The sequence below is a fragment of the Sylvia atricapilla genome, chromosome 8, assembly GCF_009819655.1.
Source record: "Sylvia atricapilla isolate bSylAtr1 chromosome 8, bSylAtr1.pri, whole genome shotgun sequence".
NCBI lineage: Eukaryota > Metazoa > Chordata > Aves > Passeriformes > Sylviidae > Sylvia > Sylvia atricapilla.
Window position 1 is genome coordinate 5246611 of NC_089147.1, and position 72089 is coordinate 5318699.

General features: G+C 39.5%; 1 protein-coding gene across 1 annotated transcript; it reads right to left on the reverse strand.

The window, feature by feature from the left end:
• Positions 1–9553: 9553 nt before the first annotated feature.
• Positions 9554–44738, reverse strand: WDR11 (WD repeat domain 11). The gene is made up of 29 exons (XM_066323477.1): positions 44636–44738; positions 43706–43817; positions 40264–40417; positions 39235–39408; positions 37953–38139; positions 37320–37485; positions 36955–37069; positions 35849–36044; positions 34714–34817; positions 34069–34242; positions 32645–32729; positions 27692–27798; positions 25484–25559; positions 23929–24037; positions 23493–23617; positions 22942–23089; positions 22499–22605; positions 21886–22000; positions 20495–20666; positions 18823–18931; positions 18030–18092; positions 16882–16947; positions 16009–16177; positions 15676–15771; positions 15135–15300; positions 14183–14280; positions 13103–13248; positions 12186–12265; positions 9554–11663 (listed from the first exon to the last, which is right to left on the reverse strand). Exons 1-29 carry the CDS (start codon positions 44719–44721, stop codon positions 11506–11508), a joined length of 3663 nt encoding a protein of 1220 aa, XP_066179574.1. The 5' UTR covers positions 44722–44738; the 3' UTR covers positions 9554–11505.
• Positions 44739–72089: the final 27351 nt, after the last annotated feature.

A 72089-nucleotide genomic window follows, 5' to 3' on the forward strand; every position in this document is an offset into this window, starting at 1 on the left:
GTTCCTGATGCCTTAAGTTTGAGCTTTCATGTATTTTCATGTTCTGTGGTGCCCAGGGCTCAGCTCTGAGCTCACAGTCAGTGTCACTCAGCTCTGCACACAGCAGGGACACAAAGCAAATCCTTCTCCTGCTGCACACCAAGGACAACTTTCAGCCCCAAAGCACAAACAAGGGTGGGCTGGAGGGAGGAACAAGAAGGGTGGGACCTCACAGCCTGGAGCTGGAATTGGACAATTCAACCTCAATATGCAAATGGATCAAAACTTATAAAAGTGTGAGACCTTGTGATGGGTCATTCATTTTGTGCCCATTTTGGGTCCACCCTGGGTGTAGCTCTGGTCCAGGTCCTGTCCTGCCCAAGGTGGATCCTGGAGGCCTTTCAATAAATATCTGCTTTATTCTCTGGCTCTGCCCAGTCTCTGTTCCAGCTCAGCCTTCCCCAGGCATCCCTCCCTCCTGGCTTTGGCCAACAGAAGACTCCTCAGCTCCACTCAGGATGGATGGCTACAAGCTGAAGCCAGGCCAATCCTGTCTGCAGAGGCAGCACGCAAGTTTTTAGCAGGAGCTGTGATTTTAAATGAGATTCTGAATCTGGGGAGGGTGTCTGAGATCCGACCTCCCGCCTGACCAGAGACGGGGGCAGACGTGGGATCGTGTGGCACCTTGGGAGACAGGCTGGCTTTTCCACCTCAGGAATTCATGTATATCAAATATGAACTTCATTTTTCTCCTCTCCCACTGTCCAGAGATGTCAGAAATCAGTATAATTGCACAGACTGTCAAGACTCCCTGGGAATTATGTGTATTTTCTCTCTTTCTCTCTCATACAGAACCCATCTTTCCTCTGAATAATTACTGCCAGAGCTGAATCAGAGCCTGCCAACATTGCAGAAAAGAATCCAACCCCTTTCTACAAACTTTCAAAACAAATATGACTTCACTTTGCTGAACTCATTTTTTTTTCTTAATTTTTTTACATCCACTGTCATTTGATTCTCTTTGAATAACTTGAATGAGGCGTGGTACTCAGGGAATCTTTGGGCAGACCCTCAGAAAAGGGTCAGAAAAGCACTGCTCAGTTCCATCCTGAAGATGCCTCACAGTGAATTTGAAAAGCTCTCTTGGAGATTATTCACCTCGTGTGAATGCCACTGTTCCCCTCAGCGATGTCATTTTAAGGATTTTAGCTGGTAATTCAGAGGACAGACAATAGGATGGGACAGAGCCCAAGCAATTAACTCTTCACTTGGTTTTATTACTGAATCCTGAACTGGACTCCCACAGGGAACCTGTAACATGTTCGTCAAAGGAAAAAAAAGGGCAAAACTTTAAATAATTAAAAGTTTGGAAGATGAAATGAAACAGCAGCCTATGATTTGCACTCAGAAACTTAAAGAAAAACCCAACAAAACAAAATAAACCCCCAAAAGACATTAATTGAAACCTTTAATCCTAGCAAAGTATTCATCCTGAGATAATTATTGCCATAAAACCCTCTGACACTGACAAGAGAACTGTCTTCAAAAGTTCCATACGTAAGCAGCTTGGAACTTGAGAGAGGAGCTGGCAAGGATGAAATCCTGCGGAGATGTGAAAAGGAGGGAAGATTTTGGAGGGAACTGAGCCTTCCAGTGTTAGCTCATTCCTCTGTGAAAACATGTTTTCATCTATAAGAGACTGAAAGAGGAAAAGGATGGGGAAGATTTGCCAGCAGAAAGCCAGTTCCTCCTCTAAATAAGAAACTAGTGGAAAAAGAAAAAAAATTAGTGGCAAAAACTGGACCTTGGAAGGCATTTGGAGCAAATGTCAGCAACACAAGGTGATTAAAAGTGAAATCCCACAATTCCTTACTCATAGTTCATGAAGTGCAGCAATCTAAAAACCTCCTGCTGGGGTTCCTCTGCTCTTCCCAATTACAAACCTTTCTGAGATGCACTAAATTAAGGTTGTCACTGTCCTCTGCTCCAGCCCTGCTCATTTTGGCACTTCCCCAAAGATGACAGCGACTCTTGGAGCACAGCAGTGCTCAGTCTCTGCTCCATAATCCTTGGGTTTGGTCTGTGCTCCTGGGAAATGACACCTGCTTTAAGCAGAGACAAGGTTGGCTGAGATGGTCAATCACCTTCTCATCCTCTGTGTACTGGCTTAGAAGCTTCAGACTGACAGATAAATACTCTTGTCGAGATTCCAAAGCCTCTTTTCCTCCCCAGGAATATTGTTACCAGTCCTCCCAAAAGTGGTGTCCATCAGTCCTGCCTGTTGGGAAATTTCCCCCTCCTGGGAAAATGCTCCAGTCCATGCTGATGTGGATTTCCTACTGATTAGTTATTCCTGTATAAATTCAAATAAAAGTGGCTTTGGCATCTTTTTCCTGAACATTCCATGTGGCAAAGGGATGTGCTCATCAGCAACTCATTTTGTTGATGTGTTTTTTAATGTTTTTAACAGTTACATAATTAAACATGTCTATAACAAATGAAAATTTGAAACAAAACTATTTGGGTATTTTTCCCTTTTTTTTTCCTCATCGAGTGCGATTTTGTACTTCAGAATCACATAAGCACTTGACATACAAAGGGGCAGTGCCCCAGGTTAATGCAGAATCAGTTTTCCTTTTGCTGCTCCAACACAGGCCACACTTTGCAATTTCTGTGTGTGCATTAGATCTGCTCCCAGCACTTTCTGGGGAGCAAATCTCCCCTTTACTCTCAGTAATTAAGAGACAATCCTTCAGCACAAAAATAAACTGAAGCAGACTTCACCACAACCAAATTCCGAAGCAAACCCCATCTTGCTGGCATTTGATGAAAAATAAAGCTTTAAATCACGCTTATTGATGCATTTTCAAGCCTTTCCCTTTTGCTAAATCAGAACAGATTTCAAGTGAGGTGTGTGACCTTTAATGACAACACGAGCTCCTACTTCTGTAAGAAAACTGGGCACTCTCAATGCCCTTCTCTCCTCTCCTGTAGCTTTTTGTAGCTAAAATCCATATCTGAGCTCATTCCTGCTCCGTGCTGCCTGGGAGCTGCCAGGGCTGAAAACAGGGAAAGAAAAGAAAGAGTTCTTCAGGACTGAAAACAGGGAAAGAAAAGAAAGAGTTCTTCAGGACTGAAAATAGAGAAAGAAAATCCCAGCCCCTTTGGCTGAGGTGATTTCACTGCGCCAGACTTCACCATTCCCAACCCTCTGCATTCGCTGATCTCTGCTGCCCTCTCCTGCAGCAGCTGGAAATTGAATAACTGAGTTTTTCAGTGAAATAATTCGGTATTATTAAAGCTGCTGAGGTGAGGTGTTTAAACTCCGAGGGGATGGGGCAGGAGTTTCAGGAGTAGGGAAAATTTAAGCTGGAAAATTTAAGCGCTCATGAGAGCGTATTGAGCACAGCAAGGGGCAAAATAATAATAATTGCAATAATGCTGAAATTATAATAGTGATAATGCTGATAACGATAACAGTAATTATAATAAAAAAATAGGAACGATGGGAATCAATTAAATAATAATATAATCATTAAAGTTGGAAAAGACATCCAGGATTAATAAGTCCAGCTTTCGACTCAAACTCACCATGCCCACCAACCCAGATTGTCCCCAAGTGCCACATCCCCGTGTTTCTTGAGCACTTTCTGGACTGGTGACTCCACCACTGCACTGAGGAGCCTGTTCCAGTGCTTAACCACTCTTTTAGTGAAGAAATATTTCCTAATATCCCACCTGAGGGTCCCCTGGCCCAGCCTGAGGCCGTTCCCTCTCCTCCTGTCCCTGTGCCCTGGAGCACAGCCCAACCTGTCCCCTCCTGGCAGGGACTTGTGCAGAGCCACCAGGTTCCCCCTGAGCTGCTTTGCTCCAGGCTCAGCCCCTTTCCAGCTCCATCATCCACTCTTCTTAGGACTCACATCCATGAATTCATTTAAGATACTATCACAAAGCTCTGCAGTGTCACAGAAACACAAACGTTTCAAAAGTTCATCAAACAAGAAAATGGGGAGGAATGGGAAAGAGGAAAAAAAAATGGGCTTTGCAAATAATCTTGTGGCCGAGGAATTTGCCTGCAAAGCAGTCAGAAAGGATGAACAGATTTGAGTTCAAGGAATGTGCCTGGGCCTTTTTGATGAGATGGTTGTGGCATGAAATAAGAATAAGCTCCCTCCACACTGCCTTGGTCCTACCGGGAGAAAAAGCTGCTACCAGAAAACATCACATGCAGGTGATCTCCGATGAATTCCCTCCCTGCTCTCTTTCCACATTAGCCAGGCTGCTTTTCCTTGCATTAATCTGCCTTTTAATCAAAGCCAGGTTTAACTTTGGAGCGGGAAAAAGAAAGCAGATGCTGAGGTAAACCACAGAACAGAACTGGAAGAAACAGTCAGAAAGAAAAGGCTCCTTGGCTTGATAAGGATTTAAGAACTATTTTTCTAAAGGGAAGGGAGAAAGAAAATGCTCCATTGTTTTCCAGCCTGGAAAAACAGCGATGCCTGCCTTCTTTTCCCAAATGTAGGAAGCATGGGCTGGTTTGAACAGTATTTTGCATGTGCTACTTCCTATTTAGTAGTGCAACATAGAAAAGGCAAAAAATCAATGCTGACAATTTGAAAATCAATCCTCAGATTGTGGCAATGAAATTTTTGTGCTGTCAGCAATTAAGAAACAAGCAAACAAATACTCCAAACAAGCCAACAAGGACTCCAAACCAATCAGCTGTTCCAGGGAGGGATTGTGTGCAAACACCCAGAGACTGAGACCAGTATTGCCATTACCCTAGGTGCCAGGTAAAATTCCAGACGCAAGAAATTATTGAAATAGAACACGGTAGGAAAGAAAAGACTCAGATATTTGAGGGGAGGGAGGCATTTGTGTTGGTTTTTTTCTGGTTGGTTGGTCTTTTGGTGGTGTTTCTTTTGATTTTTTGTTTGTTGGTTTTTTGGTGGGTTTTTTTGTTGGGTTTTTTGTGGGTTTTGTTTGTTTGGGGGGTTGGTTGTTTGGGGGTGTTTTGTTGTTGTTGTTGTTTTGGGGTATTTTTTGTTTTGGTTGGGGTTTTTTGGGTTTGTTTTTTTGGTGTATTTTTGGGGTTTTGTTTGTTTGTTTCTTTGTTTTTTGGGGTTTTTTGGAGTTGTTTCAGTTTTTGGTTTTTTTGGTGGGGTGTCTCTTTGTGGGTTTATTTTTGTATTTGTCAATAAATGTCCTCATGTACCCAAGGCAATTTTCTTCCACAAAAGAAAAGTGGTCGGTTACCAAACCACCACCCAGCAAAATGTTCGTTCAGGAACCAGGAAGATAAGACAAAAAGCTGGTCTTGAAAAAATGACATCTGCAGCAGCAACCTCTGGAGAAGCTCAAAACTTTCTGAAATAGCTGCACTTTACACAAAATACCAGATGAACTTGCCTCTTACATAAAGCATTATTAGAGACAGAAACCAAAAAGGTGAAAAGAGGTGCGTGTATAAAAGCTCACAAACAATGCTGGAAAAAAGAATTTCCAAAGGGTCACCAAATTACACCATTATTCATGAGCCTGTGGTTGGATTCCAAAAGCAGGAGGGAAAAAAAAAAAATTACTCTGTAGGGCCAGAAATATGAAACCACTTTGAAAAAATGACCCCACACATACACACACACACAAAAAAAAAGAGCAGAAAGATGACCCTTTTTTTGCAACTGAAATTTGCTGCCTGTAGTTTTGTATTAGTTACAGTGAGTGAAATAAAAGCCAGAGAAGTCTAATATGACTCTATTATCTCCTGCTACACCAGGGTGAAAAGTAGTAACACTGCATTTTTTTTTTTCAAACCACCTGTTGGCACCTCTTTTGCCCACTCAGTAAATGTCTGGAAAGCAGCCACTGAACCAGGGTTTGCCAGGGGGAACCTTCCTGACCTGCAGCTGCCCTGTGCTAAATGAAGTAGCTGCAACAATGACATGGAAAAAAAAAATAAAAAAATTGTATTTTCAACTTGGGGATCTGATTTCCAGAAAGAAAACCTTTAAGTTGGGCCAAGAAAGTCTCACTGGAGAAGTATTTAACAGCCTTGCCTTCACCACCTGCTGGGTTTGGTCTGACAGGAACTTTGGCTCTCGCAGCAGCATCTGCTCATGAGCTGCTCCCATCATCCACAATTCCTCCTTTGGATGCTGCATTTGCAGGGGAGGAGGAGAAAACAGAAGGGTGGAGGGGGAATTTTAACCTGTGAACAACTTCAGTGAGCAGCATGGAAATAAAACTTAGCATCACCTGACTGTAATTGCTTCTCTAGGATTTTCAAGATGGAAATAAACTCACCTTCTGTGACTGCATCTTAAATGTGCTGTTCCCCTCTTTTGGGGATCCACACCTTTCCTTTTCTTCCAAATTGTTACAACAAAGCCAGAAAGCCATTTTCAGTCTCAAAACAGAAAAACCCCACACTAACAGCAAGTTAAACACAAAGAAATTCTAGAATTTATAAAAAAAATCCCACCTTTAACAACTAAAATCTAGCTGCTCTATTTCAGCTACATTTACATGTTTTCTGGTTTTATTCTGCCAGAGCAGATGGAATCAGATGGATGAGGTGCCAGCTCTAATCCCTCAAAGTGTGCCTATTTTTTCCACCTGGATGTTAAATTTTACCTTTTCTTGTATTTCCCCCTTTACTGGTCATTCCACACTTGACTCATTACAACTTAATTTGTTCAGATGGGCTAAGGAGGCAGAAGAACAAGAGAGAACAGGGCAGAGTTCTCTATTACAGGAGGCTGGGAGCTTTCTGATAATCAATTCTTTAGAACAAGGCTGTGTTTGTGCAACTCCAGCCCCTGTTTGTTACTGATAAAATTTGCAGGAAATCACTTCAATGGTCAATTAAGTTGTGAGGATTCACTTTGGTAGGAGAGTTTGATTCACTACACTAAATAAATACTGGTCAGAAACTAGGCATGTTTCAAGAGGTGGATGGTGTCTTTCGATTAAAGGAGCAAAATAGGAGAGGGAGAAAAGCACTTTGCACATGGACAGCAAAATTTGGCTGCATTTTCTGCCGAGCTCTGCCCATCCTCATTGAAGGCAGGATTCAGAGGTGCAAAGGGAGTTTGTACTGCCCTTCCACAGAAAAGAATGAGTTCAAATCCACCAATCTGCTTCGAAAAAAAATTAATGTCGGGTTTTTAAGGCGTTTCTTTTCCCCTGGAATCAACAGGAGTGGACAAAATGCACTTTGCCTGGGAGGTAACTGTGAGATCCCAGCTACACACAATGACAACACGCCACTAACTGGTACAAGGGGGTGTGAAGTTGGAGAATTGAAATCAGCTTGGGAAATGAACAGATATTGACTTTGCAATTTAATCTTTCAGTACTCCATCCTTTGGCGAGGTGAGAACACAGCTCTGCTGAACCTCAATGTGAACACCCTGTATTAAAGCTGTGACTTTTAGGCAAAATGCTTTTGCCTTGAGTATCTGCAAACACCTCAGCAGCATCCACCTCCTGGTTTTGTTTTTGCCATCCTCCCATTCATTTTAATAAGGCTTCTTAATAAAAACAAGGATGGGGAAAGGAGTAACTCTTTCCTCATCCTTATTTTCCCTCATTATTATCTTTCCGCTTTCTCATCTTCAGCGTTTAAGTAGAAACTGAACAATTTACTATCAGAATTCCCAACTCAAAAATATCAGCGAGTCAGTATCAATCTCATTAAAGAATTTTATGCCACTGCTTGAATCTATGGGGTTTTTTTACCCTGAATTCATTAGTAAATGGTTCACATAAATATCAAAGTTGTGATGAATTATTGTGAAGAATTAATAAATAATTATAAAAAAACCCCAAACCCTACTCTTTTGTAAGCTATTATTATTCTCCTTCTCCCCAGCAATTAAATTTTTAGTTGAACTATTAGAACACAATTTTGGGCAGCAACTGATCATCCAAACCAAATCCATTCCCCACTGAAGACTGAGTTGTCCTCATTTTCCGTCTCCAGAGTCAGCTGCACAAAAAATGATCTCTCAGATTATTTGCTCAGACACTCAGAATCAACACTCTGGGCCAGGTTTCTTGATGTATAATAAATGCCTCTCTCTGCCTGCAGTGTCTCTAAACTGGCAGACTGCATTTTAATGAAAGCAAATGATAAATAATTTGCAGCATAGCACTAATCCTTTTTACACTGCAATCAAGTATTTCGTGTTGCCATTTTCCCTAATTATTCCCTCTGAAGCAATTCTATGCATATGTGTGTAGATAAACACATCCACACAACCATTAAACTGAATTTTTTGAGAAGTACTTCAAAAACTGACCAAAGTCAGGCAATTTTAGACACTGTTGGTCAACAGGCTTAATTTACAGGCTGTCTTTATTGTGAAACACATCGTGATCCAATTAAAACTCTAATTAGGGCCTGCTTTTACTGAAGCTGATCTGAAAGACCATTTTCTAGACTTTTCACTGACAGAATAAGTAAATCCATTTTCATAAAACCAAAATAATTTGGACTTTTTATTTTAATTAAGAATCACATCAGAAACTGAAAAGAAATAAGCGCATTTTTAAAATTCAGCTCTGCCAAGAGTCCCATGACAATATCCACCATCAACTTCCCTCGGGTGGTACAAGCACCAGTGGAATGTGAGCACACAGATGTGGAGAGAAACTGCCCATGGGACTGACTGAGCTCCAGAGATGGACAGATTTCAGATGCTGCACTGAAGACAATTTATGCATCCCTGCAGACTCAATCTTATGCTTGTTTTCTGTTGTTGTTTTTATTTGTTGTTGATCATGGAAGGCAAAAACTATTCATATAAAACAAGGAGGGGGGTAACCAGCACTAGTTGTGCTGCAACTTGAAGTTCCTCATCTAGACCACTTAAATGGCAGAAAACTTCCTTATTTCCAAAGGTCCTGGCCTTCTGAAAAAGAATATTTAAACAGTTACTGAACACTCTGCTCTGCTAACCAAACATCCCAGTTAATTAATGGTCAATTAAATGGCTGGTGTTCAAAGACAAATATACAAAGAATCTCTGTGTATTGACCTGCAAACACAATTTTACCATTTCCTCATTGCCAAGGATGGTCAAACACAGGTTCCAGAGTTATGGCTGCACTGCTGACAGAAGCTTCAAAATGCAGATTATAAACTGCAGTATGCACAGGGCTTTGAGGAAGGAATTCTCAAAGGGGTATAAAGGAGTTAAAATCATATTTATTTTAAAAATTCACTCAGTCACTTTCTAGGCTGTGAGAACAGAAGGGGAGGGGGTTTCTTTCATCACTTATTTCTGTGCTTTTCAAAACTCAGGATGTGCAGACCGTGTCCTGCTCTAATTTAACCCACACAGATTTCATGTTTGCTGCGAAAGCCTGGGAATTAATACTGCTCAAACACAAAGTTTCATTAGAACTAATATGGAAAATGTGACTCAGATGTACAAAGGATAATCACTTCCTCTATTAAACCCAGCCCTGAGCATTGCTCCTGTCCAGAAGGCAAAATGACAACAGTTGCACAAGCAGCGCTCAATTCCAGGGCAACAGATGATGGGTTTGTATTAAATCAAGACACACAGAGATTTTAAAAATATTTTTATTATTGTAATGAGACTGCAATATTATCTAAATAAACTTTTCAATCACTATTACACTCTATTTTCCTCAGGAAGGTTCCAGTTGGGAATGCCACAAAGTCTCCTGCACCCTGCACACTTAAAAGTTTATAGAAACATTCAGTAATAAAAGGCCTTTGCAATACGTTTTTTTTTTTTTAAAAAAACAAACATCAGAGTTATAAATCCAAGTGTACACTGAAGCAGATTAATTTCAGAGACTCACTGGCAAACAGCTTCATGACCTGTCAAAGAACAACTCTGGGTGTGCTCACAACCACTCTGTGGGAGCCTTGTCCACAAGGGCTGCCACAAAAGCAAGAGAAGGGATTGGGCAGAGTTGTAGCAGTCAGTGTGAGCCAGAATTCAAGCCACTGCTAATTACAGTTAATTTTGATTAATTCTGTTGCTCACGTAGTACTTAAGGCAAATTTCCTTGTATACTCGTTTTCCCAAGCTAAAGCAACAACATAAGCACAGTTCACAGCACACTGAACAAAAGGTATTTTATGGTGATTTATGTAAGATGTGGCAAGAACAAATACTACACATTGCAGTTGTAACTCCTACTTTCCTGCTTAGAATGATGAAACTCTTTTTCAGTTTGTATTCAAAAAGACTTAAACAATCCACCCTTTCCAATTCTATCAGAAATACCATTTAATATTTGAACCAAAAGTTTTCTGGAGCTGGAGATGTCCCAAAGCTGCTATTAATACATATTCACAAACCCTTGAACAAAAGGAGAATCCAATGCACTTACTGCAAGTCGACAACACAAAAATTACATTCAAATGAGAGACATTTTATAGGATTCCTTTCACAACAACAAACTCAACTTCAGTAGCTCCAACAAGCTGGGAAAAAATGAGAACTTGGGTTTTTAGCCTAAATGCCACAGTCTTCAGTTTGCAAGGGCAATGCACAACTCAGCTGTAAAATTTCTCCTCAGTAATACAAGGAAAAGACACATCTGACATCAGAAACAGTAACACAAACAAGTACTGAAATACTGGCAAAAAAATCAGAGAAGAGGTTTTTGGTGGCATCCTTATGTATGTGGACCATAAGATATGTTAGTAGGAGAAGTATCTCATAAAAAAACCATTGTTCTGGCTTTGCACAGTGCTCTTTTCACCTTCTGGTCATCAGACATTCAATAGCAAAACAGTGACTGGGGACAGCACCAGCAGTGTCCTGCTGCTCTGGAGGTAAAACCTCTGCCATCCTTTGACAGGCAGAATTCAGTCCCCAGGGTGTGCAGGGAGTGCACATTGAAAATAAAATGGAATATAACAATCTCTTAACTGAAAAAAGTGACGTTTCATGGACCTCTGGAATGTTAGGAGAGCAACATTTGTAAGTGAACCTGTTAAAGATTCCATCCCAGGCAGTTATGGAAAAGACAATACAGTGAATTGATTTACAATAACAGTAATTTTAAACAAGAAATTGGACTGAAAAAACCATGATGTTCCAGGAAAGAACTGTGTGCTTTGTGATCTCTGATTATTTTTAAATATATTTATATTTTACAGTACAGACTCAATCATTTTTACATATAAATACAACAGCATTGAAGTTCTATTAAGATTTGATTTTTAGAAGTAAATGGACCAGAATTTTTCACAGGTATGGAACTCTTTCAGAACATTTTTAAATTTAATTCTTGCTACAGTTGAAAAAGTGGAAATATTATTGTATAATTTTATCATAAGCGTCTTTCTCCTCTTGTTAAAGGGAAGACAAATTTAACAAAAGGCAACATCACAGTTCTTAGTCCTGACTTTGAACACATTTAACAGCATTTGCTCAAATCACAAAGATCAGCTGTTACAGTGATTCAAGAGAAGTGTATTTTTTTCATCACCCAGTGAATCCCAGTCTGCCAGAGAACCTCACAAACATGGACTCCTCACTCCTGGGTCACCTCCTCCTTTGGCTGTTTGAGCTCAGTCAGAAGCTCCTTCCCACTTTCTCCTGCTTTGGAGGCAAAGAGAGCAGCTCCCTCCTTAAAGCCCAGGAGCTTCAAGCTTCTGGCATAATCTGCATATACAGCATGGATCAGTTTATGTAAATGAAGCATTAAGGAAAACACAAATTAATAGCAAAATGAAACACAGAATCTTTTTTCCCTTCTTCTTACTCCTTGGCTCTCCCCAGGTGAAAATGCTGAACATTGCTACCAATTGTGCTAATCCATTATTTGTCAGCACAAATAAGAAAAAAAGTTGCTTTAAATCCTCCTTTTGAACTTGTATTAGTATTTATAAAGCAACATGCTGTACACCAAACCAGACACATTTCACATATGCTTAAGTACCTACCATGATACAATGGCAAAAATTAACAGAAATTTTAATGTCACTAAGATTTTTTTCATTAATTAGATCAGAAGTTATCTACATGACTTCTTAGTGGCATTTTTAATTTACAGGCTGGTGACTCCATAGAACAGCATCAGGTGTTATTTACATATGCATTACTTTTCATCATATATAATACAAAACTTTGTGCAACTGCTCAGCTTTCCAGAACACCAGGTCAGATGTGGAGATTTAGTGAGCAAAGACAGGATTTCAGAAAAAAGGATATTTGTATCATCATTAACTTCAAATGCCCCGTACTTCAGACAAGCTTCTACAAATAAAGCTGCTCTATCAAAGTACCTCATACTGTTAAATGGGGAAAAAAAAAAAAAAGAGAATAATTTGTTAGTATACAAACTAAATAAGTATTGCAGGACATCACACTAAAACACTTCCAGAGAGGCTTTCTAAATCTTTTTATTTTATATGTCCCCTTTCTCCTTGCACTCAAGAACTGACACTTGCTATAAATTTTTCTAAAAGATCAGGCCTGAAGTTACTCAGAAAAAATCATAGATACTATAAATCATTCCTGCTTGGTCCATGGGTGCTGGCAATCTTAAAGCCTGTGATGCCTTGGGAAGGCTGACCTGGAACAGAGACTGGACAGAGCCAGAGAATAAAGTAGGGATTTATCAAAAGGCCTTTAGGATACACTTTGGGCAGAACAGGGCCTGACCAGGGCTACACCGAAGGTGGACCCAAAATGGTCATAAAATGCATGGCAACGTCTCACACTTTTATAAGTTTTGGTCCATTTGCACATTGGGGTTTAACTGTCCAGTTCCAGCTCCAGGCTGTGAGGTCCCATCCTTCTTGTTCCTCCCTTCAGCCCACCCTTGTTTGTGCTTTGGGGCTGACAGTTGTCCTTGGTCTTCATCAGGAAAAGGATTTGTTTTGTCTCCCTACACTGTGAAGAGAGCTTACTGGCACTTAATATGAGGCTAAGAACTGCACCCCTGGGCAGCACAGAATCTGAAAAACATGAAAGCTCAAACTTAAGGCATCACCCGTAGTGAAATGAAATGCCAGTTGTAGCCTACAGGTTAGAATCAATTAAAGAAAAACACGCTAAAATACAAACAGACATCAGAAATAAGTGTTGGACAAGAGAAAACACAGGTTGTGCTGTTTCACCTTTACCTGTGCAACATCTCTGCAACTTTAGTGAAGCAGCCAAGAGACAGGAGCACAAGGATGGCCTTGGATTTCTGGTTGACTTGCGGGGAGCAGAGGTGATCGACCCAGCGCCGCAGCACGTCCGCGCACTCCTCCGAGCTGAGCCGCACCTGCGGGACACAGCACAGCCTGAGCCCGTCCCCTGCTGCCACACACACACCCTGCACTCTGCCCCTGCTGCATGCTCCTCAGGGCAGCAGCAAAAGCACCTGAAGCTATCATTTTTTTAATAAAAAGTACCCATATTCCTTGAATTAGTATAAGGAAAATCAGAGATATCTGGGTATAAAAATACTTCGCTCGGGTCGCTCTGTTTTTACATGTGATTAACATCATTTTTACTCCAAGCTGTTCTAAAGTTTTTCTAAATCATGAAGTTATTCTTTATCCTTTACTGAAGACTTAAGAACAAAAAAAAAAACCTCTTAATTTTTCTGAAAAGCAGCATTCCCTCATTTAGAAAATCTATGTAAAACTTTTTCCATTCTTTCTTAAGGAAACATAACAGAAACTTTACTTAAGAGATGCTGAAAAGTCCATATTAACTCCTGCCCATTTATAATGTGGAGAATGAGTGGGTAGTTTTGCTGTAATTATGGCTGCACACCTAAACAGAAGGTGATACAAATTTATGTGGGTGGTGCTAATTTTGAAATCAGCTGACACATTACACAGAACTCAGCACAAAGTCACTGCCCAGTTACTTATTCACATTCCAGAGTGGTTTTTTGTAGTTTATTACCAATTTTATACTACTGCAGCTATATGGACCTTCCCAAACTGCTGAAAAATTAAGAAATTGAGCATTCCAAGGCTTTTTAGGCCCCAATCCTGTGATGTGGACAAGGAGGGCAGACCTGTGTGGTCAGAAGGCTGAAGAATCTGCCAGCGCTGATTGAATGGACTGGCTTCTCATAGCTGAACAGTATTTCTAATCGATGTTTCAGTAATTTAGAGAACTTCAGCACCCTCCTCAGGCTTCCTAAACCCAGATGTTAAGCAGGTGGTTGGTGTCACCAGCCTGGGAAGTGAGGAATTGCACACCTTGGCCAGCCAGGCTGCACGGTTCCACTCGCCGTAGGTCTGCAGGTAGCGACAGGCGTCTGCAGCCTTGTCAATCAGACACAGCAGCTGCACCCCCTCTGCAACACAGAAATGCACTCCAGTCAGGAAATCCAGGGAAAAAAAAGAGAAAAAGAGTTGCTATCTAAGTGTGGAAAAGGATCTCCATATCTTCAACACATGAAGGTGTTGAGACTGCTCTCAATACAACCGGGGTGCTGGTTATTGCATCTTCGTTCTGGGCTGCAGAGGCCACACAAAGCTCTTGTTTATCTTTGTTCTCAACACAAATTTAGGGGTTCACAGGACTTCTCATCATAAAGATAGAATGATCTTTGAAAATTAAATAAATAGATTTTGTAGGTAGTTCTTTATTTTAATTTAATGTTGTCCACAGTGCAATGATGAACAGCCTACAGAGTGGGAAGTAGTTTTTCCAGGCAAGTAAAGACTTTTGACTTTCTTGGCATGTCTGAGTATTTCAGTGATATAATTGTAGCTGAAATATTTCAGTTATGTTTCAGCTCTTGCATTAAGCAACATTAACCTGTACTTGTAAGAAAACACATATTATGAAAAAAGTTCTGAACTGAAAAGGAGACTACATCCGTGTTTCACATTTTGTAACAGGACATGATATTTTAGCTAATTCTTTAATTAGAAAAGTGGAAAATACATATTATATGCTCAGCTTAAAGAAGTGCTAAAAGATTTACTCCAGAAGTAAGTCTTCCAGTGAAAATAAATCAAGACAAGCTGGATTTTATAACTCAGTTACTGATCTTTTTTTTTTGTTAACTACTCTGTGTAATGTCTACTCCAGCACATGCAACATGTAAGATCTATCCCAGCAGGATTCACTCCTATTTTCACTGACATCCTTAAAAATGATGAGAATTATCAGATTACAAGCAAAAAGGAAGAGAAATTTCACCTGCAAGTTTTCCATTGGCTATCATGTTGGTTGCCACCAGTTTAATGGTACTTTGAGATGGCCCTGATGAGGTGACAGTTGTGACCAGGCAAGCTTTGAGGGAATCACAGTAATAATGTGCATTTTCTGAACTGGTTTCTAGCAGCAGTTGCACTGCTCTGTCAGTCTGGGAAGAGAAAAAAAAAACACCAAAAAAAAAAAACCCACAATTTTGACCACAACATATTAATTTTGGGTAAAAGCACTTCTATTTTTACCCTTTTTAAGACATGGAACAAATAACAATGGAAGTTATTTTAAAACAGGCTACAAAAATATCTCCCCATCTAGGAATGACTAAGATTTTATTTCAAGGGGACATTTGCAATAAGGACAGCATTGAAAACCCATCATGAATTTAACACAAGAATGCAAAAACTCTGCACTGGGTTCATACAACTAGGAAATAACAAATAAAGTTAGAAAGAGCTTTCCTTGAATAGGCTAAGTACACTAAAAAGACAAGGCAGAAGAATAAAAAATTCAAATATTACCCACAAACCTGGCCCAAGAGAAGAAGTTGATCAGCACATTTCCTGGTATGATCATATGTTGATCTCTTCACTTCCTGGAGATTTACCCTTTCCAGCTGGAATTTCTGCACAAAGAAGGAAAAATATTTTAAATGTAAGCCTACCATGAGAAATAAAACCAGGCATTTAAAAGATATGTAAATATCCTGCCAGTTTTTGGAACAGCCTCTATTTTTAAGTACCAAGAATGTTTTAATCCAGACTGGTATGTTACTAATAAAAGTGAAATATGAACAGGGAAGTGAGTCTTTATTGTGCTGATGACATTCCTATCAAATTTGGGTTTGAACTCCTTGACATACCTGGAAGTAAGAGTTTTCACACAGTATGTCATAGCATATGTCCAGAGGATTAACCAAGGGCTCTTGGAGGATGGCTGGGTCTAGTTTTGGAGGCTTTTCCTGGCATAAGCTGTGCAAATAGTGGGCAGCAATAGTCCAGAAATGCAGCTCAGATTCGTCCCCATACAGTCTGAGAAGATACAAAGTAGGATGTGAAACAGGCCTGTATTTTTCCATACTCCCCAGAAAAATATGATACATTTCATTTTCTCAAGGACTGTGAATTCCTGTGGACAACACAAGTACTTGGAAAGAAAATTACAGAATGAAATTCAGCAAGGTTAAGCTACAACAGCAGCTAAACTCCAGGAATGTTCAGCATAGAAATAGGTGGAAATTGATATTTATTATTGTTTTACACTTAGTCACTGATATTTTCTTTCAACCACAAGTTACTAAGTTCGAAAACCATCTCTGAATACAGACAGATAAAATTGGCTCAGTTTAGGCAGAGGGACCACACAGAATGAATACACTTGAAGTAAACTCCAGGCCCTGCCCTGTTTGTACAGAAATATTGTGAAGTTCTAAATGACATTTTGGGCCATGAACAACTAAATTTAATGTGGCTGCCAGAACTGCAGTTATAGAAGTGCCACCAAGGCTGAGCAAAGTTCCTTGTATCCAGCAAGCAAATAAAACTGTTTCAGTGAGGTAATATTTCCATTTTAGTCCTAAAACCACTCAACTAGATGGGTAACAGAAGAGTTTAGGGACTGTGCTAAGTTAAAGGACAACTGGGTGAGTTTCTAAACTTCAGCTCCTTCCCATGTGTTCATAACATCAAGATTTTCCTAAGGAAACATTTCCTCTGTTTATCTGAATCTCTGCTACCTGGCAACCAGGAGACATCTCTGCAGGAGAGTAAAATCTGGATCAAGCAGAAGTTTCTTAATGTCACTGCAAAAGAGAAAGTGTTAAAGAATCTGTCAAATGCTGGGTAGTGTTTTTTTTCTGTTTGTTCGTGGTTTTGGGGGTTTTTTGGGTTGGTTTTTTTTGTTTATTTGTTTTTTGTTTTGTGGGGTGGTTTTTTTTTGGTTGGTTGGTTTTGAAGACAAATAGGATACACCACATACAAACTGAAAAGATCCAACCCTCAGAAAACACAATTTCTTCTCTGAAATGAAAAAAATGCATCTATGAAAATAATCACAACAGGAGTTATATAAAATTCGAAATATAACTGATCTCCAGGGGCAAATGCAGTGAGTCCATCAGGAATTCTTTATCCTTGCAATATAGGGAATCACCACCAGGGTGTAGGCAAAGCTGCCAGTTAGTCTGCACTAATTCTGCTAATTACAATATTAATTCAGCTACAAATAATCTTGCAGCTATGTAGTGTCATGGCAGAAGCGATGCACGTGAATGAATTTAGGTTTTCCATTTCTGTTTCAGACTGGATAAAAATAGGCTTTTAATTTTTTCGTCCTACTAAATAAAAGGACAAAAGTAAAATGGACAACATTTTCTGTTTACTAGCTTTAACTATAATTTTCAAGATTTAAATTCAATGTCAAAATCTGTTTTCAGTGTAAATAGAGCAATGAGCACCAAAATTAGTCCGGAATTATATCTTCAACAAAGGATTTTTGGAATCATCTTCCTTTCCTCAGAGCTCAAATATCCTAACAAACTTTGAAGTATTTAAGTAGCAGTGTCCAATGCAGTCAGGATCAGCATAAAGAACCCCTAAATCCTTGAGAATTATTGATTTAATTTAATTTAATTACTGCTTAAAGCATTCCAAATGCTCACATGCCAGTTGAAATCATGTACCTATCAGTACCTTTAAAGCACCAACTTTGAAATTACATTAAAAAGTAACTTTTTTAAAAATCAAAACTGTCATTACTCAAGTGTATCTTTAGAGAGGCAAAAAATAATTCTTTCTTCATTAACTGTGAATTGCCAAAAGCTTCAGATTTTTTGCAATCTCAGAATTTCATCGCTTGCACAAGTAATAATAAGAAAATTCTTACTTGGACAATGAATTCAACTGCTCTTGAAGAAGGTTTTTAATATTTTCGTTCTCTGGATAATCACTGGATAAAAAAAAATAAAAAATTGAGGTTTTCTACATTACGAAAGGGACAGAATTATCTGAAATGGAACAGCACTACTTGTAGGAGAAAAAAACACAAGCACATACATGGAAACAATCTTTCACATTCTTTTGGTAAGCCATTCATGCAGGATTCTTTATCCAGTTACCAGTTCCCAAATAGCAACGAAAGATTTGAGTTTGCTTCCACTGAACCTCAGAGTCAGTGCCAATCTTTCTTGTCCCATTTTGCTTTTTTTCATTAACCTTAAAATTAATAAAAAGGGCAATGCCTGGAGCATTATTGTGTGACATGAGCCAACCCAGGACACAGAAATGTGCTCCTGTGATGATGTGAATGTGGTTCCCCAAGAATACAGACTATCAGGATATCAGAATATCACTTGCTGTTACACTTTACTAACAACTCTGACTGCTGCATTAACTTCGAGAACAGAAAATGTAGTTTTTCTCAGAAGTAATATAATGCCATAAAAATATTGCCAGGACTTAAAGTAGACTGCAGTTTTTAATAGCCAAGTGCTACTGAAAGCCAGAAGAAATACCTGACCTTAGAGCCTTATCTAGTTATTACTTTTAGCAATAAATAGTCAACTAATTATATTTTTGACTGTCCCCAAGAGCAAGGAAACAGTTATTTGCACAGGAAGTCTAATAAAAGATGTAAGTTTTAAAAAATATGTTGTACACAGATATATATTTGTTCTTACATGCTCCTAATATCTAGAGAATATTTCTCATCCCATGGTTGATGCAGCAGGAATGCTTTTAAAGTTAATGAAGCCCTTGGAACAAGCAGGTAAGGACACCAGACAGGTTCTGAAACAAAAGGAAAAAGATTCATTGTCCAGAGGGTCATGTGCAATAATGCTGTGTTCATTGATTAGAAAATGCACCACAGAAAATGTAAACCAGGAAATGTACACCAGAATATGGACACCCAAAAATGTACACCAGAAAATGTCCCAGCTTCTTGCAAACACCAGGAAAATCATAAATTAAACTCTTTTCACATACCCAGCACAGGCTGCTGGACATAAAAGCTTATCAAGTAAAGACATTTCACAGAAGTTACAGGGCTATCAACCATGCTCAGATGAGAATTTCAGGATATTTCATAGTGAATTTAGCCATAGACTCCTGGAGTGCATCATACTGGCTTTGGCAGAGCTGTGTACACTGATTATTGCCACTACATGGGCATGGTGCAAAGTAAGGAGAGCTACACCAAATACATCATAAAACATGTTTAGTTTTGCTTTGTCCCCTTAATTCCTACAGTACAATACAAGGATTAAACCCCATCATCTGGAAAGGCTGGTGGGAAGTTTAGTGAGATAAAAATTATTCATTAAATGCTGTCACACAGATGTAAAAGTCAGTAAGTTTGTTCTCAGTCCAAGGTGTGGGTGACAGGCAGTAAATGCTACCCAGTGACTGAGGAGTAAAACAAGTACCAAAACCAGCTCCATTATTAAACATTCACAATTCCCTGTACTTAGTGTGCACTGAGTGATGTAGGGCTCTTGTAAATGTGATTTGGTAATTAAAACATCAGCACAGAGCAGAGGCAGGAGGACAGCTCAATCCCAGGCTGGCAAAGCCTCATTTCAGTGTGCTTGGCTTAACAACATTCATTTTTATAACTTAATATTGCAGAACACTCAGTTGATAGCAGAAATTGATGTGATAAATGACATGTTTTCTCAAATCAACCACAGCTCCCCACACCAGAGTTTATTATATATGTCTTAGAATCTACTGGGGTTTAAGGAAATCTAATGTTTTAAGGAAATTGTATGAGTAAAGGTAGGATTGACTCAAAAGGCAACAACAAGAGTTATTTGGAATGTCAGTAATAATACAAAAAAATGTAGCTTAGTTAACTAGTTAAATACTTAAATTCCCTTCTTAAACATATGGCCAAAAAGGCAAATAGCACTGATACTGCTATTTTAAAAGTCAGTTTGAAAAGCAACGAATCAGTCTACAAACATCTGGGAAAAAAATCAGAAAATATATTTTCACACATCAAGAAATGTTTCAAAATCATGTCATCAGTACCAGTGATGCAGGTACTGATACCTAACTGATGTGCCAATGCTTTTTAAGTCAATTTGCTAGATACCTGTACAAAAAGCTCTTCTTTTGTTCATTTCTATTTCATTTAAGATATTAAGAAGTACATGTTATCTAGGAGATTAAACTTGTATTAAAAAACCCATGCACACGACCTAAGCACAAAAAAATTACCTGTATCTATGAAAAGCAGTAGAAAGGCTTTAAAATCTCCACATGTTCTAAAAGAAGTGCTGAACTCCACTTTCCAAACAGGAGTGCAAAAGCATCAAGCAGTGGACAGCACAAAAGCCATGAGCATACCTATTAAATCCTGCTCATCCATCCTGAAACAAGAGGCTTTCATGGATAAGTCCAGCACTCGGATGCATCCATCATCTGATGCCAGCACCACTTTGTCTGACGTGCACCAGTCCACATCCAAGACCCGGAAATTCACATTCCTCCCGCTTCTCAAACTGCTCACCATTTGTACCTGGGGAAGTTGAGTTATTTGTTATTTTTAGCAGCCTCTCCATCACCCCTTTGTGAGGCTGTGTCACACACCCAGGAGGCACAGCACGAAATTCAGGATGAAAGGTGAAGTTAGCCATGAATCATTTCAATAATGGTCTTTTCTGGAGAGTAGGGAATTTAGAAACCTTGGAGTGGGTCACACAGTTGCCCTGGAACAATAGTGTTTCCCAGTTTAGAGATGAGGGAAAAAAATCCTCTTGAGCATAGTGTACAGCTGCCTTTTTGTTTTCTTTTCTAACAGGACAGGGTTAGATGTATAATAGAACTAAGACTATAAAATATTACTACAGATACACTGGAAGACTTTTGACTGAAAATGTGAATTTAATTTAAAATGTTTTCATGTATGAAACTCCTTTATCCTAGAAAAAGAAGAGGGAACAGCTACAGGAGGTGTATCTTGTGGCATCAAAACTATTCAAATGTGCTTCAAGGAGAGACTCACTGGGAAATATCCTACTCTGCTTATGTAATTCACAGGAATTGTTCGTATCTGCTGTCCATTCTTATAATCAGTGGAGTTTCAAATTGCACTAATTAAGTGTCAGAGTTTGAAGCTGGTGCACATTACAAAGTGAACAAAAATTAGAAAAAAAATTAGAATTCCTGTTTCATACCCTTATACCCTGAACTTACTCCAGGGGCTAAATTAAAACAGTGCAATTATATTCCCTTCCCCATGGTACTCTAATCCCCTGAAAGACCTACAAAGCAAACCCCAGAAGCTTTGTGAACATAACCACAGAGTTTCTGAGGAAGAAGAGAAGCAAGACAGTATTAATGAACAAGTGTCTGGTTTTCTGGTATTCCCTAACAAATTAAATCTATTGACCATACACAGAAGAAACCTGCAGTGAAAGCAATCTCCTGTCCACAGTTTAAAGTCTCAGACTGGGGACTTCCCTTTAAATTTTCAAGGTTTGCCCCAAAACCATTACAAGAGGATGGCAAAGAGGATCTCAGACATTGTCAGCTTTAAGAGTGGAAGACACTTTTCATTGCTGGCAGCTCCAAGATGCTCTATAGGGATAAAATTTGAGAAAAGCAATATGACTTTATCACACAACTGCCAGCAAGAAATCCTGACTCAGTAAAACTCCATCCCTCACTCATCCTGATTTTCAGAGGTGAGGTGTGGGCTTTGAAGAGAAGTGCCTGATAAACCCACAGCCACTTACCTCCTTTGAATCCCAGATTTCTGCCCCATCGTTGTACATTGCAAGAAGTTTCTGATTTCCTTTCCCTGGGGCAAACCGTATTTTTTTGACCCAGCTCCGGTGTGTAGGAATCCCCCTAAGGAAAGACAAGATCAGGATTTTCATCATCTATACCCATCAGTACCCATTATCTCCATCATTCTATACCAAATATTGTAGGAAATTGGATCCTTCCCAGGAACTTTTCAGATCCTGCTTTGCACAGAATGAGGAGCAGAACAATCTCTCTATATATGCACACACAAATAGATGCCCAGATTATGAGTTTATTAAACTAAAATGATGAAATGCTTGGAATAAACACCACAATACTTAATGTTTTACCAGGAACCATTGCAGATTTATGTAAAAAAAGATATCTAGCTGGTTTAAAAACCTTGATAAAATGTTAATTCTTCTGAAAGCACAAGAGATTAAATGTAGCAACTGCAACACAGTAGAGATTTTCTGAATTTTTATTACAAAATATTTGCATTTTTCCCTACAGTGAAGAGCAAAAATGAGGAAGGATGAAAACATTCCACATTCTAATACTCATCATCTCATGTTTGACAGACTTCATTTGCATCCATACCTGGATACTCTAGCTTTCAAATCCCAGAAGTTTAAATTTCCATCAACATCTCCAAGAACCAGGATATCTCCTTTCCAGGCAATACAAGTAATGCTCCCCATACTTCCCTGAAAATATTTAAGAAGCAGAAAAATGTCTCGTGGTTAATACATTCAAATGTATGAACAAATATTTCAACATTGGTATTCATTAAAAAAAATTATACAACATGATAGACCAAACTTTACTTAGTTAAAACAGAAAAAAAGACTGTGAAGTAAGTGTGAAATAAGACTGTGAAAACAGAATTGTTATCAGTTTTTAAGTTGGAATTCAGATTTCAGATTTCAAAGTACTACATTACTGACCACTTGCTGCTACAAAGCTTATCCCTGATTTTTTTCTGACAATCAAAGCTAAGCAAAAAATGCAAGCATCAATGATATAGAAAAATTGGAACTCACATCTGGAGGAATTCTTGCACTGTCTTTTACTGAGTTTCCCTCTACTGTGAGATGATAAACCTGCCCATCAGCACCTGTAAACACAAAGTGCTCTCTGGCAGAGATGTTCTGGCTCAGCTCTGATTTACTTTCAGCTTCCTGCAACAAGCTTTAAAAAGGACACCATGAGACACAATGATTTCGTTGTTGAAATCAGAATTGCAAGACAAATTCTACCACATGCATAGAAACAGCAGAAAAAAATAAAAAACCCACTTTATTTAACAGTTAACTATTTATTACTTCCACTCTTGTGGAAATGTCCAAGGGCAAGTAACAGTTTTATTTAAAGAACCAGGTAACCAATGGACTGCCACAGACACACCTGAGAGAAACAGGGACATCAAAGGACACCAGAGCCCCACATATAAAAACTAACAGGAGGCCCACAAAGTTGTTCTGCTTGCTCTGTACTCAAGAATCAGCTCCAAAATACTCTTTTCATTAGAAAAATGAGCGGGAAAACAAGAATGGCTACAGCACAGGACTCCACCAGGAGGAGGGATGGATACCTGATCACAGAGGATTCCACACTGCTGACTTCAGTGTCTGACACCACAGTCTGCCGGGCCATGGCCTCCCTGGCTGCCAGCTGCTTCTTCCTCAGGCTTTTCAAGTTATGGGAAGGGGACCACTCCTGTGGAAAAGAACCCAGGAAAAATGGAGAAGACAAAGGTTTATTCCCTGAATTTACTGGGGCTTTATAATGATTTTCAAGAAGGCTGCTTTCTGTAATACCTCCCTCCATCACCCAAGGGGCAAAGCAGGTTTCTTCACCAGAACCTCTTCAGATGTCTTCACCAGAACCTCCTTTTTTCCTGCCTCCATTTGGTGGCAGATGATATTTAAACCACTGATCAATTTTGCACTTGCTGCAGAATTGTTCAAAGATTTTATACTATTTCAATGTATTACATTTATTAAAAAGTAACAGAATTTATTCCTTACCAAAGCAGTGGCTGTAGGGAAGTTTTTAGACATTTCTCTGAGCAGAGTGCAAGTTCTGACATCCCAGATCTCCAGTGGTTTGTCTTTAAATACCACAGCCAGATACTGCCTGAAACAAATGGGAATTTACTCCAGCAAGAGTCCTTTGAGCATTTTACTTCACACCAGCACTCTGGAGGCCCTCAAAAGTTAGCAGAGCAAATCAAAACCCCCTCTGAAGCTCGTGATTCCCTTGAGTTACTGAGGAGCAACAGAATGCCTGAAAAAGAGCTCTCTTCAAAGCTTAGAGAATTATACATTTCTGCCAGGTGGTTCTGCACAGTTACTGTGGAGGAGACAAGGGAATAATTCAGAGAGCAGCAGCACCTCTGATCTCAGCATGTTCAGCCTGAGCTGATGGCACAAAACACCAGTAAAACACACAAGACTGCAAGCTGGACAGAGTTTTGTCCCTCCTGCAGATGCATATCACTTCCTAATCCAGGGATAAATGAGCATAAAATCATCTCACACTAAACCACTGGTCAGTCACATCTTCAGATTTCTCATCCGTGGAGCTGAGTAAGTGTAAACACCTTTAATCTACCACTTTCCACATTTAACTTGAAAATGGAGAGGCCATGCAGCAACTGGCCCTCTCAGGCACTGCATTCCTCTCTCTGCAAGTGAACCTCCTTTCCTGTCTCACTCAACACTCCCCAGCCTCTTCATCTAAGCCCATGGCTGTTCTTAATTTTTAATGCATTATTAAGAACATTATATGGTTGAACTCTTCCAAATTCTCTGGAACTCCTACATACAAAAATATTCCTGTGCAAGTTAGACAACATTAATTTTTCTCCTCCACTGTAAAGAAGAAGCTTTAAAGATTTAGAGACAATCCCCTAGTAAATTCAACACTACTTTAATTTCATTTATACAAGAAAGTGAAGTAATTTTCCAGAGTACTACAATAATTATTTTGATACAAGGAAATGAGGGCCTCCTGTCACAGGTCTGAGCTCAAAATAATGAGGACTTGAAAGGAAACAATTTGGTCATTTATCAGCTGACTTTTCAAATAACTGTATCTCACCTCTCATTTTCCAGCAGACAATCATTACAAAGGTGTGAAATACTTAGAAAAGCTAAATAAATATGAATAATCGTCCAATCTTAAATGCCAAACTTTCTAGTTTTAAGTAAAGCTTAAGTTATGGAAAAGAGAATTAACTTATAACAGAATCTAAGTTGAAAAAAGCAGTTCAGCACCTTTATCCTCCTTAATGTTATCAAAAAGCCTGTTCAGTAAACACAATTCCTGTAAGAAATAAAATATTAGTTACTGATTTTGCAATGTGAGTGGATCCTGAAGTGACGAAGTCAACCACAGAACCATTCACAGCTTCTTCACTTGGAATTCATATTTTGAAGCATTTTCCTCTTGCTGCTGTTGAATATTTTCTCTATACACTCTGAAGTGCTTTTTTTTTTTTTTTCTTGGAATATCTAGATGTTATGAGGATTTTCATGCAGTACAGTGAAATCATAAACTTCCCAAGGCTGATGCACTTACTTCAAGTGAGAGACCTTTATCATTTCGATGGCTGGCTCGTCGTTGCCTCGCTCCCCACGGAACGCAACGCTCCTGCCTGGAGCACACCACAGGGGCACAACACAAACAGTCAATGAACCAACCAGAAACTGAGAAACAGCTAATAAATTGTTCTGTTTGTAAACAGAGGCAGTTTACAAACCAACCCAGAACATCTCCAAATCACCTGTCATCTCTAATGTCACCAGAGTCGCTGTTAAAAGTTGTACTGCATTTCATGATACTGCATTTCAGAGTTTATATTAAATATATCGTAAATTCTTCTGTCAAATCTAACTCCTGACTCACTTCTAGAGCACAGCAACTCAAATGGATGCATCAGTATCACATAAATTACAGAGAGAGAGTTCAAGGAGTTATTATTTTCCACTCAGAGCCAATGAGAGATTCTCTCCATTCCCCAAGGAGGGAAATTCATTAATAGATTTCAAGCTTGATAAGAGAAATTAACACTGCCATGAACTGAGATAGTATTTCATGCTGTAATTCTACACTTATCAGAACAATTCTCTCTTCCTTTTCAGCTAAAATAGTAAATCTTAAGAGTTCATAATCTCATCCCCAACAAAATTTTCATCCACTTACAGGAAGTGTTGCAGAATTATACGTGTTAGAGATACCACTGAAATAAATAATGACCTGCAAACAGCATCTTCTATGCAAGTTTCATTCTCCTTGGCTTCCAAGGAAAATTCCAGCTGTAAACCTTAGCTCCTCTTGTTGCTCACTGCTAAATTACTTTAAGCCAGCTACATGAATAAATCTGGTTATCAAGAACATGAGTTAGAGCTCTCCTGTTAGAGGCTACTGGAATTCTTTCTCATCCATTTTCAGTATCTTAGCAATCTTCTTTCATGGTTTTGTTCATTTGTACATGTGAATTTTGTTCGTTTCACATTTGTGCATGTGATTTTTGTCAAAGTGAATGTGAACCTGCAGAGTTTTCCCAGGCCTAAAATAGAAAGTTGGGCTCTAAAGTGAGAGAAGAAGCAAAACTAAAACAGGTATTTTGCTGTGCCTTTCTTGAAAATTTTAAAAGAGGAAATGTAGCATTTTTAAGCAAACCAAATGCTCTTAGATATTCACATTTACTCAAACCTTGGTTGCCTGTAGAAATTCTGAACCTTTTATGACTCCTGTCTATAAATGGGCTATACTGATTTGCAAGCTGAACGAAAAATCAGATTCCCACTTTACATGAGAATAATTTCCCAATGCACTCATCTTTTCTGTTTTGATTTTAAACAGATGAACAAAAGGCATTATATGAGAAAACTTTACAATAATATTATGCTGGAAGAATCAGCTCTCTGCAGCACCCTGGAAGCACAACAAGGTTTTTCCATAGGCTTAGAAATACTCAATTAAAAAAAAAAATCACTTTACATAAAGCAATTCAGAACTAGCCATGTGCTATAAGATTCAGGCTCTTCCATTAGGACTTAAATGGCTCCAGCTTTTCACATTTAAAAATAATTTAAAATTATTGAAGTGCTTCCTGTTCTGGGCTGTCTAATCTCCCCAGTTATACCTCTTTATATTGTGCAAATATTGAGTTTGTTACAAATACATTTATCATCCATTATGAGGCCAAAATAGTTGAAAAAACACATGTAACCTGTTAATTCTGCTATCAACAGTATCTTTTTAACAGTTATTTACTTTTTAATCTTCCTAATTATTTATAAAAATATCAGATTTTATTGTTCAAAGTCCCTTTTACACTCATTCACACTTAAGTTCTGACCATCCTGTTACTGAAACAAACCACAACATTTGGTTCAACACTATTTCAGGTGCACACCAAACAGTGGGTGCAGACTACGAGAGGACACATTTGGAAATATGGAAATATCTGTATTTTGTGAAAAAACTCCACCACTAATACTCTGTGTGGCTGCTTCTAAACCCCCTGCTGACATGTTCTTTTAATAAGTGCAAAATGTTTTTGCAAAGGTGTTGTCTCAGGTCTGTCTGCAGAGCACCAGACAAAACACATCTTGTGGCTTCACAAGGTAGAGCAGAAACAATCAAGGCTCCTCTATTATGTTATTTTGTCATGACAACAGAAGGAATTGAAAAAAAAAAAAAAAAAAAAAAGTAGTCAGAATGTGTCACTCCCCAGCAAATCTGTCAGCTCCTGGAGCAGATTTCTCAGGAAACACAAACCTGTTGGAAGGTCCACCAGTTGCAGCTCATTCCTGACCAGTCCCAGATTGTTGGGTGTTGATGTGGCAAAGGAAATGAACCCACTCAAGCTTATCCACTCTATTCCCCTGGGATCAGAAGGAAATACATGGAGCATATTAACCAAAATATTTGAATTGCTAGAAGTCTGAACTGAAGTTTTTTTTTGTTTGTTTGTTTTTTTTTTTTTTCATGTATACTCATAAAAACCCAGCACAGGTATAATTTTCTACACTTTTTTGGAAACATCATATAACAGCATAAAAAGAAGCTACACATTAACAACTATGGTGTGAATATAAAGTTACTGAATTAAATTTAAGAGCAGCTTTCCTTTCAGACTGTATTAGCTCTACTTTGGTTAAAATAAAAAATCCAGGTAGAAACACAGTCAACTTTTGCCAAAAGCCCTGACAGATACTCAGCACCAGAGTGAACTACAAGCCCTGCTCTGATCAAATCAGGGCTTACTATCAAACAACTCCAATTTCCCAGCACACAGGAAAATACTCATGTGGGTGGCAGTGTGGGTAGACTTAATTCTTTCAGCCCAGAGAGAGGAAAAATAAAGATGACATAAAAAGAGAGGCCCTGAAGAGATTTCACAAAAGCACCAGAAACCTGGTCTCTTTTTGTTGTTGGTTTTTTTTCTTTTAGATCACACCAAAGCAGCTCCCAAGCAAATGACACTGCAGAGATGCAAGGATGGGAAGTTCCAGTGCTCAGAACGTATTGGCAGCACAGACTCTCAGCCAATTCCTGAAATACTGAAATATCCACCACAGGGCAAAAGGCACAGAAAGTGGCACTGGGTGGGATTGTTCCTAAACAAGACCCTTCTCCAGCCTCATTTTCCCCACACACTTTGTGCCTGCCAAAATTGCTTTATTTGTGAAATAAATAAAGGAGCTCTTCTAAAGAAAATTGAGCTCTAATAAACACATCTGCTCAACTTCATTTTAACACACAGATAAAAGGATTTAAGGTTTCCCCAAAGCCTTCAGACACAGGTTACTTAAGAACTGTTCCCAGGACAAGAAATCTGTTACATCAACTGTGTGCTTTGCAAGAATACTTGTGCAGTATGAGAAAGCAAACTACCAGTATATATGATTTACTGTCAATAAATCAAACTCACGCTGCATTAAGTAGAAGTTTCCTAAATACAATGTACATGGGTGAAACCAAAAAAAGCATTCCCGTAATCTTCTGCACATTCAATTTACAGTCATATTTGTATCATTTTAGTTTAAGCTTTAAAAACATGGAAAGATTTATTCCTTTAACTCAAAAAACGTTAAAAATTTAGGGCCCAGTCTTTTTCCCAGAGGACCGATGGAAATTCAACCATTCATTTCAATCAAAATGAGAAGCATTCAATTATTAATTGAAACATTTCAGGCATGATTGAATAGAAATATACAACTGCAGTAAGGGGTGACACTGCAAGTCTCCAAAGGGTCATAAATCCAGGGAGTTTCTGAAATGGAAGAAATGTGAATTCTGACCCCTTTTCATTTATCTGTTTCTCAGCTATGTTTTCTGGGAAAAGTCCACTCCAAATGCATTGTTAATGCTGGTAGTTATTCACAATTATCCTTCAAAGACATGAAGCATTTTCTACACACCTTTCATCAGCTCAGATTTACCAGGGCAAGTCCTTTTTCTCTGCTGCTGCCTGGCCATCTGTCAATACCAATAAAGATCTACAGAAACCCAAGGCATTAAAAATCAAAAGGAAACCTTAGCTCAGCTAACTGCTTGCACCTGAAACAACATCATTTTTGTCACTGTCATACATGGAAATTGAGAATCTGAAGACAGTGGTTCAAATTCTAATGATGGAAACAAGTAATGCCTTCCCTGTTGAAATAGCAAAAATTTCCTCATAAAAATCATCTTTGCCTACCAGAATGAGGGTTCCATTCAGCTGCCAACCATTGTTCAGACTGAATCCACTCTTTTAAAAGTGTAAAATTTAGAGATTCTATACATTCAACTTGTCTCAGAAACTTCAGGAGTGAGACTCAGTTGTTTTGATTAATGTTTCCAATGCAAACAAATCACGAAGTGCACTGAAGTGGATAAAAACACAAATTACATTTCTAGTTGGGAAAAGATTGTTGTGACTTTATGACATGGCAGCTGCTACTTAAATTTAAGGGTTGCAAGAAAAAGAGAAAGGCAAAATGGGAAATTAAACCATATGTGCTCCCAAAGTGGTGGTAGATATTTTTCATTCTAATTTCTCTATTCAAGGAAAGTTTTTTTTAAAGAGGTGATGAATGTTTGCAAAGCAGTTTCTCAGAGAGCAGACAGCTGAAATTCAAATGCTAAAACAGCTTCAATTCAACTGCTAAAATTTGGATGTAATGTAGCAATTTTCAAGTTGTGCCTGCAGGCCATAGACATTCTTGTTACAGTCACTGAGATTTTAATTTTAAAAATAAAAGCTGTTGCAGCCTTGAACTTGCTGAGCATCAGTGAAAAAGAATGAGCAGCACTGCTCCAGTCACAGCTATTTTGCTATCAGAATAAGCCAAAGCAGCACTGAGAGCTGCAAATGTGCCACTGAACTGAAAGCTGCACTGCAGGCTTTTTTTTTTTTTTGTCTCAAATATATTCTTCTCTGCACTGAAGATGTTTTGTTATCTCCTGTATTGTCTACTGTCCACAGGTATCTGCCTTGGTTATTTCATGGTTTCTCTTAGTAATAAGAATGATTTGTATTTCTCTCTGTCCTGAAGGAATCCTGACCTCCTGCTCCCAGTTTCTGCCAGGCCAAAATCCCCTTCCTGATCTTCCCCCTCACTCACACTCTGGCAGTGGCCACACTGATTTTCCCTCTTTGTGTACCTTAAGCATTTCTGCTGCTTCTTGCCTCGATCTCCTTATAAAAATAAAATTTAACTCAGCAGAAAAGTATTTACTTCCATAATTCTAAACAAATAGTGAAAGCTAAGTAATAATCATAAATAAAATGAATGTTCAAGGTTACCCACAAGTACAATATATCTTAAAAGGAAGGACAGGAAGGTAATTCTTCCCCCTTCCAGTCACAATGGAATTTCAAAGTTTAAATAAAAACAAACAAAAAACCAACCAGGCAAAAAAAAAAAAAAAAAAAAATAAGCATGTGACTACAGATGTAGAACACTTTAATCTCAAAAAAAAAAAAAAAAAAAAAAAAAAAAAAAAAAAAAAAAAAAAGAAGAAAAGAAAAAAGAAATCATAATTGCTAACACCCAAACAACTCAGCAGCCGTTAATTTAGGATACTATTTGTAAAGGAAAATTGCCTTGTTTTTATTACATTGTCTTCCTAAATACAGAGGATTCTGCTGGCCTTGAGTTACAATTTCAGAGTATTCACCATTACATACTAAAATAATGATGGCCCGGAAGGTGTTCTTTCAGATAAAATGGAAACAGAGGATTTATTCAACCCATCCACATTTTAGAGGTAAAGTAACAATTCCCAGTGAAAGAAAAGCTTTCTCACTCCATGAAAATCAATTAAAAAGAAAAGAATCTCCATGCCTTAATCTAAATAGCTTGAAGCATTTCTTTGAACTTGTAAAAATTACATACAAAATCATTCAGAAAACTGAGGAAACTGTAACCAATATATAAAAGATTTACCCTGATAACAGCTTATGGCTAAAGAGAATTCACAAACATTTTATATGAATTCTAAAAAGACTTGTTGAGGACTAGAAAGTCAATATATTCTTAAAGTTTCTCAAAAGCTGCAAATTCTTTACAATTTGAAAAGGCCAAACTAACAATACTTCTAGTAATGCACAAAGCTTTTTTTAAAAATTGGGTTTCCTTCCTCCTCCCTCTCCATCTTACTTCCTTTTTTGACATGTGAAATGTGAGTAGGGCTTTTCATTCTGAGTGCTATAATCACTGTAATAACAATGGACTCTCCTCTTGTGCTGTATAACAGAAAGTAAAACGAAAATAATTTCATGTGTAATCAATGGTATGAAACCAAGAGATTCAAATGGTTTAGAAGAGAAAGGGGAATTTTATTCTTACAGTGCCAAGTAATCACACCTTAAACACAAAGTTACTTCATTTTGGTGGTAGATTCCAAGCACATTTTCAAGATGAACTCTCAGAGCTGCCTATTCTCAGTAACCTTACTTAAGGTTAACCTTACTTAAGTACTAACTGTACTTAACTTTTTACAGAATGCACAGTCAAATGCAGCCCTTAACTAGAAGAAGGCTTCATGACACAGTTCTGATACTATTTTTTACTAATATTTGTACTAGAAATAAGTATTTTATTTTCATGCTTAAATCTGTCTGGAAAAATGTATCCAGCAAGCACCACCTTGAATATCTGTGCCATCAGTTATCCAAAAGGTTCTGCCATTGTGTGCACACAAACACACAGCATAAAAGCTTTAAAACTTACTCTGCTCCTTCTTAGGATGAATAAACACCTATATTCAGTCTTAAAAAAATTATCTTTACTTCCTTTAGGACTGCAACTGTCTCAACAGCCATTTCAGCCCCAAGGGGATAAAGTAAATAAACCCTGACACACCAACCAGCATTATTCAAAGGACTCAGCCTCAGTAGTTATAAAATAAATAAAGTTTCTTGTCCTAAAAAGACTCCTCTGTCCTGCAGTGCACTGAAGAGACTGGAAGTAGTTGATATGCACACCCCAGGCATATGCATGCCCAGCAGGCACAGATGCAATTCCAGTATTTCCCTCAATGCAATTTTGGTGACAGTTTTGTCAGGCTGTTCCAGCTCTCACACAGCAAAGGCACTGTCAGGGTAGAGCACTCAACAGACAATTTCCCTGATTTCATCAACAGCAAGGCAAGACACCCACACTGCTGGGTAACATCACCCAGGTGCTGCAGCACTTGTACCCAGAAGGATTACTGCAGGAAGGAAAATGAAAATCTTACTTGACTTCACAGGAGTGGATGCTTAACTCTTTGTGGAGGAGGCCACTTGTAAGGTGAAACACCAGGACAGAGCCATTGCTCGTACCTATAAAAATTGATTAAAAATATATAGGGACACATTTTATTCTTTTCTTCCATGCTGTAGTAACAATGCAGCATTTACAGTTATATTTCTCTCTCTCTCTCTCTCATTTTTAGAAACCTGTAACTATTATATTTTACAATTTTACAAAAACTATGTTAATTTCTAGCACTTGAATCCCAAATATTAAACCTTCTGCAGCCACTGATAACCACTTGGATCAAGATACTTTCCCAAACCTTTTTGTAGAGGCTGCAGAAAATCTGATTATTCTTCTTGCATTTCCACAACACACCCACCCAGCTGAAGAAGAAAGGAATGTTACTTTTTTGCTTTGATTACTGGAGATGAGTAAATGCCTCAAGGAAATGTTTTAGCTGTTATTCCCCAATAATGCCAGGGGAGAATTCTGGGTATATTTTATGGAATCATTAAAGCAATTCTGCTTTCTCATCCTGAAATAATGAGTTCTTTCAAATTAGAAATCAGTAACTTAGTAGCTTTGAGCTTCAATTACATCAAAAACCTTCTGAAACACTAAAACTTACAATTTTCCATTAGACACTTCTTTATATTCACATCAACTCTACGAAATACAACAATGGATGCCTAAAGAGCCATTCAGGTATGTTAAGTTTCAAAAGACCTTGCTGTAAATGCACTTTACACTTGTTTGTTTTCTAATCTTTGTATTTCACCTTTTTTAAAACCACAAGTTACATTTTAGCAGCATCACATCATGTCATGATGGACTGCCTGTGGTTCTGAGCACAACTCTGAAAGAGGATGCCAGAAAAATCAGCTTTAAAAAGGGAAAATTCTGAGTTAATACATCAGGTGCTCACTGGCAACTATTCTAATAGCTAAATGAGTTTCCATCTGTGGTAAGACAGAATAGATCAATCCAGAAAAAATAATGTGCTGCAAGTGTAATTTTAGAAATTCACATCAGAGCAAAAATAAAGTATCTGTAAAGTTCATTTACTTGTTCTAGGAATGCAGGGCTGCAGAGGTCCCTGTTTACTGACATTGAGAATGAAGTGAGAGCAACATGTAAAACACTGAGTGCATCAGCAGGCCAACATCACAGTAAATAACAGGATAAATAAAAACTTGCTACTATATTGCATTTTTTAGGTAGCATTGCTTAAGCACAAGGCAGGGAAAAAGAACCCAAAGACTCACAGAACCAAACCAATACAAAGGTCACTATCTGCAATAAATTACACAGGACCAACACATAGTTTGTTGTTTTTTTTTTTTTCTCTACTACCAACCATACTTGAATTTAATACAGAATCTATTATTTCAGAGCAATGGAGAAGCTGCTGAAGGCACTCACCAACAGCCAGGATGGGCTCATACTGTTTGATGTTTTTGGTTGTGAGGGGTGGGCACATGCGGATGGCGAACGGCGGCAGAGGCAGTCCTGACAGAAGTCCTGTCAGCAGGAATTTGAGGTGCACTTCCTGCAGGAATGAATTCCTGAACTCTTCTCCAGCGCTTGCACCTTGCCCTGCTTGAAAATGAAAGCTCTTGTTAGTATGAAATCTTAATTTGAGACATTACAGAAGGTTTTCAGACAGAAATTTATGTAAGAAAAAATTCCGAGCAACGCATGTAACACATTTCTTCCTCTTCAGCTTTTGTGAAGACTGGATGCTGTCTGGATTTCACAAAGAGGGCACATTGATACATTGGTTTCTAAAATTAGTAGCAAAAAAAATCAAAGTGTTTTGTCCAAATTCAATTTTAAAACACCTTTTTTTCCTCAAAGAAAATGAACTTGGAACATTGGTCCTCAACATAAAATCCTCAAGAGAATTCATTTGATAATTTCTTAAGCAAAAAGGAATTCTTCTATTTCAGAGCCACTATTAGAAAATAATTCTAACAAATACTTTAAGTTCTTAAGTAAGGCAAGAGGTACAATGATTCAAAACCACAAGAAATTAGTAGCAGTAGTATCAATGAAAGAAATTCTTACCAATCATGTTGTCTAATGAGAGGTCTGGGAGTTTATTTTGGAATGCTCCGACAGGGATTCCACAGAAGGAGACTGGAGAATACAGAGGTGATGCACTGGAACTGCTGCAAGAGAGATGGGAACAAGTTCCTCATGCAGGCACAATCTCCATCCCCAAGGGACTCAAAGAGCCCCTGCAGCCCTGGCAGCTGTGTCCTGCTGGGCTGGGACAGCTCTGTGCCATCAGCAAAAAACAGAGACCTACCTGGTTCTTATCATATTCCATCTTTCCTGACAGAGATCAATGCTTTAGAAATAACTCTTAAGAACAGAAGAAGTGAAAACCAAGAACATTGGGATTCTAAACAGTTTTCCTGGGGATGCAGCACAAGGAATCCATCTAGCAATGTTTTTGGGAACACTAAGAATAAAAACACTAAATCTCTGATAAGCAACAAGAGGATCTATGTGGAAAATCTGGTACTATTGACATGTAAAAGATTTCTATTTCTTTTATGGCAGTAAGTTATTTATTTTATTCCACAGTACTTTAAAGGGTTATTGCAGCAGAACAACCTTAATATATTGACTGTTCAAAGCTCTGTATCACTGCACACAGTATTTTGAGAGAGATTGCTCCAAATCTAAAATTCTAAAGGCTCTGTGTATAATAACATTATTTATGTCGCCTGCTGTGCAGCTTCCTATTGTTCAGTGTCAAATTCATACAAATCCAGCAGAAAGCCATTCCCCTACTAAAAGTGTAGCTCTTTATAGACTCATTTGGTCCTCCCATACGACTGCAAGTGAGAGATCCATTCCTAAAGAAAATTATGTGGTCTGAAGAAAGTCAAATGAGAGGAAAATGCTCTCACAAAATAAAGCAAATAGTCATTCTATCTTTTGTTTTCTTAGTTCAGACAGTCAGGATGGAACTGCCTTTAGAAAAAAAAAAAGAGTAAATACATTTCCTGCACTTCCCCAAAGAAAGGGAACTGATCTATCTGGATGTTTGTTCCTCCTTCACTCACACCCATGCAGAGCACATAAAACACTCCCATGCACAGAAGGATCCCTGTTGCCTTTAAAATACAATGAAATACTGAACACCACTTGGAAAGAAAAAAACTCACGTAAGAAAAATAAATCCCATTACCTGTTCCTCACATTTCTGCCAGAAATGCTGGATTTTAGCTCCCAGATCATCACCCTGCCATCACTGACTATGAGAGCTGCAGCATTCTCATTCACTGGGCAGCACACCATGCTGAAGGGTCGGACTGTTTTGGTCACCCTGATAGCATCACACTGACTTCTTAAATCATAAACCAGCTCCTGAACTGGCTCTGGATCTGAAACACCAATACCCACAGAGAACAGAGAGAAAAACATGGGGTGTGAGAAATCAACAGAGAGAAATGTGCAGCATGACTGAGCACTGTGATTGAAATCCATGTGCTTCCTATACAACAGCTAGGAAAAGAAATCAAAAACAACACACTCCTGATCTTGCTGAACACAACAAAGCTCTGGAATGTTCTCCAAAATGTAACTTTGTCTTTGCAATATATATTCTTGCAAAACCTAAAACAGTAACTGTTTGACAGCTGGGCAGAACCTGCAGCTGCTCTCCACAGCCCAAAACTCCAGGTTTATTGGTAAACTTGGAAGCCAGTAATGTAGCTCACAGGAAATTAGCAAACTCCCCAAACCAAAATGAATAAACTAAACTCCCTATGACTTCCTTTTTTTCCAGACTCCACCATTAGATTTAAATGATCATCCTTTGTAGCATTTCATGAGACAGAAGTTTAATAATTCAGATTTTAATCTAAATTTAAGCCCATATCTTAGATCTAAAATCATTTTTCCCATTGACCAAATTACCTCCAAAATCTCGGGTTTGCCTAAAAAACGTTTTTTTCCTTAAAGATAAAAAGAACACACCAATATTTTATTTAAAACATTATGCTATATGTGACTGTTAAGCCACTTAGTAATTTAAGTAGTATTTAGCAATACAAGGATATTCAGGAAGTCAATATTATCTATTTTGCACTTACTATCAGGGAATTCAAAAACTTTTTGAATTTGTTTTGGGAAAACACAGCATAAATTTAAATTCAACACATGAGAGACAAAACACTAGAAGGGCACTAGATTCACCACCCTGTATGAGGCATGATGGCCATAACTGGTGTTAAAATTATTAATTAAAAAGCATCAAAGCTCATTTCTGGACATTCTTGGTGCAAAACTCACCTGGCTCCTCATTAGGAGTTGCAGTGATGCTGCAGTTGGATCTGCGAACCCTCAAGGTGATACAACCATTTTCATGTAGGCAAAACAACCCATCCCTCTGGAAACAAGGAATTACCTGGGCAGAGAGATGGTTGTTAGCATGCACAAAATTCAAAATCTGACCCTTTGCAAAGGACACTTGCAAGGGAGCCTACAATTCCTGATGTTAAAAGAAATCATTAAAAATGTTACCATTAAGGCAACGCTCCCATGAATTTCTACAGGATTTATGATGAAGGAAGACGATATATTTGTAAAAATAACTGAAAGGGTTTGATTGAATTGTTTGCTGTTACATTGATAAAACCCAAGCAAATCTTGCTCACCTGTATGAAAGGCACCCCTGTCCTTTCAATGGCAATCACACCCACTGTCTGATTCACTTCCAAGTCAAGAATGAGAATTTCCCTGGGATACAGCAAGAGCATGTAGTTTCTTTTGGAAGGCAAATATGACAGCTGAAGACAGTCGTTGAGTGTTACAGATTCAGCACTGTAAAATCAGACATGAACTTTATCAGGTTGCGTCAATGAACAGATCAAGTTCAAAATAAAATTAAGTTTCACTTTTCCTGCAATTGCATTTTTTCAAGTAACCTCTATTTTGATCACAAGGCAACTGCAGATTTCCATTTACCTGTCAGAGCAGTGCAAAGCATCACTGACTTCCAAAAACCCATTCTGTTGACTTTTGTCTAAATAAAATTACAGAGTAATTTTAAAAATTGCACTTCATTCAAATGGAACAAGTCTAACTCTTGCCCATCTCAAATCCAAAGCAATTCACTTAGGAACAGCACTGGCTGCCCTGACATTTACTGGCATTCATGGGAAATTACCCTTAGACACAGTGCTTACTTCAATTTTTATACTCCTGTCTACCTTACAGGCTTTAACCTAAGTACATTGACAAAATCAGGTATATAAAGCATTATCTGAGAAGAAATATTTGCAACCTACCTTGGCTTTTCATTACTGATTAGGATTTTTACTTTATCAAGAGCCTTTTTGGCCCCTGTAGCAGCAGCCAGCTTGTTGTGAGAAGGACTGGAATGGGGACTGGAGATGTAAACTTTCTTCCCTGAGCTGGCAGGAGCTTTGGAAGGGGAGAAGTCAGAGATGAACACTATTCCTTCACTGGTGAGCACTGGACCAAGAATGAAAAACAGCACAATTCAGTCTGCAGCTTGATTGTGGCAATCCATTTTAATGACATTTTGGTGAGGAGAAATGTTCATAACTTTGGTAATACTGTATCAGATGAAAAACTCACAATTCTAGACAATCAGCACTTTCTAACTGAAAGAGCAGCAGATGGTCCATTTAAAATCAATTAATACCAAAAACCTTCAAATTTTAAACATTAAGTTTATATTAAAAACTATTGTATTACTGACAGAAGCGCAGTTATTCTCTCTTCACCAACTGTTTTTCTTTAAGATTCACCATTTAAATAGAAGACAGAATGCACACTAACTGTATCACCACAGTTCTCTTGCAGAGCATTGCTGAGATAATCATTAATTCACATTATTTATGTTGCAGCACAAAGCTCAGCTGTACAGCTGAAGTGTTTATAGAAGGTTGAATGATATGGCAAATAAAAAAATCCCCAAACTACAAAGGCTGGCAACTGCACTGTCTCATTGCAGATCAGGAGTGATGAAGCTGAATGCAAGAATAAAATGGTGACTTCTCCTATTTCTCTCAGTTTCTTTTTGCTAAAATTAATAAATCTGCACTACATCCCCCTTCACATCTGAATTGCTTCTGGTACTGATCTCACACTGAGTCCTCTGAAATCCTTTAAGTTGAAAATAACATTTATTCCTGGTCTACTTATCTCCCTGGCTTCTCCCTCAGCACCCATCCCTTTACAGCCTTTTACATTTCACAGGGCTCTTTATCCTTGGCTTTCCCCAGCTCCCTCTGCACACTTCACACTTCCTTTTGTGAAGTCTCAAACATCTCTTTTCAGATCTTTAACTTCTCCACTCAGGTCTGTTTCCCCCCTCCCACATAACAGCACCTTCTGAAATAAAATTCACACTGGCCAAGGGCTCCCTGTCTTTGCTTTTCCAACTTCTTACTGGCATTTCTGACATTCTCTCCAATCCATTACTTTTAATTTCAACATTTACATTCCAGTTTAACAATTTTCCTGGTCACACACACCTAGGCCCCACTGTTTTATAAATATACAATGTATATGTATATACATATTTATACAATATAAACTTACAAGCTAAATGTGAGGGATCAAAGGGGTCAAATGAAAAAGACAGGATATTTTCAGCGTAACTTTTCTTCCAAAGTTTGGTGCCTGTGTCTGCATTCCACAGCACAATATAATTTGGTGGGTGAACTGCAAGCAGTAAATCTCTGGAAGCATCTTGATTCCACAGCCATTGCATATCTGTCAAAAAAATAATAAAAAAAAAAGGAATAAAATTAATATTTAGGATAGTATCTGTTTGGACCTGAACACATATGTCTTCTCCACTCTAAAACCTTTTAATCAGTCTTAAGCTCAAGAGTAAAATGAAATTGAGTATAACAGTCAGCTCTTTCAGAGCTGGTAAGAGCTTTCCCTGATTTCACAGAAAATAAATTTTTCATTTGGTCTGAAAAATCATAGAAATCTTCAAATGCCATGGTCAGAACTTCTTTAAACCTTCACTGATTTGGCATCTGGAGTAAATAAAATGCACACACAAACAAAAAGCAATAAAACTAAAATGAACTGTAGAAAATAAACAAATTTTCACTGGTTCAGTATCAGACTTAAAATGTTGCATTTTCTTGCACAGGATTTATAAAGCGGAATAATAACAAAAAACAAACAACCAAATTTCATAAGGAGACTTCTTTATAATAAATTTTAAAAGACAATTTTAAAGTAAATTTTAAAGTTTTTAAAATAGCTGAAATGCCCCCCAGAAACCCAACTCCAGTTGAAGAGCAGGAAGATTCACTTGACATAGTAAATGTTACGACTTCAATCAATAACTTTCATAAAAACATTCTACCTTTTTGTCACAACATCTTGGAAAGACATCACCACCACGAATTAAATCTCACAGCACTCCTCTGGGGGACAGTAAATCTTCCATTTACTCATAAAATGAACAAGCAAACATAGAAAGTGCTGGTAATCCCAACAGGAAAACTCCCTGTCAGAACTGAGCAGAGTTTCTAAAACGCAGGTGATGGATTTGTACACAATGCTCCATAAAATAAATCCCATATAAACATCAGGCAGTGTCATTACCTTGGATGGGCTTTGAGTGCTCCTGGATTTCACAACGAGCTGCTCCCGTTGCCACATCCCACACAATGATTTTCCCCGTGGCGTCAGCAGAAGCCAAACGTAAGGAATATGGAGAGCCAATGTTGTGGTGGTAATTTTCCTTCGCCCATTTAACCTGAGAACACAGATGGGAATTGGTTAAAGGAGACAAAGATATGGCACAGACACTTCAGATAATGAACTCAATAATAAAAGCACAGCAATAGTTAATGCCAACAGCACCTGTAACATACCTTTAAGCCACCATTGCTTGTGTAAATTCAAGGTAGGTCAGCACTGTGCTGCATGACTGCATGGATGATATTCTCTAAATTACATAAATGCCAACCCTTGCTCCTGAAGGTAACTACAACAATATACACCATGGATAAAGAGAATTTACTCAAATATTTAGAGGAAACCAAATGGCAACGTTTAAGATTCTGTGGGTACCCACAAACCTAAACCCACTGATTTCCAATCAAATGAAAGCCGAAAAGTTATTCTATTTTTATACACGTGTAATTTTCCTCATCTGACAAATATATTGTGGTATTGGTGAGGAAGGAAGGTTAGTCTTTAATTTATGTGTTGTCTCATAACAAAACAAAACCAAGTTCCTGCTGATGGAACATCTGTTATCCTTTTGATTATTTTCAGCACGTTGCCACCACTGATTTCCAGGTGCCACTTTCCAATTTGGGATTTCAGGTTGCACAGGCTTGTAAACTGGCAATATGTACGAGAATCAGTGTCTTGAAATCTGAAACACTCTGTCTGCAACTCCTCCCAGATTACAGAGGGATGGATAACACTGACTTCTTCCTTATCTATCCCACATGGAGCTGTTTTTTGCTATCTGCTTTTAAGGTGAACTTCTGCCCCAGGAGAGACTGCAGATACTGGCAGAATAAAGATAAGAAATGGGAATTCACCTGCTACAAAAATTCCACCCTGTGTGCTGTCACTGCCTGTCACAGAAAGGGTGAGGCAAACACAGGACTTTCTGCAGGTACTGAAAATGTGACATTTAGAAGCTCAGACAGGACTGTCATTAGGCACCACTAACTTTGCACCATGAACCAGATTCACAGCAGCATTCAGGGCCCTGCTGGCACCTTCGTGCTGCCCCTCTCAGAGGTGTGAGCAGGATGTGTCTCACAAACCAGCTGAATAAATTTAACAGATGTGACACATGCACAGCACACAATCTCTAGCTATAAACTCAAAGCATGTTTCTATCAGAATCACAAAGAATTCTTGAGAGACTCTCCTCTACCTGCAAATCTCATTCTTGCAATTCTTGCTTCCCTGCTGTTCAAGAAAAGAACTGCCCCTGAGGATATCTGCAGGTGGCTGTGTAACTGTAATTGCAAAAACCTACAAAGGTATTTATTTCTCAGTGAAATGTGTATTACTTCGAAGCAAATTCCAAGTGTGAAAAACATCCTTTGTCAAGGGAGGAGCTGTCACCAAGTTTCAGAACAACAAAAAAGGAGATCTTTACATGACCAGCCCTAACCAGAGCCCATGTGCTGCTCCCACACCATGAACCTCTTTCTTCTCTGCAGTCACACTGATCCAACAAGTCCCCACACAGGACCTGACCTTCTGCTACAAGAAATCCTCTTCTAACAGTATTAACCAGTTACTGAGTTACACTGCCTTCAAAATACAGCAGCACTGGCCAGAAACAGGAACCAGAGGTGACTTTTTTTAAGTTTTCCCAATCCATACCACCTCGTTTATAAAGCCTCATTATTGCTGCTTATTAAAGCACCAGAAAGGACACAAAGGCCATTTCAATCCTCTCATTCTTGTCTGGGATCAAAAAACTTCTCTTGTAATTAGATGTTCTTCTGTAAAAGCACGTTTTCAGTACTCTTTGTAAAGGTAAAATCAGATATAATCCATACAAACCCATCTGGACAGATGGACAACTAACACAGATCCATTTTCAGTGCAGCTTTTACCTATTCCACACATAGTTACAACAGCCAAAGGAGAGGATGGAAAATAGAAAAATGGGCTGCAAAAGGATTATGAAATAGCTGCTTTTTTCTTTGCTTTCTTCATAACAGATATGGAATGTTTTGGAATTTTTCTGAACTGCAGCAGAGGTTTTTGGGGAGAAGATCCCCAGTGGACTGAGTTTGCTGGTGTAGCCTCTACTCCAAGGAGTTTAAGGCAGACTTCCAGAATAGATTTCTTATAGATCCACTCCAGCTTATTTGTGCTCTTAGCATTTACACACTCTTAAAAAAACCCCAGGATTTAGGAATTGAAGAAAATTTTTTGGCAATGTAAAGGTATCCGCAATAACCATGACCTCATAACCATTCCATATATAAAGCTCACTTCTTCACAGTAGAAAAAATATTTTTTCATCCTTCCATGTCATAATTTAGCCATTTTCTTACAGTCTACTTCTGTTCATAATGCTTCAGGTAGTGGCTTTCAAAAATTAACTCATAAATTATTGGTCTTCAGCATTTCTTTTCCTGTTGAAATAACGTAACTTCTCAAAGCTAGTGAATGTAACCAAAACTTATTAAAATGCTATCTCTGAGTGGACCAAAACCCAATTTTATTCAAAATTGCTACATAAGCTAAGTGAAAATATTAAAGCAGAAGGCACATTCCACCTTTTTCTTCTACTACCAAAAGATCCCACCAAACTCCCCCTATCTAAGACCTTATTATTCTGCATAAATTATTGACAGCCTTCTAATAAATACAGCACTTGTGCCAAGGAGCATCCAACACATCTGCCAGCCAAACAATCCTCTAAACCCTAAACCCTCTGTCATTGTCCACAATCAAAGAAATGATGAATCAAAGAAATACATCCTGTTCCACCCTCCACTCAAAGCAAAACTCTGCAATTTCAAGTCAAGGACACTCAAAGGAAAGTCCAGGTACCCTACACTTAAACTAAAACTTTAGCCATTTTATATCACTAACATAAATGTTCAGTTTTGTCTGTTATTGTTTGTTTTCTAAGTAAGAAAAGAAGAAAAAGGTTAAAAGTAACTTTCTAAACAAATGGTGCACTTCCACAAGAGGGAGGATCAGAAAAGGCAGCAGCAAAGAGCTCCATTTGGCATTTTGTAATGTTCAGTTAAAATCCTCTTATGTTAAGAGCTTTCTTAGAAACATACCTATGTTCTGTAACACTAACAAATGTTTCCAGATATTCTATCTTTTATATTCTGTATTTTTTAGGAAGATATACCATCAACCTCAACTCAAAGTTCAGCATGTATGATGCAACTTAGCTGCAAAAGAGATCACATAAAATACATGTATTTTAAATCAGATTTCATGTGAAAGTCACATGGAACATGATGTCAAGTATTTCCAGCGATTTAGAAGGATAATAACATAAACCCCAGAACCAAGTAACAAACTGGGTCCATCTCACCTTGACAACACTGGCTTTGTGTCTCTCCAAAACCTGCAGGGTCTGGGCAGAGTTGGCATCCACTACGAGCACCAGGGATTGGCATCCATAGGCAATCAAACCTTGCCAGCCCCTGGAAGAGCACAATCAACAAGTAAAACAGAACCAAAGCTCTTCACATCAGGAATGAGAGGGTTTTGGTAAGTTGAATGCATGCTACTAAACACCGTATTTGATGTTTGTTGGATTGTAAATACTATTTAGTAACATAAAAGCATTATAAAATAATATTGCGCTGTCTGCTGGAAGCCTAAGCCAACTCAAAGGATCTCTTTGTGTTCATCTCAGAATCTTCTTCTGTAAGTTGAAAGCATCACAGAGGAATTCATGAAGAGCATTCCCAAATCTTAGACGTAAGAACAGATGTAAGAAATATACTTGCAATGATACAAGCAATTGCATTTTAATTAATTAATTGAGAAAAAAAGAACATGTAAACAATTATTATGGTAACAGTGAAAATCTGCTGAGGCCTGTCTGACTTCAGAAGTTAACCACAAAATCATAGGATGGTTTGGGATGGAAGAGACCTTAAAGCTCATCCAGTTCTACCCTCTGCCATGGCAGGGACACCTTCCACTGTCCCAGGCTGCTCCAAGCCCCAATGTCCAGCCTGGCCTTGGGCACTGCCAGGGATCCAGGGGCAGCCACAGCTGCTCTGGGCACCCTGTGCCAGCCCTGCCCACCCTCACAGGGAACAATTCCTTCCTGATCTAATCTCAATCCACTCCGCTTCAATGGGCACCCGTGTGTCAGTGCCGGAGGGGCTGGGCCACGCTCTGTCCTGCCCAGAGCCGGACAGCAGCAGCAGCTCCCGGGCTCCCGAACCATCGCTCCCCAGCCCCGACTGCCGGCCTAAGCCCGAGCCGGGACCCGCGGCCCGGCCCTCACCAATCCGCCGCGCCCCGGTTCGGAGGGCTCAGGGCGCCCGTCAGGGTCCGCGCCGGCAGCTTGATGTTGACGGTGAAGCGCTGCATGGCGAGGGCGGCGGGGAGGGGAGCCCGAGGGGAGCGGAGCCCGAGGGGAGCGGAGCCCGAGGGGAGCGGAGCCCGAGGGGAGCGGAGCCCGAGGGGAGCGGAGCCCGGCGGGGAGCGGAGCCCGGAGGGGAGCGGAGCCCGAGGGGAGCGGAGCCCAGAGGGGAGAGGAACCCGAGGGGAGCGGAGCCCGGCGGGGAGAGGAGCCCAGAGGGGAGAGGAGCCCGAGGGGAGCGGAGCCCGGAGCCCGAGGGGAGCGGAGCCCGGCGGGCCCGTGCCCAGCCCGCGGCCGTGCCGGCACCGCCCCGCAGGAAGCGCCGCCCCGGCGCCGCCGCCGCTCGGCCCGGCCGGGCCCCGCGGCCCGGGAACGGCAGTTCCGGGACTTGCCGGCCGCCGCACGCCGGTCTCAGAACGGCTCGGGGTGACGGGGACCTCCGGAGATCATCCACCGCAGTGTCACCCCGGGCAGGTGGCGTTTGGGATGGCTCCGGAGGGCGAGACTGCACACTCAACCTGTTCAGAGCTCTGCCACCCTCAGTGAGCAGTTCTTCCTCATGCCGAGCTGTCCTTATCCTGTCGCTAGCACTGAGGAGTCTGGCACCGTGCTCTGACACTCCTTAGAGGTATTTATATGAATTGGTGAGATCCACTCTCAGTCTTCTGTAGCCCGAACAGTCTCTCCTCATCAGAGAGATGCTCCAGCCCCTCATCAGAGAGATGCTCCAGCCTCTCGTCAGAGATGCTCCAGCCCCTCATCAGAGATGCTCCAGCCCCTCATCAGAGATGCTCCAGCCCCTCATCAGAGATGCTCCAGACCCTCATCAGAGATGCTCCAGACCCCATCCCCTCCGTGGCCCTGCTGGACCATCTCAGCAGCTCCGTGGCTTGCACTGAGGAACCCACTATTTGGCACAGAAGGGACCCCGCAGAGCTGCCACCCATGGCCAGGGACACGGTTCTGCTGCTTGGGTGTACATCCATGGCTGGGATGGGAAAGGAGCAGCAGGATGCCAGAGATTCCAGCTCCAGAGGTGCTTGTGCTGCTTGTCAGGCTGCAGCCTGGGACACCTCTCTCGGAAAAGGGCTCCCAGTCCCATCTCCAGGTGCTTGGATGCTGCAGCACAGCCAGAACATTTCTTCTGTTTGTTTCTGTTGTGCAACTTTTATTGCACAGTAGAAATAGAAGCTCTTCTTGACAGTTTTCCACAGCGATTTCTGCTCCAAAGTACCTCTTCAGTGACAAAACACAGAGACAGACCCTTTTGGTGCCCTCATAGCAGCACATGTTGCACCACAAGGCACAAACCCACCTTCCAAATGTCCCCAAGCTGTCATTCACACCAGGCAAAGCCACCAGGGGTGACACATCCCTGGACATTTGTACTGGAGCACACCAGGCTGCAGAGCATTGAGGTTGGACTCAATAATCTCAAAGCTCTTTTCCAACCCAATCGTGTAATTCTGTGAAGCTTCTAAACCGATTTATATAGTGATTAATAATGAGAATTATGTACTTGCAAGCTCATTATTTAACACACATGAGGTGTTTGTTTCTCTTTGAAATAATAATTGTTTGTTTGTTATATTTTGTGGAGAAAAAGATGCCACTAGATGGCCAGAGATGGCAAGAATGTAGTGCCAGCTACTCTTAGATTGTCGCAGTGTCACTTTGTCACTGAAGATGCAACAATGTGGATCCTCTTTTTCCCTCTTTTCATTCTAATCACAAATGAATTTGTCTGAGTGGGAACTCAAGAAACAACCTGCATCTGATGCCTTTTCCAACTCTCTTCTAAAGAAATCTACTCCTGAAGCACAGCACATCTCTCACTGCCCCTTCCAGGTCACTGTAACATTGCAACTTCTTTCTTGAAACTGTCTAGACCCAAAAGATCTCCCTTTACTCTTAAAACTGAAAAATACCTCTTTGGAGAAGTAAAGAGCTTTTTTGTTCCCTTTTCTTTGTCATTATTTGAGGACTACGTGATCTGGAGATCAATTTTGTAAGAGCCTGAGCAGCTACTAGCTTCATTAATTTTAGTTATTTTTGCTAATGGTGATTTTTTTTTTACTCTGTGTCTTTGGGAAACGTGCTGCTGCCCATGTTTTTGGAGGAATTTGGTTGTTTTATTGCTTTGTTGGATTTGGGCTTTCTGAGAAGGGTCTTTTGGAACTTTTATTGCACAACAGAAACAGAACCTCTTCTTGACAGTTTTCCATCTGTTTTCTTGACATCAGAAAACCAAGCAATAAATGAAATGCCTAAAGGAAATAGATACTTTAAGGTAATTGATAAGCACAGATACCAGAAGAAGGGAAGCAAAGGAGGAAATGAGGGCTGTGCCACCAAATTGGTTGAAAGAAAAAGAAGAATCTGAGTGGTTTTCAGGGTCAGATAGGGTGAAAATCAGGGTGAATGAACCAGGTGAATACATATTGGAGGTTCATCAGAGGGATAGGGAGGAGATGAGGAAAAGCTTTTTGAGCAATGATAAGGATCATTGGAAGAGCTGAAAGGAATAGAAATGTGATCTATCAGAGGGAAAGCAGAGTGTGCACTGAATGAACTTCTAATTCCACTTCTGATCCACAGCTGCTCACCAGCACTGAGCGCTCAAGACTGATGCATAGCAAATGGATGTGAACTCAAGATGTTCAGAGACGTTAAATTCTTTTTTTGGGGGTGGTTAACTGGATGTCCTCTTTCACATCTTATTGTTAATTTAAACCACTGCCAAGCAAGAATGCAAAATACATCAAGGCACTTTGTTGTCTCACTCTTCTATAAATATAATGATACATTTTTGGCTGTAAGAGAAAAAGCAAATAGCAAGCTTTTAGCTGTTGAACTGGGTAGTCAGTAATGCTGTTAAACCCACCCAAACCTCTCAGGTATCCAAGATGTGATACCCAGTGGGAGAGACTTATTCCAGACAGCAATAGTCCTCACTAAGGACATGTGGAGAATAAAGTTCTGGGTGATCAAAAAAACCCCCATTTTAATAAATTAATTATTAAATAAATAGTGAGAAGTATGATTTAATATACCTTTTGGCTCATAACTGTAAATTATTCTTATGTGAGTTTGAACAAGAGAAAGTGGGACCCAAGTCTCCCTTTTAGGTTTCTCCTTTACATAGTAATTATTGCAGGAATATTCCTGTGAAAGCTTCTGGGACCTCTCTGATTTCCATGGCCTTAAGTTAGAGCTGCAGGAGCTCCTGGGATCCACTGGTGAACTTTGGATCCACTTTGCATTCCTTTATACAAGCCCCAGTTTGAGGTGGGGGTGTGTAACCAGCCCACACGTGTTGTGGGGCAGGGTTCTATTTGCATTACTAATGATGCTGCTCTCACCTTGGTGGTGGCATTTCTGCTTCTTCAGTTTTCAGCTGGTTAAGTGTCCCTGGTTGAAAGGGGACTGGCTCAAAACTGCTGCCATCGTCTCCTATCAGAGGTTTTGCGCAGTTGAGTTTTGCCTCACACTTTTTTTTTTTTTTTTTTTTTTTTTTTTTTTTTTTTTTTTTTTTTTGCAAAGGGATGTATCTAAAGTCAAGATTCATTTAATCACAGTCTAACTTCATAATCCCAGCAGGGATCTTTCTTTTACTTCATGTTGAATTTTCAGAAAAAGATTAAATAAAAAGTATTGATGAAGGAGATTCTATTTCTGGGGCATCAGAGTTCTGCTAAATTTAACACAAAAATAAAACCAATATATGAATTCCAGAGTGTGGAATATTTAGCTTTGAGAACTCTATCAGCCTGATGCAAAACCAGATGGCTTTAATCAAAGACTCAAACACTTGGCTCCCTTTCCAAATGCTTTCAACTGAAAAGTTTAAAATTCTCCAGAAACTTCCCTCCAAGTGAGCATGGTCTAATCCCATTCCACTGAACCTGCTGGACATGTAAATGTAAATTCTCAAAGGTTGTGGAGTGAACTGTGAAGAGGCTCTAATGACTCCTTGCAGCTTTGTTTTGTTTTGACCAAGTTTCACCACAGGAAAAAATTCTCAAATGCTTTTTCCTGAAAATATTTTCCTTCCCTTTTATATATTTCTCTTGTTCTAAGGGTCCAAAAAGATGGTGAAGTGTAGGATTATTTAATTCGCATATTAAACTGTGTGAATTAAATATTGGTGCCAGTTTTGTGCCATTTCTCTCTAATTTCATCCTAGCCCCACAAGTTTCCTTGTCTGCTGCAGCACAATCACTGAGCAGCCCTGGCCCTCACACTTCTTCCTGGTCCTTTCTTTGAATATTCCTGCAGATGAACATTTACCCACCTCCTTGAAATACAATACAAAAATACCTCAGGAAAAAACCCTTTTCTGCAGAGAAATACTGCAGAAAAAAAAAAAAAAAAAAAAAAAAAAAGACAGAGGTCTGAAAGGTGTGTGATCCCTCACAGACACAAATAGGGAATGAGAATGCCACTCCCAGATATCAGCATCCAGGACCAATTTGATTGGTTTGGACCTCAAAAATTGGGGATTTTCCTTAGAAGAGAAATCAGAATTTTCACTAGCACAACCCTGAGGTTTTTTACTGGTGAGTATTGCTGGAGTTCAGACACTGGCTCTTGCTTTAGGAAAGCATGGAGGGGTCACAGCCAGGCACTGTGATCCAACAAATGGCTTAAAGGGGAGAAGCTTGAAGCATTTCAGGGCTTTGGAAACATCCTGGCAACCTGAGAGAGCATTTGTTTATTATTTTATTAGGTACCAATGAAGTACTTTCTGGATTTTTGGGGTTGTTTTGTAGCTAATAAGTAATTTATCAACATCAGTGCATTATGCTGTAAGATACAGGATGAGAACAACGGTGGTGTGAAGTTGGGATTTGAAATCTGTGTGAAACAATGCAGGATACTCACCCTTGATGAATCAATCAGTGTTCCTGACAACATGAGGTTCCATGACATAAATTTTTCAAGAGGAAGAAATCTCTAAGAAGACAGGCTTCCTGAAAAAATAATGGAAAATGAAGCAAAAACTGATTTTAAGAGCCATCTGCAACTCCATGACTACAACTAATGAACGTGTGAACACAGTAATTTACTGAGTTTGATAAAGTGCATATTGAGAAATAGAAGTGTCCTCATGCATATTGCATATTAAACGGATGGAAAAAGTTTAAATCCATGTTATTAATGTTTTGGGTTGTTCAGGGTTTTATAAACTAAATTAAAAAATTCAAATGTCCAGAAACCATGGTAACCATGTATATCCAGTAAAGTGTGATTAATTTCTGCACCTTATATAACCTACACATTCATATTTAAGCTTGGATGCTGCCCAGGAATAATTCTTAGGAGAGCACAAACCTTAATTATTTAATGATCTATAATATTTTCATTAAATGGTTTTCACATTCTTTGGGAAAATCTGTATTAGGACTTGTTTTTACCCGATGTCCAGTGGAGTTTGGGAGTCAAAGTGTGGCCCTGCCTCAAGGCTCTGGATGGAAGACACACATTGAAAATAAATGTGTAGAATTCAGCAGGCAGCAGCACAATCTGCATGTGGGAAGTTAAAAAAAGCCAAACCAGCCTGGCACATCAGCCACTGGAACCACAACAATTCCTTCACCAGTTCCTCTCCTCCACAAAAAGGGGTGAGAATTCTGTGTTCTCATGGGTTCTGATGCAGTGAAACTTTGAGTGTCTTCTAAGCTCGAGGGACACTGAAGATACTGAAATCCTGGTTTGATAGAACAAGATAAAGTATTAAATAAAACACTCATGTGACCTGTGAAAGACAAAATCCCTCTGCACATGGAAGGAGCATGAGCAGGCTGACAGTGGTATTAAAGTGAGGTTTTGTTCACCACTTTTGCTGCTCCTCCAGTGCTCCTGGGCTGTTCCTGTGGCTGCCCAGGTGATGGATGTGATCCCACAGCCCCCCTGAGAGGCAGCAACTGCTTCAGGTCATTGTTCCTGAGAAGGCATCACATAGTCAGTGTTTAAAGAAGCTTTATAATCACTTTTCTTCCCTAATAAAATACATTTTAAGAGCGTTAGGCAATGTTTTTGCTGCGGGATTTTTGTTCTTTGGTGGATTTTGATGCTCATTTTTGTAGAGCATCCTGAAAAATGCTCTGATCCCTTTGATATACTTACATATATTAGGTGCAAGGCCTGAGTATGGCAGGTAAACAGGAGTAAAAAATAAAGTTCCAGGAAAATTCCATAATTATGATGCACAAAGCTTGCTTTCCATCTCAGCACAGTGGTGACCTGTGACTTCCCTCTAGCTGTGCATGATTTCCTTTTCCTCTGGAGTAATTATAAATTGATCACAGGCAGGAAGAGAAGATGCAGTCTTTGGAACACGAGGTTTAATTGCACCACAGTTCCCAGACAACTTGATTTGGGATTTTCCACTTTTCCAGCTTAAATAAAAGAGTGATCACAGAGGAACCAGCCTTTGAGAAGCAGAGTGTCATGCAGCACTCTGGCAGAACAAAATTATCATCTATTGCAATCTGCATGGTGGCAGCAGAAAAAGAATACACAGATTTGTGTCAGAGAGCAATTCCACACAGCTGCTGAGATCCAAAAATTAAATAAAAATATTTTAAAAATCAGCTTCTGGAGCTGGTTCACTGATGATGTTACAAAGATTGTGGCTTTTGTTGACAGCAATTAAAGTCTGGGAACCAGAGGAACGAAAAAAATCTGCGGTCAGTGCACTGAAGGGAGAACACAGGAGCCTCTTCTTCAAGGCTGCTTGCTGCCAGTCCTGCTTTTCACACTTTAAACTGTTTCTCAGGGGCCATTGAGTTACAGAAAGGAATCAAATGAGTCTTAATACTTTTCAGATTTCAGATTTTAAAGAGCTTATGTAAATATTTCCCATAAGTACAATAAATATTTGATCTGACTTTGAAATAGTGCTGGAAAAGCAAGTTTTATGACCACTGATAAAGGCAATGTAGAGGTAAAAATCCTCATAAGGCCCATCACTTTTGACATATTAAGTGTCCCGACCTTAAAAGTATCTGCAGGGTAGGAAATGACTTGGCTGAAATACTGAATCTGAATATTAAAAGACAAATGCAATGTATCCATATAGATATGAAAATCATCCTCAGAAGAATCCATTAAAAAAAAATCTAGTAAAGATCAGAACCAACCATGAATAAAATGTATTTCTTTACAGCCCTGTCTGAGCTGTAAATGTTGGTTTATGTTCTGTGACATTGGCAGTATCCATCTGTCCATGTGGTTTCGGTAGACTTAAGCCTTTCAGAGTTGGAGAAAACACTTTTCTAAGACTGTCAGTGCTTTTGTTGGACCCTGGGAGAAGAATATTTCTTGAATTCTTTTTGGGGGAAAAAAATAAACAAAAACCAAGAGTGGTTTTCAAGGTTTATATATCAGTTTTATAAGCACAGGATCTGCTGTCAGCAAAGTTCCCATCTTCAAAACTCCAGCAAGTGAAAGCAGGTGGCTGCTTATGGCAGCAATGGAGAGAAATTGAGAGATGAAAGAGCACGAGACAATGATGAAGATCCCTATGAACCTGAAGAACACAGCTCAGAGCTCAGCTGCTGCCAACCAGGGCACATAGATTGTGGTAAACACAATTTTCACAGATTAATTTTTCAGCTCTTCTTTAAAGGCTTCCTTCCTTTTATTTCCCATTCCTTTGCTAACTGTTTCTTCCAGCAGTTCTGGAAGTTTTGCTGGGAGAAGGAGCTGATATTTAGTTTTAATACAAATTAAAAAGACACTTTTTTTTGACTGACAAGGGTAACAGATCTAAAATGGTGAGCCCAAAGCACCTTTCCCCTGCTTATCAATTCTGCTCCATCTTCATCCCTATAATTTTCATGTTCCTTCTCTTTGTCTCTCTTTGCTGCATTTTGCTCAAAGTGGGGAATAGAGATGTTTTTCATATAGTGGATTATTATAGATGAGTTTTCCATAATAAAACAGTTCTCAAGCTCACTACTCTCCACAGAATTTTAAATGAAATATCCCCGATTTGATGACAGAATGATCAATCCAAATCAGATCCCAGGCATGAAAGCTTCAGAGCAGAAAACATAAAAAATAATTAAATATTTAGCACGAGTTATACAATATTAAAACCAAAGGAGACTCAGAGCCAGAGGAATGCTATTTACAAAGCATTCTTCATTTTGGCACAAGAAAAATGTTTAACCTATTAACAAAAATATTCCTCAAATACAACCACAAGTTCCTAACTTCCCAACTTTTTGTAAATGCCGCTTTAAAATATTAATACGTACTACTTAAGGCTTCTGACTTGCACTTTTGATAATGACAGTTTTTTAAAACCAAGTAGAACATGTGACAGCTCTTGCAGGGCTCTTTTCAGCCTAGTGGGAGCCTCAGTCTTCCTGTCCCCAGCAAGTTCCTTCCTTCTGCAGGAAAGGAGGAGAAACCTTCCACAAATGGAGAGTGCAGCACCTCAATTAATCCTGCTCCTACTTGGCCTGAATGCAAGAACCTTTTGCACAGCCTACAAATGTAAAATTTACATTACAAATGTAAAATTGAGCACACAGAGTGAGCTGTAGAAATTAGACATAAATCCGTGAGGTTGTCCATTTGGCAAAATTGTTTTCCAGAGGATTTTTAAGTCCCCTAAAGTTCCACGGATTGGAAATGCTGATTGGCCTGTAAATGTCAACAAATTGGATGGATGTAGGTGATTTGCCTGGCCAAAGGTCATTATTTTTTGCGCATTTTTAAGGGAAAAAATACAGTTTTGGAATGTCATCTTGTAGTTCATAATATGTTGTAGTCTTTTGTAAAGTAATTTAAACACAAATAATCTCAAGGGCTTGTTTCTTGCAGGATATTGACAAACATGACTAATCCACTGTACCATGATTTACTGAGGGATAAGTTGCTCCTTTAGAGATAAAAAAAAAAAAACCCAAAGCAAACCCAAAACAACAACACAAAAATGCACGAAAAAAAATTAGTACTTTTCCCCCTTTAACAGATATCACCTTTCATCTGTTTTTGTTTTATTTTCCACGTTTTAAAACTTTTGAAGGACTCATTTTGTGACTTTCAGGAAAGTATTTTTTTGTAACAGATAAGACTATTTGACACTGTGGATATTTGCACTGTTCTAGCCCTCTTCGTATTCTTATTTATGCACTGACTGTTGGGCAGTAATTTAAAAATTATTGTAGCAAGATTAGAAATTACACAAGGAAAATGGCAGAGAGGAATAAGGAGAGAATCAAATAGAAACCTGATTACTTCAGGTATTACTGTTGGGATTGTATAATTAAGTGCATTCCTCATTTCATTACAAAATTCAATGAGAAGTATAACTGAATTATTTTTCAGTCAGAAACTTTTTTTTTTTTTTTTAAATTCCAATTTCCATATTGATCTCCTCAGTCCTCAGAAGGGTTTTGGGGCAAAATGAGTTCTTGCATCTTTGATTAGGTTGAAAACAATCTCATTTGTGATTTTTTCCATCTCTCTTCAGATCAGCGAGTGAGACACAACGAGATTCAGCAATGGGAGGCACTGTCGGGTTACAGACAGATCACAAAATCCTGGTAAATTTGTAGGGGTAGGAAATGATGGATTTGTTCATAAATAGTCCTGAAGTAGGAATAGATAAGCTGTGCTAACCAAACATTTTGCTTTTCACTCACAAAAAGAAAGCCTTGACTGGTCCAAACTCCTAAACACCAAGAAGTTTTTCCTGTAATTAATGGAGATTCCTCACAAGTATGACTGCAGTGGTAATTAATCCTGTTAAGTGTTTGCTGTTGATACCCATCAGCATTAATGGCCTGGCAAAAGCATTCACAGCAAGGGACCAACTATGACATCTGGTTTTAAAAGGAAAAGTTTATCTTGTTATAACTGAAATAACAATGCTCACGTGTTGTGGGGCACTGAATATTCCACCATCATGCAACTCCTCAAAGGAAAAATCACCACGTTTCAGCTGATTTTGCTGTAGGAAAAACTGCGTCACAGGAAGATGAAGAAGCTCATCCAGGTCACCCAAGGAACTGATGGCACAGCAAGGAGAAATGTGAGTTTGTTATGTCCCAGTCTGATGCCTTGTGATCCTCAAATGAAAGGCTTCACAAACAGCAGCAGGCTTCACAGCAAAACCTCCTCATTAACTCATACATCATGGATCTCACATCAACCCTCCTTTGAACATCAGTGTTCAGCTGTGAATAACCAGTGTTTCCCCTGAAAGTGCTTGTAACACTGAAACCACTTACAGCTACTGGGATACAAAGCACATCTGTCGAAAGAAAATCCTCATTAATAAAGGATGAGCATTCTGGCTCTTCTACAAAGCCTTAATGTGGCACCAAACCCTTCTCGCTGTTTTGCGATAGTTTTGCCTTTGAGAAGAATGAAGATTTCTGACACGGGCTCACATCAGGGCAGTTACTGCAAGGAGGAATTGGATCCTGCCTTTCCTCTCTTAACAGCAGTGAAGAAAAGAGGTGCAGTGAGAAGAAATAGTGGCAAGAGGCCCGTGAAAGCAGAGCAGATGTTCCAGGTCTGCTGGTGTTTGCACATCTGGTGGAAGAGGCTCTGCAAGACCGGGATGTGGATGCTGTGGCCCATCCCTCTCTCAATGAAAAAGACGGTTCCTGGAAGCAGCATTTGATTTATTTGCTCCTGGCTCACCAAAACACAGCCTACATGTTAATATTTATCACATTAATTAACATCAGAGTGATACTCTGCTCCAAAAGTAAAACAGCAGCAGATCAATTATTTCGGGGAAGAATTGTTGCCTTTTTAAACAAAGCTTCCAGATTTTCACAACAGCCACTGGTGTAAAACGAGAGGCATTTGCATTTTTAATTTCCCCTTGCCATGACTGATTTTAATTAACAAAAATTACAGTGGCAATGATTGGCACGGATAGATGCTGAAACTCATTACTGAGATGGCATGAGTTAAGATTTAAAATGTTGATTTGATTTTGGAAAAAAACCAAAATAAATAAAAATCAGCTCTAGATCCCTTACAAGGTTTACAGATGGCACCAGTGAGCTGACCTGTCTCTCACAGGGAAGGGGATTTTGTCAGTGTATTTGCATGCAGTGCTCTACAGTGCTTTCCCAAAGGCAGTTTCTCACACATTTGTTATTCCTCTCCATCTCTTTGATGAAACAATTGAGCCCCGTTGTAGCTTTTCTTTTTTTGCATATTTTGATCCATTTGGTCACTGTAGGGATGTGTTTTCAAAGCTGTCTCAAAGCACACAAAGACTTTGGGTTGTACCTCCTGCAGTCCTCAAAGGCAACGGCATCTCATAATTAACAAACAGCTCTGAGAAGACGAAAAATGTATTCCCATAATTTCATGGTTGAGAAAAAGAAAGATTTAGACATTAGCTTGACTTGGGTTCTGTTATGTTTTATTGCTCTTGGGGTTTTATATGGTAGGTCTTCTAAAAGTCAAAGAATAATGAAAGAAATTTTAGAAACTGTGAGCAAAGCAGAAATGGAAAAAAAAAGAAGAGAGAAAGGACTAGAGAATGAAATTTCAGCCCCATCCAGTAGTGATAAATCAAAGGTTTCTAAAAACCTATGGTGAATATGTCTGTTGTTTTTCTCTGCTCTGTTTTACACTTCAAGTCAGCAAGTGCTTGACCATTTTTCTGTGTAACTGGTAGAAATTATTTGGGGGGAAAATCCTGTTTTGTGGACTATAAAATGTGTAGTCTTAATATCTTAATAAGATAATTTCTTAATATCTTAGAGCTGAAACTTTTGCTTACTAGAAGTCTCTTCCTTCTGTTAAGTTTCAGTCCATGTTCTGCTTCTATATTTCACAACACATGCTTCACATATTAATTTTATATTAATGAGCTTTAATTCATTTTCTCTGTTTTGTAGGTAACTTTTTTGGTAAAGTTCCTTTTAACTTAGGCTTTAAAATAGCTGCTTTTTAAAAAGCAAACAGCAGTTTCAGCAAATTGCTCCTGTTCCTCCCCCAGGTCTGAGGTCCAAGAGGGATGATGGGATCTGCTCTGTCTCCTTCTCAAGTCACTGGGACTCAGTTCCCTCAGGCTGGCGATCAAATAGGCTCAAGTGAGAAAAATGGAGACTCCAGATTTCATTTTGAATGCAAACTAAACATCTCTCAGCAAGTCAGAAGAGAGTTTTCTTTGAAATGATGGGAGAATATCCAGCATGGGCTTCAGGGTGTGAATTATTTCAGGCAGTCTCGTTCTAATATTGTCCAAAGCACCAAATTCTACAGACCCTAAAGTGTGCAAGAAATAAAATTGTAGGAAGAAAGGCATGTCCTCTCACCAAAATGATCAGGCAGAGGAAAAAAACAACAGGTCCCTGCAAGATCTTTTTTAATATTACTCTTGTAATAATAATAGTGCACATAATGGCTGTTTTCAGCCGAGCTGATCCTTACAGGGTGTAGAATGATGCTCCTCTACTGAAATGAATGCAGCTCTGCTGAGTCATGTGAGGTGAAATTAGCTGCTTGTGGTGAAAGTGGAGAAGAGAAACGATGCTGGCATTTCAGCCGATGGGATTTGCTCAGATTTTAGGGATGCCGGGTTTAAGATTCCAGTATGGGCAAAAAGTGAAACCCACCTTTCCTGAGCACAGCCCCTTGTGGACTCGACGTCTCCACACTTGGTAAACCCCTTTAAACCCTTCCCTTGGAGCAGGAAGCAGAGAGAAAGGTGCTGCCCCAGACTCCAAAACTCTTTGCAATGTATTTCCCCAGCCCATTTTCATTTCAGGAAGGGGATGCAAATGCCTCCCTTTGTCGGGCAAACAGCACTTTTGGGATGGAGAAAGCCTTTCAGTAGAGGTGTTTTCAGCCTTCTCAGTTAGGAACCTTCTCAGTAACTCCAGTTAGGTACCACTGGAGAACCACAAGAAATCCTGAGCTTCCTAAGCTTGCCTATCTTTAAAAACACACATCTTTTTACCTGCAAAGCAAACCCCTTTCCAGGGCAATTCCTCAACCAGACATTTTCTCCTCTGCATCCTTTCCTCTGCAGGCAGAGCTCAGAGTGCTGCTGAGGATTACAGCCAACTCTCCAACCTCCTTTGAATAAAAACCTGAATTTCCCAGTGTTGTGAGACACAGCAGAGACTTGGACCATTCACTCGCTGACTGGACGAGAATAAAAACTCCTTTTGTTTTCCAAGTGTTCCCAAACATCCGTATTTCCCCAGAAGAATCCCCTGAGCACTCATGCTTGTCTTTTTGTCATTTCTTAAGCGATGAGGACAGACATCAGCTGGATTACATTTTTAGATGAGCCTCACTTAAACCCTAAAGTTTTCTCTAAATTACAGATTAGTCCATTGAATTTTCCTTCCTTACTGGCTTTCTTGGGGATACAGGTGTGCTCACAGTGCAAACACGGCCCTTATCTTCACTCACATTGTGTAAAATGCTTTAAAATTTCACCACAGACCTGGAAATCCTGTCTGTCTGGCAAATTTAGTTGAAACATCCCAGTTTTCTTCCAAGAACCTGGTTCTTTCCTCAGACTGCTGAAATTGGATTACACCGAGGGATAAATCATAGGAGGTGCTAAGAACTGCCAACAGTCAGCACCTAAACCTTACAAGACTCTTCTCTTACAGATAAAGGTCAGAACATCCTCCAAAACAACAAATAAAACCAGAGTTCTTACTGCAGATTTTTGGAACATCTTGGAAAACTGAGTTAATTTCAAGATTCCTAGAGAAGTTTTGCACTGCATTTACATTTATTACTATACCTGAGGAGAACTTGCTCCCAAGTTGCCCTCAATAGAAATCCACTCAGTAACATTGCTGGTAGAATACAAAATTTTGGTTAAGGAGCTAAGTTGTCCTTAATTTCAGTACATTGCTGTATAGCTCACTGAGGTTGTTTTAATGTTCAAGTAGAAATTCAGCTGGTGCACAATGCTGTTGTGATTTTCAAACGGACTCAGGAATAAAGTTTAGAACAGCAGATTAATTTCTACTCCATGTAATTTTCTCAGCTGAAAAAGAGGAGGATGGAACTGTTCAGAACTGCTGCTGTCCGTTCCAGCACAGGTCTCCTGCAGGACCATAACTTTGTCCAGCTCAGCTCAGGCAGGGATTTCAGCCCAAGCAAACCTTGCAGGTGAGGCTGACCATGATCCCACTGATGCTTGTGCTGGCACAGGGTGCACCCAGCTGAGTTTGTTCCTCTGTGACCTTTTCCTCCACTCTTTGCTACCAGTTCAGAGCATCTGTCTGAGTGCTGGAATCCACACCTGGTTCCCCAGTCCAAATGACCTGATTTTCCCTCAGATTAGAGAATGCTGATTTGCTTAATGCCTTTGGGAAACAGACTGTCCTGTTTAAATACACACGTTGGGTATTTATAAGTCTTCAATGCACAAGCCTGAAAAAACATTGGCTTTCTTCCTTGGCTGAAAGCTGGGTTAATGAGGAGAAACATCTGCCAGTCTGGAGATTCAGTGGTCCTGGCCATGTGGCAAGCATCTCATCAAAGTAATAAAATCCAACAATTTAAATTAGGAAGAACACTAATAGAAGTTTTCTCTTTATAACAAGACTGTCAAGAAACATCCTCTCTTTTAATTTCTGAGCTGAGCTGCTGAAAGTCTCAGGACATGATTTGTGTGCTGCACTGAGGGCAGGAGGTACTGGAAAGGCAATGGTCCAGGGAACAGTGGCTGCACACAATCCCCTACTCAAGGGCTGTGCAAACAGGGAACAGAAGAGGGAGAGATGATGCTGATGAATGATTAATGAACAATAATGTACACTCTACACAGGGGTGGGTATGTGAAAGCCTCATCTCCATTTCCTCTCCTGCAAACAGCTCAAGGAGCAGCTCTCTCAACTGACAACTCCAAAGCCCAGCATTTTGTTCTGTATGTATGGGATGAGCAACAATGTCCAAATAGATTTGTAAGTTCTCTAGAAATGCTTCATAACCTCCATGAAAAGAACAGCTGTACATCCCCAAGCAGCACACAGTTCTTTATTAAAGTGCTTGGTTGAAGTTTTGCAGTCTATTCCTCCTGAAAGGTGCTGCACTGACAATCTGGCAGTGACCTTGAGAGCTGCTCTGCTCTGTCCAGGCACAGATTTGTGCTGGAAGCACTGGTGGAGATGGGAGAAGGCTTCTGTTCAATCTCCAGCTGAGGACATTCTCTGAGTGTCAGTCTTTGGCTAAATGATCATCAGATCATTCAGTTTTTAGATGCTGACCCAGAGTAATTTACAAATAGGGAGTAGGAATTTAAAATCTTTGATTTCATTCCATGGTGTCCAGTGGGTCCTAAATGAAAGTCCAGGTAACTTATGTCCTAGCAGCTTCTGTAAATGCTTCTAAAAGGTTGGCTGACCTCTATTTAGGGCATCATCTAAAAACATGAATCCAAAATCATGAACTCCTTTGCAGAAAGGACAACATCAGAAAAAAGACCAACACGTGAAAATATAATTCAAGATCTTGGCTAAAGCCCATGAGTCATGCACAGTGTCTTGAGCTTGTATCCATTGTGATTTCATCTCAATTTGAATATTCAACAGAAGTCTATTTGGAAAATCAAAGAGTAGATTTTGATTTCTGAAACAATTCAGAGTCAAACTGAGTTGAAACTTTTTAAATTCTTATTTTATTTTATTTTATTCTACTGGCTAGGCAGAAATTCATGAGGAAGGCTGGGAAAGTGGGGGGGATTTGCTACAGATGACACTGCTTTATAAAATCTGCCTCAGGGCTCTTTGTGGTGCCTGAAATTACATCAGACATGCAGGAGCTGCTCCGTGTTTTCCAGGGATGCTGCACCAGGGCCACTCCGCTATCAACAACTGGAGGAAACATTACCCAGTTCATTGGGAGTACCCTTGGTTTAAATAATGAAAGGAACTCTTACATCCACTGAAAAAGTCCCAAGGAGTGAGTAATTAATTAGCACATTTTTCACTCTGAATAATAACCTCCCCATAATAAAATGTAGTAGGATTGAACTTAGTTCTTTGATAAAAAAATGTGCAGTGTTGTTAGAAAGGTGCTAAATCTTCAGTTTGCAGGCTTGGTTAGGAGTTTTATTTCATTTTGATCTGATACAGCTGCTGTTGAAACAAATTGTAGTCCCAAGGGGTTTCAAAGTGCAAAAAATATAATTAAAAATTAGCATAATAATTTCACTAGAGGGCTATCATGGTTTGGATATTTATTCCTTTTCTATTTAATTTCCTCCTTATCAGGGACATGATACACACACCTCTCTGAAATATGGAAAGAGAAAGGGGTAATATTGCCAGAACAGTAATTAATTTATGACAGAAAGTTTTCTATCTTGATGCTATGGGCAAAATTAGGGGTAGTGGGAAACAAAACCACATGTGAGTAAGATTAAAATTATTTTCCACCACCACAAAGACACTTACAAAGCTTGGTCACGAGGATGATGACTTTGGCAGCATTTTAATTGCATCTGTGATCTGTGGGCGTGGGCAGCCCAGTGAAACTCATCTGAGAGCTGCATGGATGTGTCTTCATTAACTGATGGCATTAAGCTAATGACAAAATAATGATCTGTGCAGGACTAATGTTTTTACTGTAATGTAATAGCCCATGAAGAGTGTGTTTTGGAGTGCTTTGGTATTTCCTTTAAATAATTCCTAAAACTGTTTGTTTTGGTTTTTTTTTTTTTTTTTTTTGAAAGGCTGTTTTCTTCTCCCAGGCTGCCCAACAAAAGGAAACACCATGGCAGGTGGCCTTTGCAGCAGGCAGTCAGCTGGCCTTTGACAAAGGGTTGTCTGTGATGACGTTTTTGGTTGGGAACCTCATCCATTTTTCAGGCTTGAAGGGACCTTACACAGCAGTTAAACCTGGACTTTTACAAGCTGCAGTAGAACTGTGAGCAGCCTGTGAGCAGCTGAGTGTCAGCAATTTCAGGAGTGATGAGAACCAGGGTGACACAAAGCTCTGATGGCATCGTGGGGATAGTTATGGAAAAATCAGAGTGCACTCCAGAAACGTGAGACAGTCACACGATTAAACCTCTCAGCTTTGCCCAGCACTCCCAGAAGCTAAAGCTGAAGTCTTCCCTGACTCCCTCTGCTGTAAAGGAAGGGCAAGAAGTGGGGCAAAAGACAAGGACTGAGAAAAAACCTTCACCTCCAGCTGGGTAGGGAATGACCTCCTCATTCTCAGTATCTGCACATCTCCCAGCTCCCAAGCCCTTAATGCTTGTTCTCTGCCAAAGCTTTTCTGATCTTCATAATCCACCTCATCTCTTCCTTACCCAACCACACAAAATGTCCTGGCACTGTACTCCCATCATTTTCTCACCCCACTTCGCAGACCAGTCTGGCCCAGGCTGAATCTTTTCATACACCCAAGTCTGACTTGCTGCAGGCTCAGCTCATTGTAAGGTAATTTTCTATAAAATGCTTCATTTACTAACATAGGTAGAGCTCCTTCCCTTGGATGCCCTGACTGTGAGATGTAGAAAAGGGTTAGAGCAGAACAGAGTAAAACAAATAAAATGTTTTCTGTGATGAAGCCACACAAAACAGTGAATTGTTCATATATCCTGCACAAGACTCACCACACACTGCACACAGCAAATAATTAAAAACACTTAAAAGCAATAACTGCGTTTTTTAGGTAGCCTAAAGTCCTTTGCATGTATTCACTGTTGGAAAGGAATCCTTGATTGCATGAATTTAACCTCCATTTTAAAAAGTCATCGAATGATTCAGACATGAAAATCCCGGGGTGGTTCAACAAGGCAACAAACAAATGGTTTGGGACACTCAGGGCAATTCAAGCACCACGAGGCTGTTTTAGCTCTCACTCAGGCTCTGTTGCCTCAGGGTGCTCAGTGAGCCAGAGGATGCTCTCAGCTGCCACATGGAAAAGTTTTTAGACCCCACACTTCCAGCAAAGTACAAGAGGTTGTAGCCGTCCACTCCTGAGGGTAGTTTCTCTAATTGCATGCCAGAGAAAGAGGTAATAATCACACAGAATTTGTTGGCAGATTTTTATTCCTGCTTGTAGGAAATCTAAGTCGAGTAGGAAGAATTTCCATACAGGAATAAACTCCATATTGGTGTTTGCATATGCTCGTTACGCAAACACACTGTTTGCAAAGATGATTTATTGCAGGCCAGTATTTCCTTATCATTATTTGTGGTGTGATTTGTCATTAGCCACACTTAAGTGAGCCATCTGCTCACACCACTCTGTTGCATCTCTTACAGAGACAATAACTTTGCCAGGCACAGCCAGAGCATATTAGAAATGGAATCTCACTCCCTTCACTTCAAATCACTGGGGTGATGAGGAACATGAACTATTTTACATTTTGTCTCAGGAGAGTCATAAATAATGAATGCTCTAGCACAGGGTCACTGAATGTCACTATTTCAGTTTTCACCTATGGGATGATGGCCAACCTCAGTTTTCCATACTATGTATTTTCTCTCTCTCTCACCACCATCAGAAATTCAGTTTTTGCCTTAATAATTGCAATCATCCAATCATCCTTCTACATAGAATTCTGCTTTTTTATTCACAGAGATTTTTCTCCCTGGTTTGGTTGTGACTGACTGGATATTCAGGGCCTTTTTCCTCAAGACTCCTTGTTAATCCCTAAAGGCATTCTCGAGTTTTCTTTCATCTTCTACCATTTCTTTGATGTTGGGGGCTCTTTTCTTTATCTCTCTTGGAGCTTACGGGCCAAATTTTCAGAATTAAAGCTGAAACTGCAAAGGGCAGAATGGAACAAAGAAATACATTGTTAACTTGGACCGTGCTGGAGTGTAAAATAAAATAACATCTCAGCCAAGCAAAAATGCACTGCAGAACAGAAGAGAAAATAGCCCAAGTAGCTGAAATCAGACATTGCTCTAAACACTGAGTTTTCTTGTCTGTGAGCCACACAAAGTATGAGCTGCCTCAATGCTTTTTTTTTTTTAAATAGCCCCTCTGTAGTGTAATACAACTAAAGGAAAGTTATACACTCCTTGTTATGGATCAGAAACCATTAAAAAAAAAGAAGTCAGGAGCAGAGGTGTGGAAGAAATGAAATCCCACAAGTAAATGACACACAGCAGAGGTGCAGAAAAGCCTGGAGAACTCCCTGGAGCAGCAGCAGCTGTAGGAGGCACCTCCTGATGTTTGTCCTTCACTCCCCATGTTTTGAAATGTTCTCAAAAAGGTCTCTTTTTTATACAGCCTGGAAACCTGTATTTATAGCTGTTCTCAGACAAGCTGATTACTTCTCAGGCTCCATGATAAATTGCTCAGTTAATATATTTTTTTTCACAAGAATTACAGTCTTCAATTTAATAGAGTTATAAAAGCATAACATGGACTCTCCTGATTTCATTGTAAAGCAGGGAGATTTGGAAAGATTTAATAACTGATAATCTGCTTGGCACAGAGAATGTGAGTGTTCTTCAGACGTGCATTTCTGAGCAAGCACAAACTGCAAAACAGTCTTATAAAAACATTGAAAAGAATGATGAACTAGACAAAGAAAAATATAGATTATGGGATTCTGATAAGCTCAGTATTACATTTGGTAATACGATGATCATCCTAAAATGAGATGCTATAACAAAATCAATGCTCACTGCTCTGTTTGCAAGGGTTTAACAGGGAGAAGGAAAAATCTGTGAAGATCCTGACCAGCCCTTAGCAACATCCTTGTGACCATAATAAATTACATAAAGGCATTCAGGCAGTAAATTACTTGGAGATTGTTACAGATCCAACTTCTCCAGAATGTCTCTTGCATTAATATGTAACCCCACAGAGGTATCTCTAATAAATATCTCTGGACTGTGAGTTTGGCCTTCCTAGGTCTGACTTTCTCAAGGCCTGGCTTCATTTTCTAGAATACTCCTAAAGAGTATTTTGAATTTTACCTCCTTTTTTTGAATTCTCCCTGTGGTTTTACAGGGCGAGCACCAGCACAATTCTTTGTGTCCACACCGATCTCTTTCCTTTCTCAGGCCAATTATTCAAATCATTAATTGTTAGCACTTAATGAAATGCCTTGGTTCCAAACACATCAAAATCGATATTGTTTGTCAGCCAGGTGAGCACTCGATGCATTCTCTAATTGACAAATTAACCTCTGCTGCAATTCTGCTTGTAAGTTCAAGCTCAGCCTGTGAGTGTTTACAGACATTATTTTGTACAGAAGAATTTGTTGTTCAAGGAACAGCTTTGACTGGAAGCTGCTCTTTCCAGGTCTCTCCATGCAGCCCAACAAACTGAGTTGTGGCACAGGCTCACTCCCCACCTGAGCTGAAATGATAATATTGAAAAAAAAACAACTTGTGAAAAACTGAGCAGTCACCATAGAAAGTTTTCTTTTTTTCTAGGGGATCTTCTTCCACTCTTACTAATTTTCTGGACTATTTACTCTACATCAACCCCTCTGAAATGGGAAATGTTGATGCATTGCAGTCTAAGTCGGGGAGAATTGGTTTAACAAAAGGTCAGGCTCAAAGGGTACCTGTCAGCTTTCAGTGAGTGATACCATTCGTGGCCTTTATCAGAGAGGCTAAATGGCATTGGTGATGCTGCCAATTTGTAGTTTTAACAGAACAATCTAAAAATCACCTGTAGGGATTCTTTTGATTTTTATTTTTTTTTATTTCTTGATTTTTTAAGTGCTTCCCAACCCCCCACCTGCTCACTTGCTTCCTGACCTTGGAGAAATTAGCAGTGACTGTATCTTTATTTTCTCTCCTTTTAAGAATGTGGTAATACTTATCCAAATCCTGTCTTAACTTTCAGACAAAAGCCCTGAAGAGCAGATATCATAAGGACAGGAATATTAAAAAATAGGCACAAGGCAATATAGAAGCTACATTTTCACCACTGACACAGAAGATTAAGTACCAAATATGCTGAAATACTTGCTAGAGAGTAATAGAACAATAATCCTGGAAGAAATTGCTCTCCAGAAGAGTTTCACAGAACTGACTAGTATGGAGGACTTTCAGCTCCCACTACATCTCATTGTCAGAACCAGCCAAAATTCCCCAAGTTAAATCCCCAAATGTGGTGTTTGAAGAGGTTTTCAGTAATTTTCACTGAAGTTTTGAAGAGAGAAAAAAAACCAAACAAGGCACCATAAATCTTCTTCATGTTTACCTGACTGTAAATGGACTTTTTGTGCCATTTCAGCCCTGGTACATTCATTAGAACACTGAACCTCCCAGTGGGATGCACAAATCGGCCTTTTTCCACCCTGACTAAAATCAGGAGTCTTGGGCACCAGCTATACAGTGATGAGAACTGCCAGGTTTGGTCTCCTGTGCCCAACCTGAATTTGAACCAGCAATGTAGGAGGTGCCAGGAGGATTGGGGGGAGAGATTGTCAGGCAGAGAGCCACAAATTCAGCATCTCACCAACCTCTGCCAGTTTTAGAGCTGGGCTCAGCTGTGGGCTCAGCAGGGAATATCTGTAGCACTTTGGCACTTTGTCCGTCGCAACAATCTGGCCAGGTCAGTAAAGACACAACCATGTCACAAAAGTTTAAATTTCAGTGAAGGATGGGCTGATTGATGCCCCAGGGACATGAAATAAAGAGGAAAGCCACTCCATCTCAATCTTCCTCATCACATGGAAATGTTCACACAAGGCAGCTAAGGAAAGCTAAATTGCACAGCCTAAATTGGTATTTATGAAGCAGGCAGAGAACTCTAAAGGAAGAATCTCATCATGGAATTTCAAGGGGGAAAAAAAAAGAAATCAATCAAGCAGTATCAGAACTTTTATCAGATTTCAATACATTGAATGGAAGCCAAAATAATAATATATTCACTTCTTAGAGATCAGACCAAAACTTTTTCTTTGATTTTAGGGTATCAAGTCTACATCTGGATCATGAAATTCCCTTTGTTACATGTCAAACCACCCTTATTTATCAGTCTGATTTTACAGCAGCCAGGAGAAACCTGAATTTAACTCCAAGACACGCTGCTCTTTTTATAATTAAGACCAGCACACAGAATGATTTCTTCTCCTCCACTCTGCACCTGCAATGTTTTGCTCCAGGCTGTTGGCTGACACATCCTCACTGGTTTACAAAACACAGGACAACTGTCATTTTTGCCCACAGTTTCCACATTTTGTTTTTGCCTTTTTTTTTTCCTCCCCCAGGATAATTTAGAGCGTTAATCTCAGGAATGGCCTGAGCCAGATGTCACACAGGTGTCTCCCTTTGATTGTCTCAGCTTTTAGATGATTTTAGATTCTGAGAATACCAAAGTAACCTTTAGACAAGAAATGCTCATTCCTTGTTAGGAAAAAAAGGAGGTGGAATTCAAAATGCTCTTTAGGAATATTCTAGTTATTGAATTCAGTTTCCATCTAAGATGACCATGGTGCATAATGTAAGAGTAATTGGAGTTACCCAAATGCATTCGAAGGAGATAAGTTAGACAAAACAAAATTAATCACATGAGAAAAAAAAAAAGAAAAAAAAAAAAAAAAGTAAGGACAAAAGGGACATCCTAGAGTAAGAAGGTGAGAGAAATAAAAGCTACATGGACAAAAACATCCTTACTAGAGTGCAGAGAGAAAAAGGGAAGGAATCTAGACTGGAAGCCTGAAAACAAAAATTCTCATTAAAGAATGAAAAGGAAATACCTGGAAAGAAAAACAGCTGTGCGAAGATTTTCACAAGAGAAATTCATATATTTGAAAGATTGTCAAGAAATTATGAAATGACAAAGTGTACACAAGGCCAAAAATGCCTGGAGGAAAATAATGAGACCAAAAAGAAAGTTTTAAAGGAAACCAACAAGAAATGCTCAGGCAGAGGAAAGAGTATCAAAAGCTTGGACTGGAAGGACAGAGTGTGTTGCACCATATTTTATAGAAGGATGGAGCTGATTTGCCACTTTGACACTCTTCAGACTAAGAAAGAGAGAAAACTTGAAATTAAACTCAATAGGAAAATTGAGTTTAATAGGAAGCCTGATGATGAACTCTGGTTCTGCAAAGATATAATTTCTCCTATTTTATTTGTTTTTAAGCATTACCCCATTCCATTACCTTGAAATCAGCTCTCTGATAGTCCCAGTTAGCAGAACTTGCATTTCTTGCCCGCATTTCAGCATCCCTTGCTCTGACTGCCATTTTAGTGTCTGCAATAGTGTGCTTGATCTTATTTTCAAATTAATGTGTGGAGTTGCTGTAATTAAGCAATAAATGAAAGAATAAATAAAAAGGAAAAACATGTCTCAGCTTTCACTGGTGCTAATAAGAAACAAGGTACTATAGTGATGTTATTCCAAAATCAGTGTTGAGAGGAAAAATCCTATGCAATTGGTTGTGACTACCACACACAGGGCCAAGGACATAAGAAAATAATATGCCTTAATTTTAGTATATTTAACTACTATGTTTGCTTATTTAAAATATTTGCTAGCCACTTCCATTCTTCAAGAAAATGAATTTAAGAAATGCATTCTGTTCTTGCACAGAGCAATAATGTACCGAGGCATTAAACATGAAATAAAAAGCTATAGAAGTACCAAGACAAGGAGGAAATTGTGTTTTAATTAACAGTCATTGATCATTAACAGCTAATTCCTGACATGGGGAAGATTTTCAGGATACCTGGAATTTAAACATTTAAGCATTTATGCTGATGTCTGATGGAAGCCAAAATTGACGTGAGCAGGTATAGACATGCTCTGCTGAGGGTTTTTATAATCAGGTGCACACAGATTCAGAACTGTAAATATAATTATTTGATGGCTCATTTACTTGTTAAATTAATGGCAAAAGAATGCACGAGTTGCTTTATGGGTGCAACATCCAATGCATCTAAAAAGAGACGTAAAGCAGAGCCATATTTCATGTTCATGCTTGCAGAGCAGCCTGTCAGAAGGTGTTTGCCACCTTCACAGCCCTCAGACACACCCCACTGCAAGGAGAGGTTTCCAACAACTGAATAATGGGAACCATTAGCAACACACCCCAAAATAACCCACAGATGGTTGTAGACTCATTATGAATAAGGTTTCTGGGTTTAGATTTATTTATGGGGGGTTTTTTACTTAGTTTAAATCCTTCAAAGCAACTAAACTGATGGATTTGTCTAAAGTAGTGTTCATAGGCTACAATATAAGTTAATTAACTGTTTGTCAGGAAAATCTAAGTAAGAGAGGGGCAGTCATGGGACAATTTAATGCCAGGGTTAAAGCTCCCATTCTCTCCTGAATTCCTGAATCTCCTGCAGGCATCTGTTTGAAAAAATAAAGGAGACAGTCCATTAAGATGCATGATTAGTGTTTTGGTGTATTTATTCTCTAGGTGTCGCAGATTTTCCTGTGATGCCTCATTTCCTCCAGGAGAATTCTCCTCTGCACTTCAGACATTCCAGCTCATCTCCAACCCAATGTTCACAGCTCACAGTGGGGTGGAATAGGAGTCCAGCTATAAAGCGTTTTTAGCAGAGCGTGGTTCTGTAATCTGAACTGTTTCCACTATTTAAATTGGATAAGAAGCAGTGTTTCCTCTGTACTATAACCCCACTCTCCCTGAGGGGATTAATAAGTATCCCCTCCCTGAATTTTGGGCATCAGCACCACGTGGAGATTTTGGGAGGAGGGGGCACAAGGGTTACCTCTGTCCTCTCCTTCACTCGCAGGTAGCCCCATGAGAAGGATGCCAGGACAGACATTTTCCACAAAACTCCTTTCTCTGATCCAGCTCCAGCCTCTCCCTTGCCCTGCTCTGCTTCACACAGTTCACACACAGCACAGTAAAATTTAATCATTTCCCATCACTGCTGCCCCTCAGTCCCCTGGCCCTGAAAAGCCATTAACTCATTCCGAGTTAACTTTGATATTTTAATTGCATTTGGAAGATTTCCCTTCCAGTGAGCTGACTATGGCAGCGAAGCCATTCCAGTGGCCAGTTAATGCATTTATTGTCCCTTGTCATTACGCAGTAAAATATGCTTTTCAGAGGAAAGCACATTTGTGTGGATGTCTGGGAATCACTGACAAAGAGCTTTTCCCTTTCTGGACAGCACAGAACAAGCCAAATTCAGAATTTCATACACAATGCTCATAACCACCCCAGAGATTTTCAGAATATCTTTTGTCATTGCATTTCTATGGCTCATTTTCTCTCAGATGCAGCTTTTGTTAATGACCAGGAGCTTTCACTCTGAACAAAGAGAGAGCTTCAGTTTTCAGGTACAGATGTGGCTCATGATGACCACGGAAAGGCAGAGCTGGGGCTGCCCAGGGATGGGATCCAAGAGCACACACCTCCCCACAGCAAGGGAAAAAGCACTGGAGACAAAGCCCCAGCTCAATCCATCGGTCTGTGTTTGAATATCCAGCCATAAATAGCTGACTGGAGCTGGTGCACCATCATTCTGTAACCCTCTGACAGGAACACTTTGGAATTTTTACGCCTTCCCCATGGAAAATGGTTCAAGTGGGTGAAAAAACTTTTGCCCTGCAGTGATTCACGGCATTTCTTTTCCAGTTGTTTTGGTTGGAAAGGGAACCTTTGCTGCAGCTCTAAGGCCAGTCAGGTATTTGCAGCCCTTTCTCCAGAGCTGCTGTGAGCATTCCAGAACTCCCACAGCTGAGGACTGGGAGGATTTCCATTGCCCTGGGGAGCAGCGCTGCGGCAGGGGAATTCCCTCCTTCTGTCCTGCCCATCCATCTCCTACCACCCTTGCCTATCTCAGGCAGTGTTATTAGAAAACTTTATACAAAGAACCTTTTGGCCAGTTGAAGAGGTCAAAAACCAGAAGAGAACAATATTCCTTTTGTTGTTTTTAATACTTCACCACGCTTTCCATTCACCTAGCTGTCCTAGAACACATTAATATGTGCATATTACATTTTCTTCCCGCACAGGTATCAGGATGGTGTTTCCACCCAGCAGCCAACTGAAACTAGCTGTTTGTCTGGCAAAAAAAAAAAAAAAAAAAAAAAAAAAAAAAAAAAAAAAAAAAAAAAAAAGAATTTTCCAGAAGGTACTAGAAGGAAACAATTAACAGATGATCTTCCATGACTGCTCTTGACAACGTTGTACACTTCATTATTGTTTGTCATCTCTTGTCCTCAGCACAAAAGCAGACAAAGATTTTCCCAGGGGGTGAATCTTTGTCAATATGTGCTGCTACACTGACAGGTTCAAATTAGTGGTTGATGGGAATTACCATAAAACTTGGCATCTTTCCTCTTTGTCACTGAAAATGAAATTTAATTGATGAAAGCAGCAGCAGGTGGAATTAAAGCTTGTCTGTTTAACACTCTAGTGATAGATAGCAGAGATTTAGGAAATTAATTCTGAGTTTAGAGAGTAGCTGGTATGAAAGAACAGATCAGAGCAGCAATTGGGGAACTTGGGTAATAGAAGGGCCCAGTGTGTCAACTAAAGAGATGGATATGAGACATGGAAGGTGAAGAAGAGATCATGGCATGAGAAAAAAATGGAAAAGAAAATTTGACATTCAAATGGTGAAGTACAAGGAAGAGAAAGTTGGTTTCAATAAAAATTAAAGTTTTTCTATCCAAACAGTTTGTATCCTTTTGGTGTACAAGCAGATGTTGGTCAGTGTTTTCCACTGGCTAGATTTTTATTTCATAAATAAAAAATTCTTCTGTCTTGAAATCAGGAGGAAAAGTGCTTGGAAATCTGTGCTCATTTCCCTGCCCTGCTGTGAGGTTTTTCTGTGCCCTTCAGCCAGCTCCTTGTGCAAACAGTTTCAAATACAGTTGTCTTACCTAGACCATCACTTACATGCTCTGTTGAGCAACCAACATCTGCAGCAATAGACACGCTTGTAGCAAGAAAAATAAAACTCATTAAACCTGGAAAACCACTGAAGAAATCTACTTTTCTGAGCTATCTGTTATTAAGGATTAGATGTAGAGCTGTAAACGAACAGACCTGAATCTTTCATTTATTAGGATTCTTTACTTTGTGTAGTTGTTAAAACCCTGAAGTTTTCCTGAACTCACGCTTATGAGCTGAACAATAAAACTTCAAAAGGAGTTTAAATAGGATTACCCAGCCTAAATCTCAGGCTTTAATAGTCAGCACTTTTTTGAGCCACGTAGAACACTGACTGTTGATAATGCAGGGCAGATGGTACACAAACCCACAGCCTCCAAATAAAAAAAAAAAAAAATCATGTTAGCACAGCTTCATTTAAGAGGCTGGAAGTGTTTGGTCTGTATTTTAATGCCATAAAACTTAAGCTGTTTAACATGGCTAGGAGAACAGTATTTTCCACTCTGAATTCAGAGTAACTTTCCATGACAGACACTGGGGAAAAGGTTTAAATAAGTCATGAAGAATTAGTCTTTTTTTTTCCCCTCTAATTTCTTGCAT

Coding starts and splice junctions, on each gene's coding strand:
- WDR11 (XM_066323477.1), bottom strand. CDS start 44,721: ATGCAGCGCTTCACCGTCAACATCAAGCTGCCGGCGCGGACCCTGACG. Junction 14,281..15,134: donor AGCCAATGGAAAACTTGCAG/GTGAAATTTCTC, acceptor TCTGTGTTGCAG/AGGGGGTGCAGCTGCTGTGT. Junction 11,664..12,185: donor TGAAGTTAATGATGATACAA/ATATCCTTTTTT, acceptor TGCTTCATTTAC/ATAAACTGATCCATGCTGTA.